General features: G+C 46.0%; 1 protein-coding gene across 1 annotated transcript; it reads right to left on the reverse strand.

The window, feature by feature from the left end:
• Positions 1-23,847: 23,847 nt before the first annotated feature.
• Pthlh (parathyroid hormone like hormone) lies at positions 23,848-33,294 on the reverse strand. Its single transcript, XM_051173367.1, has 4 exons — positions 32,763-33,294; positions 32,448-32,572; positions 26,290-26,709; positions 23,848-23,908 (listed from the first exon to the last, which is right to left on the reverse strand). Exons 2-4 carry the CDS (start codon positions 32,546-32,548, stop codon positions 23,848-23,850), a joined length of 582 nt encoding a protein of 193 aa, XP_051029324.1. The 5' UTR covers positions 32,549-32,572; positions 32,763-33,294.
• Between the last annotated feature and the right edge of the window lie 38,795 nt (positions 33,295-72,089).

Below are 72,089 nucleotides of genomic sequence, written 5' to 3' on the forward strand. Positions count from 1 at the left end.
AAGCTTCTTTCTTTCTTTCTTTCTTTCTTTCTTTCTTTCTTTTTCTTTTTTTCTGTTGCTTCTCATGACAATGCATCAAATCTCGAGGTAAGAGAAAGGATTCCAGATGGATCTTGTCTATCAAGGAGAGCACGTTTACCTCTTATTTTGTATTCGCTTTAGCCCTGGAAAGGGATGGCAGAGGCATGTCAACAAGGAAAGGAGAGTGGAAAGGTTGAAGGAGTCCTGTATTTTCTGAGTTGGTTCAAAGGGGAGGAATTAAAACGTCCTGAATAGTGAGATTGTGAATCTCTCAACCCCAGCCACGGGCTAAAACTAACCTAAGGGATTGAGACACAGCAGAAGAAACTAAGTCAGCTCAGCAACAGCATAGGGAGAAGGAACTAAAGCTTACCATCTTCTCATTGGACACAATGGGATAAGAACTTGGCCTGGGTTTCAGCCTGGCTTCTACCTGAATAAACTTGTGGCCAAGGCACTGAAGATCCTTGGACTATGGCACACTGTCCACTCCACACACAGTCTTACTTTTCATTCCCAACCATAATCTAATCAGAATTCTCTAGCACATGGCCGCAGAGAAGGTGCGAGGGCTATGAGCTTCTCTAAGGAACACTCTTCCCTCTGCTGGCCGCAAAGCTGGGTCAATATTTCAGCCATGGAGCTGATGATGAGTTAGAACAAGCCCTTAAGAATAATATTTAAGGGGCTAGAGAGATAGCTTAGCAGTTCAGATCACTGGTTAGTCTCCCAGAGGACCAGGTATGATTCCCAGCACTCACTTGGCAGTCCACAACCATATATGACCTCCGTACCTTCTGGCCTTTTGGGTACCATGCAAAATGCAGGCAAATATACACATACAAATTAAAGAAAATCTGTATTTCTGTGGGGATACAAATCCACATGGGAGCTTGCATTAAGTTCTGTACTTTACCGTGGGTAAGCATTGTTAGCAATCAGATGCCCACTTTCTATATTGTAGTGATAATTAATATTTGACTGTTAGTAAGAGACAACTGATTATTAGAGATTATCTTGAGCAAACGAAATAATTTATTACATATACATTTGTACTTTTTCAGTTGATAAGTATAAAAAAACTTACTATAAAATGCACAAGTTTTTGCCTCATGGAGCTTACACTGTGGGTGTGTTGTAAAATGGTATCTGAAACTGTGCGTGTATATCTGTGCATGTACACACATACACGTGCTCACACGTACAGCAACGTTTTCCTTTAATCTGTAAAGGCTGTGTTACTCTTACTTATGGTGGAGTTTGATAAAAAACACATTCTCATGCATCACGCCTACACAACCTTGTATGTCTATGCTTTAGAGTTGACATTTAACTGAGCACCATGGGTGCAGTTGGTACACACTTGGGCACATCGAGCTTATCTCTGTAATTTAGACTTTCAGATGCTGTAGGCAGAGATTCCTCTAAAAAGAAGGGCAAAGACATTTGCAGGTACCAGAAGGTGGCGACCATTTGCTTCTGTTTGCAGAGAATGCCCACACCCAGATGACCCTGTGGCGGGAGCATCGGGCAGATCTGATGCTGCAGACTAACATTAGCTGAAGAGACTTTTCCTCGGGGAAGATTATTGCTACAGCTCTTGTATCTGAACGAACTGTGTTGGGATCTGTCCTTGCTTGGAAACTACACTTTCTAGACAAGGACCCGGATTTGCCGTCAGCCCTCTTCTCCATTCTCTCCTATTTTGGTTTCACCCAGATAGCTAAGAAACGAGACACAGCCCGTCATCTGGGGTAGGATTCGGTGCGGCCCAAACAGCAGCTTAGCAGCAGACAATCCTACCTTGCGATGTCACCCTGCCCCAGCATTTTTGGGGATGAGATGCAGGACAGAAGCTTGATGCTCAGAGATGGAGACTTGCCATGTGGAAAGCAAACCTATAAACCATTTTCTTTCTCTTCCATACCAAAAGGGGAATGAAATCTCTAATTAAAAAATCTCAGGAAAGTTAGTCTTAAGAGACACATTCCTATAATTTTCTTTTTTCTGCTGTGTGGGCTATTTCTGGAACACAGGTGTGGTTCCCTTTACTTGTCTATGGCATTTGCAATTCTGTTTCCTGTCTTAGCCCTTATGAGCTGCTATAACAAAGACCCACGCGGCCTGTTCTGGAGGCTGGGCAGTCTCAGGTCCTGGTACTACAGTATCTGATGAGAACATGCTTCCTGTCCTCTCAGTCTGTCCCTCGTGGAGCGATGAAGGAGCTCTCTGGCGCCTTGTATATTTGCGCACTAGAGCCATTATGCCAGGCCAACCCTTATGAACGAGGTTCTACCTTCTCGCGCCTCTCCTCATCTTCCTCTCCTTCTCTTCCTTCCCCTTCCCCCCTCCTTATTTTTCTTCTTTTTGAGACAGGGTTTCTCTGTGAAGCCCTGACTATCTGGAAACTTTCTCTGTAGACCAGGCTGGCCTAGAACTCATGAGATCCACCTGCCTCTGCCTCCCAAGTGCTGGGATCAAAGGCCAGGGCTCCATTATACCTGGCACAAAGCAAGGCTGTTAGGATTTCAATGGAGATTTTTAGGAAAAACTTGAGTGTCCATTCTATAGTCTTCCTAACACCTTTTCCCTTAAAAACACTATTTTGAGAATTTTGTGCAGGAATATTGTATTTATAGTATTTCTATCTGTCTTAGTTACTTTTCTATCCATGTGATAAGAAACCATGACCAAAGAAACTTAAAACCAGCCAGGCATACGCCTTTAATCCCTAGAGCTAGTTCTAGGACAGGCTCCAAAGCAATACAGAGAAACCCTGTCTCAAAAAAACCAAAAAGCCAAAAAAAAAAAAACAAACAAAAACAAAAAACCCCAAAACAGAAAAACAAAAAACCCAAAATGAAAAAAAAAAAAAAAAAAAAAAAAGAAAGAAACTTATAAACAGAAGTGTTTAATTTGGCTTATGGTTTCAGAGGGTTTGAGTCCACAATGGTGGAGGGAAGAGGCAGCTGCAAGCTCACACCTGGATCTACAGCCATGATGCAGAGAGGGGCACACTGGGAGCTGCCAGTCTTTTGAAACCCCAATGTCTGACCCAGTGACACACCTCCTCCAACAAGGGCACACCTCCTAATCCTTCCCAAAACAGTTCCACCAACTGGGGGCCAAGCACTCAAATGCTTGAGACTTTGGGAGCCATTCTTCAAACCATTCATGACACAGAGGTTTGCTTTTAGTTTTGAATGCTTGGCTTAGTTTAGGCACATTTCTGGCTAGCTCTTTTAACTTAACCCGTTTCTCTTTATCAACCTTTTGCCTTCGGGCTTTTTACCTTTTCTTACTTTCTTGCTGTCTCTATGTTTGGCTGATGAGTACAAAGCTCTACCATATTTACTTCCTGTTATAACCAAGGAAAATTATTACTAGTCTTCAACTTCATCAAAGACCCTAGAAGGATGTATTATTACCACACTAAACAGGGAGTTCAGTGCAAGCCACTTCCAAACCTATAGAAATGACAGACATCCATCTGTCTGGAAAGTCACCCAAGGTTCCTCTGCAATGCCTACAGGCCTAGAATATCTGGCAGATTAAAAAAAAAAAAATGAATCATGAATTTTGAAGTACTGTCCTACCTAGTCATGGCCAAGTTCAACAGTCACTTTCCTGTGTGTCTGCAGAATGTCTGGCAGACTTTTTCTATGAAGTAGGAATTTCGAAGGACTGTCCCACCTTATCTTGGCAAAGTTCAACAGTCTTTTTCCTTTGTGTCCTGCTTGTCCAGATTATACAGCATATTGTCAGCAGTCAAGGCAAAAGCAGTTTCTTGCCTAAATGGCTAGTTTGAGCACAATGAAAGCAAACTCCACATGGAATTTCTTTGATGCCCTTCATCTCCTCCGAAGTAAATTGGTGTTGCCAAGAGCAGATGTGTCTCCCTGTCAATGAAAAGCCCTACATTAACAAAATGTTTAAATGCCATGTTCTGTAGGTCTTTGAAGTGTTTGAAGACCATCTACTTAAAATATGTCTGTTTAACCTTCAAAACATACCTAACATGACTATAAGTTTGATTATTATAGATGGCTAGCTACTAACCTACATTTATTAATTATACATTTAAAAATGAGCCTCAAAAGCACAATAGCCCAGACAAAATGACAAATAACTTGTAATCTTTGCCAAAATAATAAAGTCCATACCAATGTAAGATATTTGAGGTTAATAGTTGTCTTTTTTATCCTGTATTCCCCCTAAATGATGACGAACATTCATAACCCACGGAATAGCCAAAAATCACCCTCCCCACCTCTTAGGAATGTGGCCATTGAGTTCTCTCGACTGCTTCCTGTTGTCTGTGGGAACCCTGGGACAATTGAAGGAAACTAGCTATGACATTGTTCTTACTTTTTTGCTGACTCAGTGTCTGGCTGTCTGACGGTTGCCTGGCTTTTGGCCCTGGGTGTCTCCCTTTTCTCCCCCCCATTCCCTCGTTCCTCCTCTTTCTTCTCAAGCCTAGGTTTCTCCTCCTATTCATTTTCTCTGCCCATTAGCTCCCCCATCGTTTCTCAGCCTAGCTATTGGCCGTTCCACTCTGTTAGACCAATCAGGTGCCGTAGGCAGGCGAGGCGGAACAGACGTAACGTACCTTTATTCAATTTAAAAACACGAATCCTTGCATTGTTAAGCAAACACAGCATGCGCAAAAGTAACACCCCTTTACACAGTTAAAGTAATATTCTGCAGCATAACTCAACGTGGCGGTGCAAGCTTTCAGTTCTGACCTAATAGCGTCGCCTCCTCAGCCATTCTGCATCCTGCCTTTGGCTCTCTTCCTTGTACTGGCGTCTTAGTAGTTTCCCTCCCCTTCTGCCCCAACCCTCACTTTCACTCCGTCCTCTCCAACAGATAATTATAGAAGCCAAATGGTAACATTTCATTGAAATCCACCAGCTAGAAAAGGTAAAGGCTAAGAACGCAGACAGCATTGATGTCTTATTTCTTTCGCCCTGTGCGTTTGGAAATGCACGTGCCGGTTTTACGATTTCTTGTGTGCGGAGCCAGCACTCTCCCTTAGGCATTTTGCAGGAGGCCTCCTCCAGGTTTAAATGGTGGACAATATTTCTTGGACATCCTCGAAGATTCCAGGCAGAGAGCTTGCGTTTTATTAGAAAGCTGGTTCCTAATGGCTTGATGCTTGCCAAAAATAGCACCATCGGTGGTCTCCTGGCAGCTGCAGGGGCAGGGACTCTTCACCGGCACCCCTCTGCCAATGACAGACAGCCAGTGTCCAGAGATGTCCATGATCAGGAATGGTCAACAAAGCAGAACGTTTGTAGATGTGGGCGGCACAGAGGTAGTAGGCCTGGAAGGAAGGAGCGCAGTGCCCTGTGTGAATCGTGGGACCCACGTCTTCAGGGCTCGGTTAAGAGCGAGTGCTTGAGCTGGGTCTACTGGGTCGGGGTGCTCTGTGAAAGGGAAGGGACTCCAGGTTTCAAAGCTACATGGTGGTGTGAAGAGCATGACTCTGGTTGAGGGACCCGGCAACAGAAACACAAATTTACAATGCGCCAATCCCACCTACAGACCTCTCCCTGATGCCAGGCCTGCATTAAATTAGGGCGGAAAATTCTGGCCTATTCAGTTCACTGCAACCCTTCAGCGTGGGGCATTTAAAGTACACGCCTGGCAGGCGCGTCCGGACTGTTGCAAGGGGGTTTTTCTGAATATATAATGTCTACTTACATTTAGCCATCTTTCCCAGGAATATACTGGAAAAGTACCTCTCCCCAAGCTAGAGTAGAGTCCTTGTCTTCCTCCTACCAGCAGCTTTTCCCCGTAGGCTTGGGGAGAGGCCCCTGAACCCTGTGTCCTGCAGGCCCTACCCCAGGGGTTGGCTTCTTCCTGCTCTCTCTTTCCTTGCCAACCTCTGGTTTGGAATCTTGCGTTGGTCTCCACCTTAGGGCAACTGCTTAGGGTTTAGTGTTGCTGTCTACGTTCATTCAAAGACGTCACTTTGAGCTTTGATGCAGCTCAGAGGTAGGTAGGTCATATATCTACGTAAGACCCTGGCTTCGATTCACAACACAAAACATATTAACAAATGAATATACATGATACATAAACAAATTTTGGTTGTTGTCTTCTGTGTGTCTTGCAGTAAAGTTAACGCTGTCTGTTTCCAAGACCAGACTTGGGAATTCGTGTCTGTGGGTTGGTATGCTGCATGTGTGCAGGTGTCGAAGAATATCCTGGGGCTGGAGTAACAGGTAGTTTGTGAACCACCATGTGGGTGCTGGGAATTGAACTCAGATCCTCTGCAAGAGCAACAAGTTTATTCTTAACAATAGAATCATGTCTGTAGCCCCTAAAAGAAAATTTTAAAGCAATCTTCGTTACAGCTTTAGGGGCCTTACAGAATACAAGGTTATTGGGACAAGTACCTGGTCTAGAAATCAACAATCCCCTGGGGGGGAAAGGGTTTTAAAAGCAAGCGAGTGAGCAAACAATCAAGCAACTCTAACAGTGCTGGGTTAACCAGTTCTCATCGTGCAGAAGAATGAGTCTGGACCATCACTTCACACCACAGACTAAATTAGCTCAAAATGGGCCATAAAATAACTGTAAGAGCCAAAAGGCTGGAATCATCGGGGGGGGGGGGGGGAGACAGGTGTGTTCTCATTAACTTTCACTAGGCAGTAGTTTCTTGAAATGGCATAAACAACTGAAAAAAATTGGATAAATTACTCGTCATAAAAATGGCTGATTTTCATACTGAAGATTTTTATAAGTCAAATCCCGACCCGTGCAATAAAACAGCAGGAGCGAACATAAAATGAGATAAGAGACCACCCAGATTGGGGAGGGAGAGCAGACACTACATCAAGAGACAGGAGCTGCTGTACAGATGGGCAGGGGCACAGTTTAGCTGCCTTTGTCAGAGTCCCCAGCCATCCGCCGTCCCCCAAGCAAAGCAGAAACTAAAGCACAGTACGCAAAGGTGAAATGTCCCGGAGGAAACGTGTGTGCACACTTCAGAGCCAATCGAAAGGCTGCGTTCTGGATGGGTTCAGGTGTCAGAGGAGGGCCAGAGACAGACAGACAAAACGAGTGTGTTTGTTCTTCAGTGGACTTCTTCAAGAAAGAAAGAGAGAGTGGAAAGAAATCCAGACAAATTATGTCTGGTCGAGGACTCAGAATATGTGCATAGCCTTTGAAACTCACCATGGCATAACCAAACTGAATACCTTGTCTTCAGGGGATGGGAGGTGTGGGGTGGGGGAGGGGGAGGGGTGTGGGGAGGTGGGGATGGCCAGTGAGCTTCAAGAGATGCTAGACATTGCAGCCATTGAGCACACTCATTTGTGTGGCTACGCAAAAGCGAAAGTCTGGGTGATGGTGTGGGAAGACCCGCACCTTTTCTTATTCCTGGTGGGTGTATAAAATCATCCCGCTGCTTTGGAATATAGTTTGGAAGCCCCCCAGAAAGCTAACCACACACCCAGGTGTCCCCTGTGCACATCTGTGCTCCCAGAAGGACCACACAAGTTCACGGCCAGGCTAAGCGGGTTTCCATAGCCAGCCAGAGCTGCTGCACAGGAAGACCTTGAAAACCCCTGACTCATAACGTACATGGACTCAGGTAGACTTAGCATCCGATGATAATTCTACCAGTCGCAGTCTGTGTGGCCTTGTGGTTGATATGACCCCTTTCAGTCTATGTGTATAACCAGTATAACTAGCCATAAACAGTGGTGGTTCCTGCCTTGCAGCCTTCGTACAAGGACTAGTGATAGCTTGTGAGAAAACACGGTTGAGGGGGTCACAGTATACATTCAGCAGGCCGTAACTATTGTAGTTGATCACAGAAATTAATAGAAAAAAATTTAGTACTATGCATCAAAATCATAAAGTGTTCGCATTATTTGATCACAAAGTTGACCTCTTGCCTCCACACACGCACACATGTGCATGTATGTCCCATGACACATTCACACACGCAACACACAGGAAGAAATGGTTTTAGTGCTCAAGTGATTGTGTGGCACTACCCAGAATAAGGTATGATGTCCCTTAAGAGGCAGGGCTAAGGGAAGTGTGGCGTTACTCTGGATGGGCGGAAGGGTAGTGTCGGTTTCACAGAGCACGGTGATTGTGAGGATGACAGTTTCCTTGTCGAACATGTTGAGGGTCTTTAATCCCAGCACTCGGAAGGCAGAGGCGGGCAGATCTCTGTGAGTTTGAAGCCAGCGTGGTTTATTATAAAGTGGGTCCCAGGCCAGGCTGGTTACATAGTGACACCCTGTTTGCAACAAAAAACCAAAACAAACACCTCTGTTGTTTCAGTGCTGTGTGTACATGAAAGGACAGAATTGACAGACAGAGCACATGGAATGCGGATGAAGAGACATTTGTAAAGCACGTATCTGACAGGGGCCTAAGAAAAAGAAAGCAAGAATCCTGCAACCCAGGAACAGAATGACAAATTACCAGACCTGATCACAGACAGAGGGGCGGACATTCCCAGATGATATGGAAAGGGGCAGCAAGCATGTGAATAGGTGTTTAATGCCTCCCCTACCATCTTAGAAATACAAATAGAAATCATAGCAACTCATTGCTCCTAATATCAATAAGTGAAAGATAAGATTGCTGGAGGCTTGGGGAAACTAGGATTCTTGTATTGTGTTCGTGGGAATGAAGATGGTGCCGTTTCTAAGGAAAAGAGTCTGAAGATGCCTTAAAAAAAAAAAAATATCCAGACTGTGACTCTATGAGACTGCAATGGTTAACTGTAACTATCAACTTAACACAACCTTGGATCACCTGGAAGATGCTCAGTAAGGGATTGTCTATACAGAGTGGGCCTCTGGGCATGTCTGGGGGGGGGATGGGAAGACCCACTGTGGGTGGTACCATTCTCTAGAAAGGTGACCCAAATAAGAGCAGAAGAGTTGAGCACAGGCAAGCAAGCATACGTGCATTTGTTTCTCTTTACTCTCGACTATGGTTGTGATATGACTAGCTTTCTGAAGTTCCTGTCTGGTTTCTCTCACTATAACCTGAAATTGTATTCAAATAAACTAAGTGGCTTTTTTGGGGGGGGGGACTGAGGTGTTTTGTTTTTTGTTTTTTTTTTTTTTATCACAGCAACCGAAAGAGAACAAAATGAGAGTGTATAGAGAGGAGAGCAGGAAGGATGAAAGGGTATTGGCAAAGCCAGGGTCACAGCTGCACCGGTCACCATAGACAGCTGGGAGAAGCCACATAAACCTTCACTGACAGATGAGCAAATAAACAAAATGTGGCAGCTGAATGCAGTGCTTATCCTTAAAGTGGAGGAAATACGGCTACGGCCTGGAGGACCTGAGCGTGTTCGTAAAGGGAAGACAAATGCTGCCTGACTCTGTGTGTGCGTGTTCGAGGATCCTAGAATTCTGGTGAACCAGTCACCAGAACGAGAGAGAGAGGGAGAGAGAGGGAGGGAGGAGAAGGATAGGGCTGCTGTTAGGCTTGGGGGCAAGTGGGGTATTATTTCATGAGTTGGATGAGTTTGAGGGCTGCAAGATTTGCCTATTATGGGATTTTTACACAGCAATGTGAGTCACAGGATTGGTTGCACACTTAGGAATGGGTGAGATGGTTAAAATGTGTTATGATCAGAACAATTCAAATTGAGTGCTTTTCAACGCAGGGCCAGGAGATGGTACTGAGTAATTGAGGGCTGGAAGGATTCATCAAATTCCATTGTGTGTGTGTGTGTGTGTTGTGTGTGTGTGTGTGAGTGTGTGTGTGGTGTGTGTGTGTGGTGTGTGTGTGTGTTATGTGTGTGTGTGTGGTGTGGTGTGTGTGTGTGTGTGTGTGGTGTGTGTGTGTGAGTGTGTGTGTGGTGTGTGTGTGTGGTGTGTGTTATGTGTGCGTGTTATGTGTGTGTGTGTGGTGTGGTGTGTGTGTGTGTGTGTGTGTGGTGTGTGTGTGTGTCTGGAGTACAGAGATGCTTAGATAGTCTAGAGAGTGATGCAGGAGAGAACTTCCCTAAGTTTTTAAAGTGGTGTTGGAAGGCCCAGAAACAAATTGTATGTCTATTATAACTGGGTAATAATATGAAGGGAGGGGGCATATGGGCGATTTTTGTCTCCCGTGAACATTTTGATGCTTTTGTCTTCTCTAAGCTGCCTGAATTGCGGCTAGCAGGACACAGTTAGAAATCTACCTCGTTTGGTTCTCTCCAGGCTGGCTGGCCTGGCTCTGGTGCTGCCACCTACTGGTCACTCCCAGGCCGTCATGGAGTTAAGCTTGCCTTTAAAAACATTTAGTTTCATGACAAATAATTACAATTTAAGAATATGACTGAGATTATTCTAGTAAATAACCTTAAGGTGTATCTCTCAGGAAATGGGCCTGGTGGCTTCTTCCTGTAAGTCCAGCTGCTCGGGAGGCCCAGGTGGGATTATTGTTGATTCAATACCTTATCTGGGCAAGAGAGGGCAAGGCCAGCCTGGGCAACTTTGTGAAAATCTTTCTCAAAATTATAAATAAAAAGCAGGCTGTTTTTACTTATGCAGAGGTGGGGCACTTGCCTAGCATGTGGGAGCCCTGAGTTGTTGGGGTTTGTTTTTGTAACTAGGCAACATATAAATCACATTAAAAACAAAACAACAACAAAAAACCCAGAGAAATGTATAAATGAAAGCCTGTACCTCTAGAGCCACCTTGTCAAGAACAAAAAGATCACAAATGGAGTGGAACCCTCTTTGGTGGCTTCGATTCTTATAGGGGTCCCTTGGCATGCAGATAGAGGACATGATGAAGAAGAAAAAGTTGGGGGATTTGACTTAAATTAGTTTGGAAAGTACTGGACTTTAAAAAGTAAAAGCAAGGTCATTTTCTGCAGAATTCCTCAGAAATTTCCCCAACGAAACACAGGAACCCAGCCATGCAGCACCAGGCCATGCCTTTTGGGAATATTTCAGTTAAGACATTTTTGGGAACACCAATATATCCTCATTCTGCCTGAACTCCATTAAAATGACAGTAACTTGGTTGGTTTCACATCATTTAAAGAGGGTGGCTTAGCTTCAAATATTAGGTAAAAATAAATAAATAAATAAGGGGTTAAAAATCTGAGTGGCAGGCTGATTGGGGCCAATGGGCATTTCAACATCAATAATCATGGTACTGTATGAATAGATTACGTATATACCAGTTTTCTCCGTGATATTGCCCTGCCCATGTTTTTCCTGATGGTGACTGATTTCAGTTGTATTTTGTGCTGTGTTGTTGTTGAGCTCTCCCAGATTCCTTGAGGGAATAAGGCAGGGAATAAACTAAACTCACTAATCACAAATGAACCTCTCTCAACTGTCTGCAGTGGTGGCTCAATAACTATTGACCATTCCTTTTGGTTCTCTCTCAGAGCTAACACTGATTAACTCTGAGATTAGGCGTTTAGCATTGACGTAAGCCAGAAATTGAACTACAGCCACTCCATACTTACAAGTCCAGTCGTTTCAAGGCTGTCCTGTGGTAGGAGTCTTGGTTGGTGGTGATTTGATGGATTGGAAGATGGGTGGGAAAATGTTTGGAAGCAGCTGGACCTTGGGCTGTGATTCAGAGAAGGCTGTGGTTGGGTTGCTGTTCCAGAGATATGGAAGAAATTGAGCAACGGCTCTGAGCCAGGAGAGGAAGAACCCAGGGCAAAAGGAGCCACACAACAATAAATTAGCTGGTCTGGAAGGCGAAGGCCAGGACAGTGGGGATATGAAGACAGCCAGAAAAGTCTCTGAGAGGAAACCTCAGAACATTTGTGTTTGGCTGGAGGTGAAGTCACAATAAGGTCATTAGAGGATAAAATCAAAAAGATAAAGGGAACAGAGAGAGAAAGAGAAATGAAAATGACAGTGAAGATCCACAGTCCTGCAAGCATAATGTGTAATAACTCATTTATAATAGATTTGAAAACGTAAGTGGCCTTTGCTGAATGTGTGCGCAGGAATGGTGGTTGGGCAAATGGCAGCGTTAAAGGGGAATTACAGAATTAGTTAGAAGAGCCCATAATCAAAGCAGAGGTTTCTCAGATACCTCTGGGAGAGGCCCAAGGGGAAGAATGACGATTACAAACACACGTGTGAATTAGGTAAGTACAATGCCAGCAACCATTTTTTCAGGAAATCACAGTAAAAGAGGGGGCGTAGATAAGATACTTGCTTAGGGAGACAATGCATCCACACTCCCTTAACAAATACTTCCTGGATGTGGCACTATTGGTAGAGAAAGGTATATAGACCTTGAAAAGTGTGCAGTCTCTCACGACGACGTGGGGAAACAGTCCGCCATTAGTGCGAAAGGAACACGTGTAGGGAAAACCAAAGCAGAGCTACCCTGGAGTCCTCCTGGGGGATGAGTGTGAGCCATGGCATCTGCAGCAGGACAGGCAGGACCGGAGCATGCCAGGGGTCACCAACTCTCCTCTAAGGGAGGCTGGTTTTCTTCACACTTTTCTTTAGCATCACTGGGAACGCCAATCAAGTCTGCTGCCGGGGGTTTACAGGCGAGTATCTGGAAGAGAGTCAGAGCTTTCTCCTTTGTTCTTGCCCCCATGCTTGGAGACTGCTAATTTGAGGAATGTTAGTGGTCGGTGCATATGTATTTTAGAAAACATTTTTGTGACATTTATATGTTTTGTTGTCTGTGGAGGTCAACTCTCTCCTTCTGTCGTGTCGGTCATAGGGATTGAACTTGGGTTGTCAGGCTTGGCCAACAGTGCTCTTTTCTCGCTTGAGCTGTCTTGTTGGCCAGGTGTCTCTATGCCTTGGTCTTCATTTCACTCTAATCATTTCACTCTGTAAGCTAGGCTGGCCTCGAACCCACAGATATCCATCTGCCTCTGCCTCCTGAGAGTTGAGATGAGAGGAGTCGGCTACCATGGGTTTCCTTATAGCATTTCCATACATACACAGTGTATCACCCTCTCTCTGCCCCTTCTTAACTCCTTTTTACGTCTTTTTGTTCCGTGGTGACTCCGTGAATTTAATAAAAAAATTTTTTTTTCAGGAACACAAATGCCTTACTGGCTGTCACACTACTTAAGGAAAGCCCCCCCCCTCCCCAGGCAATCATTAATGCTTATACATCTTAGAGAAGGGTGAGGTCTTGTCAGCCCCTCCTCCTTCATGACTGCTGTGAACATGTCATCCACAGGATGGAGAGCACTCCACCTCTGCCTCCAGCCACTGCATTCTTTCCTTTCCTTTCTTTCTTTCTTTGCCATTTTTTTTTTTTTTTTTTTTTTTGAGGCGGGGTTGCATTGTGTAACAGTCCTGGATGTCCTGGAACTCACTTTGCAGACCAGGATGGGTTTGAACTCCCGATTACTGGGATTGCCGCTCAGCTCAGCTCTTGAGTTCTTTTTAGCCTCTCTTCCCTGATGTGCCCTGAGGCTTGGAAGGGGATGCCAGGGAGGTCCTAGACGGCTGAGCACTAAACGGTCAGCGATGAGTGTCTGAAATAACCAACCCCAAAGCAGCACTTCCGACCAAGCTGACAGCGGCACTGGGATTGGGTACTTGTGATCACATGCTCATACGCAAGCCAATCACTGTGGTTGGGCATGAAGCTATTTCTCATTCTGTAACTTGGAAGATTTTGTGGAATGAAAGGCTTGTTAATTTACCCGACTATGAAAAGCACATAGATCCCTCAAGGGGAAAGTGTTAATTTAAAAAGTAATATCGTATTCTATACCAATATACAAATGGACTTGTGTTAATGATTCATTTTACTCAATAATCAATGAAGGATCCAGTCGTTCAAAAAAATGAAAAACTAATACGGGATATTGAGACGAATGTTTAATTGGAGGCGTAAACATTTTCTCCACAGCGTGTGTGTGTGTGTGTGTGTGTGTGTGTGTGTGTGTGTGTGTGTGTGTGATAAAGTCTATTGGACCTTTTCCAGACAGGAAAAAGTTTGGCAGCAGTCACCTACCATTTGCGGAGCTGTGGGAGCCTGTATTGCCCACTCTGACAATGCCGGCAGTTTTCCTGCATGGCTCAGGTGCACAGGCAGACGCACACCCACATACAGATACACACCATGTTCACTAAACAAGAGGCTCAGATTTTGGAGGAGAAATGATTCCTTTCTAAGCTGAGGAGGCACTAGCAGACAGCACACCTAAATCTGGGTGTTGTAGGAATCTACTGGTCTTTGGGTCAGGTCTGTGGTCCTGTGTCTTCATCGAGTCTTCTGGGTCTAACTCATGAGAAATGTTTGTTAAATGTGTAAGATGCCTGTCACACCAGACACCTGCTGTGTATACCTCCTCTGCAACGGCAATGGGCAGCCTTTTAGTTGCTTCTAATAATTCAATTGTTAGAGGAGCTTCATTGTCCGGCTGCAGAGAAAGGTTGTAAGCTTTCCATCTATCTCTGTCTGTCTGTCTATCCATCCATCCATCCATCCATCCATCCATCCATTGATCTATCTGTCTGTCTATATCTATCCATCTATCTATTCATCCATCCATCTGTCTGTATTTATCATCTGTCTGTCTGTCTACCCATCCATCCACCCATTGATCTGTCTGTCTATATCTATCTATCATCCATCCATCCATCCATCTGTCTATATCATCTATCTGTCTGTCTGTCTATATCTACCTGTCTATCTATCTATCTATCTATCTATCTATCTACCTACCTACCTATCTAGTGTATGTGTGTGCTTGAGCATATGAGTACCACCTATATGCAGTACCCTCAGCAGCCAAGGTGCTAGATTCCCTGTAACCCAATATAGATGCTGGGCATCAAACCTGGGTTCTTCTGCAACTAACCACTGAATCATCTCTCAAGCTCACAAAGCTAGTCTTGTACTGCTAAGAAATACATTGCTAAGGACCAGAAAGATGGCTAAGAGGATAAAAGTGATTGCCGCCATGCCCAACAAATCAAGTTTATTCCCAGAACCCACATGGTAGCAGGAGAGAACCACCTACTCCCAGAAGTTGTCCTCTGGCATCCACACACACACTGTGGCCACGTGTGTTCTCTGCCCACCCCAAACAGTCTAAATATATTATTATTACCTTTTAAAGAACTGTGTTGCTGGTGCACAGCATGTGAGATGTTACGTGTTTGGGTTTTTACTACTGATTTCTTAGGGCTAACTTTGGTTCTAAGAGACATACATGTTTCTATAGTGGCTGGCCACAGTTACACTAAACACAAACTAGGTGTTATAATTATAACTCCTTGCTGCTGTTTCATAATGACATCATGCTACATTGTTCCTATGGTAAAAGCAACAAAAGGGTAGCAGAGATTTGTAACACAATGAGCTGCATCCTGGGTTGGATACAGCCGGGTCCCAGTTTTGATGAGCAAGATGACAACTGTTCACTAGACAGCAAGCTACTGCCCCAAGCACCTCTTTAAGCAAACCACCAACCCGATAGGGTGTAATGGCTGGAAGAGTACAGACAACAAAAGCAGACAAATACCTGTGTGTTTGGTGTAGTGTGTGAATTGCACTCCAGGATTGCACAATGGCAGGACTGCCTGAGTCCTGCTCAATCCACTTTGACATTTGCCTTCTACCCTGATGGGGCCGCGGACTGTGACACGGTGGGTAGATGTGACATGGCAGAGGGCGCCAAGTGGTCCTTACCCACGGGAGCATCAGGAACCTTGCTGGCCTTGATGCTCACAGCCCTCATGGCCTGAGCATGCTGGATGGACCCTACCCTTCACTGCAGTGAGAGGCACACATGTCCCCCCACCCCCTCCCCGTTCAATGAGTCAATAAAAGTCCAACCCTCCACTTCCCCAGGTCTGTGTTTTTCTTTGGGAGGCAATAACGTCTCCTTGGGCCATTCCTTTAAGCGGCTTGTTGGTGCGAAGTGGGAAGACGGCCAGCCCTGAACAACTCAAGAACCCTCACCAGTGTACTGGGAGACATTTAAAAACAGGAGTGTGTCACTGACTTTACAGCTGAGTTTCAGGCTTTCCCAAGGAAATTTGGGGCTGATTTCCACTCACCCAGTGGCCTGTTGTTGGTCCCTGGCTGATTTCCAAAAAGAAAAATGCTCGCATCCCACGCCCCATGACATGAGGCTGCCTTTTCCTAAACCAAGTCGATCTGAATGGAAGCCTTTCACCTTAATTGTCTGATGCCCACAGAGATGGACACACAACACCATCGTCCCCGTGGAAGCTGTCAGAACACACCCTTCTCCCTCTTTTCTGTGTCCTTAGAAGTAAACAAGTCGCCCGAAGCCAGCCCAGAGAAAAGCCACACAGGGACAAACAATGGCTGTGCATCAAGCCTCCTTTTCCCCAGGTTTCTACTTCTGGCATTGTGTGTCCCTGTGTGGCAGTGGGCACACACAACAGCTGGCTGGTGGAATGGGTGATGGCCAGCGGCATTTCTGAGAGTCCACGGAGGAGTGAAAGGACTCTCTGCAAGAAGCAGAGCATTCAACAGAAAACCAGCCCGCCAGAGGAGGAGGGGGCAGGGAGGGAGGGCGGGCGGGCAGGCCTTGGAAAAACTGAATACTGAAGTTTTGGAGCAGGTTGAGAGGTAACAGGAGGGGAACGGTCTCCTCTCCAAGGTGGTCCCATTTTAAATATGTTTTAACCTTCTTACAAAAAGTGGCTCTCTGTGTAGGCTTACACACCGCCTGCCAGCTAGCGCGCCCGCCTGCCCGCCCTTGCCACCTCCCCTAGGGCAATAGCTGCTCACTTCTGGGTTCTGTAACACCTGGGCTTCCTGGCGGCTCTCTCTCTCCCCCCCACCCCCCTCTCTCTGTGTGTATAGGGAAAGACATAAGCAGAAACACAGGAAAAGAGAGAAAATGAGAGTCATAGAAACACACACACACACACACACACAGAAGTAGAGAGACAAGGAGAAAGAGAATGTGAGATGGGACTAGAAACAGAAGCAGAGACAGAGATAGACACAAGGAGATAGAGACAAATAAAGAGACCTTTAGAGACAGAAAGAAAAGGGAAAATAAAGACAGAAAGGAAATGAAAGAGAGAATGTCAAGATGCAAATAAAGATACCCAGAAGAGGGAAAGACAGACAGATTCATACACAGATATAGACAGTCAGAGAGAGAGAGAGAGAGAGAGAGAGAGAGAGAGAGAGAGAGCCTTGGAAGAGTCCCCTCAGAACAGTGTCCTTGGAGGGCAGGAAGTGACTGGGAGCATAAACCCCATGATTTCCCTGAACTCAGTGACAAACGACAGAACTGGCTTTCCTGTGAAATGGGCAAGCTTTTGCCAGCGGACACTCTGGTGCCATGTGGAGCTTGCTGTGAGCTTGTTTCTATCTCCACCGACCTGTCAAGCTCTAGTCTGGGCAGACTTGCATAGCGGGCGAAACAGACTAAGGATCCCATTTCTGTGGCTGACGGTTGTGCAGATGGCGAGGGATCCAAACGAAGCTGGCACATACACATAGCAGGCTCCCAGAAAACAATGAATATTCGCTCTACAACCATGGTAATCTATTCTTTTTGACATGGTGGTCTTTATAATGCAAAATGTTATAAAATATGACTTTAGTTCTAGAGGAAGATGACAATTATGGGTCCCCCTCCCCTCAACACCCTCTCCCGGCCCTGTGAGACATCTAAACGGTCTTCCTGGGCAGCCTGATGTGTTCTTTCTTGTGCTGTGTCATCAGGCTGCAGCGCACTTCAGTATGGGCTTTTGCATTTTGTGCTGATCCCGGTTTCGCGAGCCCTTGGAAGGGGCGAACGGAAGGCTGATGGGATGTGGATTTGCGAAGTGAAGTATGGCTGGGTTTGCTATTGTTTTTCATTTGTTTTGTATGGTATGGAGCTCAACAGAGTCCCTTCCCAGCAGTTTTTCAGTGACAACTCGGCCGATCTGTGACCGTCAATTATCGTACTCAAATGGAAGAGGGATGGACTGTTTTTCTTTTTCAGACCCCCAAGGTTGCGTGTACGTGGCAGGGAGTGGGACGGTCCAGCAAACGATCCATTTTTCAAGGGCGACACACCTTGAGTTTATCCCAGTTTTATATAAATGTCTTGCAGCTCTGAGGAAGATGTTTTGAAGCTTAATTAAAATGTGGTTTCAAAACCATAAACTGTCTGCATTGCATGTGCGTTAGGACTTACAGAGACGTGAACGTCCCCCATCGTGATGCTGGTGGGTCCAGTTGGGAACCATGTGCGTTAATCTTCTGTCAGAAGAGCGGCTTGCCTCGTCTGCACAACTGGGCCCTGTGGGTAACTTCTATGCCATGTATTCACGAGAAGAGAACCTGATATTTTAAATTCCCCTCCCTTCCTGTTGGAGGTTGCTGTACCCTCAACACAAACCCTTACTTCTTGTGCTTACGAAGCTGGAAAAGTCCCCTTGAAACCAGAGGCTGGGGAACAAAGGGCGCTCTGGTGCGTGGAGAGCTTGGAGCTGTTACTCCCTAGGTTCCTGGAAAATGAAACAAGGGCTTGAGGTGGGAAATACCCCTAACCATCTCCTGCCTCCAGCAGAGGGTTTGTTTAATCTTCTCAGTATTTTGAAATTTCCTTGAGAGTTCATTGGACACCTACTGTGTGTGCTAAGCCTGCTGTGTGGTGGTTGGGTGTTAGATATTGAGCAAAGGAATCTACAAGCCGTTGATCAATCAAGGCAGCAAGGGATAGTGTTTGTCTTGAGGAGTGAACCCGGCACCCGGAGGCAGGATTCTTTGGAATATCACTTTAGTCCCTGGCACTTACAGCTTTAATTTCACCTTTGAAGAGTTCAGTTGAGACTTCATGAGTGACCTGGCCCCTGGCAACCCTATAATAGAATCTTTCATGGTTGCCTTGTGTGTAAGACTTTCTGGGTCATGAAAGAAAGGGAAACATTGGCTCTTGGGATGAGTCTCATCCTTAGTTTCAGGAAGCGCTCTAGGAACACTTCCTAGTCCGAGTTCCCAACGCAACCTGCAGCATTTGTAGAAGATGAAGGACCTGCTGGCTTGGCTTCCATCCACGGTGAGTTCTATCTTACCGTGAACTTTGTGGGCAGAGGGAAAAGTAGAACTAAACCATAAGGAAGTTGCTCTTGAATTCAACTGTAGGTTGTCCAAAGGTGACGCCTCTGGATGGAATAAAGTGTTCTAGTTCAGGTGTGTCAAGGATGTTTGGGTGTCCATGATAGACAGTTCAGTGTTTAGTTAATGGACAGATACAGAAGATAAAGTCACATGACTCCTGTCATCTGATTGAGCCCATTACATAGAGTGACCTGGATTTGGAAACACTGTCTTTCTTTGTCCTTGGGCAAAGTAGACATACCGGGCTTCAGGAGCCTTTAAGTTACTTTGAGAAGTCAGAATTATGAAGAGTTAGAGATAGCCATAGTCATCACACAGTGTTACCTTCTCTTAAGAAAATGTTCAGATTCTTTACATTGTAACAAGGAAGGAAGATGATACCGTTAACCTGAGATTTGCTCAGAACATCTGAACGGTGTTATAAAGTCATGTTTTATAACAGCTGAAGAAGCATGGGGAAGCATACATGTGTCTTTTGGAGCTAACTCTACAGTTATAAGTATACTGGGTGTCTAATTAACACCAGAAGAATAAATCTTAAGTGTCCCATTGCCTTATTTACTTCTTTTTCAGAGTTTCTGTCAATTCACCTTTACCTAAATTGCTGCTGCTTTACGAATATCATCTAGGTCTAGATTAAGCCGTAGTGGTGTAGAATGCAATTTGCTATATTTGTTTATGTTGTTTCTTAGTCTTAATGTTGCATTTTTTTCTGAAGGCAATCTTTCTCCCTTTATCTTCCTATTGTATCAGTCTACAATTTCATTTTGTAGCACTGCCAGGGGAGCCAGGGTGTGTCTAAAGGTAAGGATGGGATTGAGAAGGCCTTGGTAAGAATCCGTGGCAGAAGGTTGAACATTACCTCTCTCTTGCTCCTAGCACTGGGCTACTTAGAAAGATAAACTTCAAGATGGCTCGTATTTAAAGGGCAAGAGTGCCTCATTATCCGAGTATTTGTCAAGTGAGCATTCCAGGAACACATTTTATTTCTTTTTTCCTTTTCCTTTGTTCTTTCTTCTCTCTCTCTCCCTTCCTCCCTTCCTTTCTTTCTTTCTTTTTTCTGTTTTGAAACAGGTACCTCTCTTAGTCCTGGCTGTCCTTGAACTCACAGAGACCTGCCTGTCTTTACCTCCCAAGTGCTGTGATTAGAGGCATATATGCCATTATGCCTGGCTTAGAAACACATCTTCCACAGGAACAACTTATAAAGATTGGGTGTGGTCTTACCACAGTTTAGACTCTCAGATGCAGTTTTGTAAAATGGGCTGTAGCTGTTTGTTGAAGTGTTCCAAAGTGCTTGCATTATGTAGGGCTAGTGTACCATCCCTTAACCTCTACATAATCTGTAGATGTGAAACCATCTTGGAGAAAACCATAAGTGAAAATAAGTTCACTGTCTCTTATTCACCTGTCGATATAGGTTTAGAATTCTTACAAATGGCAAGAAGAATCCCATTTTGAAGGCTATGAAACTGGTGACAATATTCATAAAGCCAGCCCAACTCCTATTATGATCTCCCCACTCAAACACACATGGGTTTTGCAACATTGCATAGTTCCATGCAGACTGCGTTGTGTGGACTCCTGTAATCAGTGCATTGGTGTGGAAGGACCCTGAATGACTTGACTGCATTTTACTTCTTAAGTGCACTCCAGCATCCCACAGACATGGAATAGGAGCTTGGGCATTCACGGATCATTCCTGAACATGTGTATGTTTGGATCATAGGGTCTGGGTTTTGCTTGTGTGTCATATGCTGAACACGGCCAAAGAACACAATTTCAAGCCGGCTGGTTGTGGCGCACACCTTTAATCCCAGCACTTGGGAAGCAGAGGCAGGCGGATCTCTGTGAGTTCAAGGCCAGTGTGGTGGGTAGAGTGAGTTCCAGGACAGCCAGGGCTGCACGGAGGACCCTATCTTGAAAAACAACAGAACAAGACAAAAATAGAACACAGTTTCACCATCTGAATATGGAGAGAGGAAGAGCTACAGTGATCTTCAAAACGGAGAAGGGGCTGGTTCCTGTGGGGCTACACGTGTGCTGTGGCACCCAGAGCTCCAGGGACTGAAACAGCTGCAGAGTGACCCTCACTTCCGAGGCCTTCTGGGTTGTTCTGCAGCTTCCAAACCACTCTGCTTTTTCTAGTAGGAGACCGTAAGCAGCACAGTTCTCCCAAGCATATCTTTGTTACTGTTGCGATCCACAGCAAGCTCTTGCAAACTAAACTTTACACTGGCAAAATTTATGCGGGCTCTTAAAGTCCTGGGCCTTCTCTCTGGCCTTCTCTCCTGACTTCTCTGCTTATTTTCTGCCTTTTCTTGTTTGCTCTTCAACGTGAAGCCCTGGCTATTCAGCCATTCTATCGACTTGGGCCGACATATTGGACAGAGTGCACTTTAAGTGGCTAGCTTAACTAAAAGCTAATGTGGGCATGTTGGAATAGATGCCCATATCAACATATTAAGCTTAGGACTATATTCAAGTAGGATTTAAAAAAAATTATGTTATGTACCTCAGACTAGAAACTTTAAAGAATAAAATTCACATTGTGAGTCATGGTGTATTTAGATTATATTTTATTAGACATTCTTTACAAATTTAAAATATTGCCATTTTTACATGCACAGAAGAAAATCAGTCAAGATAATTATATTTCAGCATTCATTAAAATCAACCACAAATAGAGACACTTTTTTCATGTCGAATTCATCAACATACTTGATATGTATACCTAAAGTGCATTATGTTACAAAAAATAGGAGTCAGCAGCACCAAGATACATTTACAAAATAAATACATTATTTGTCAAAATAAATTATGGTAACAGTGATAATAATAATTGGATTAGCCTTGGCAAAAAAAAAGAAAAAAAAAGAAAAAAATATTCACATGACCAATGTGCAGTTTCCTGGGGAGACAGTTTGATCCCAAACACATTTACAGTATGTACAGGCAATAAATATGTCTAATACTTTCCATATGTTTACTATTACAGAACCCTGTAACGTGTCCTCGGAAGATAGATGTGCGATCAAAGTTTCAATGCATCCTGTGAAGACAAGAAAATGGGAAGCAAAGAGATTACTCTCCGTTACCGACGGGATGACTTGCAATAAAGACGTGAGTGAGGGATGCAGGGATTCCTGGGAAGAGAGGGTGGGACCTCAGGCCATTGCCTATGGAAGGGGAACAGTTCTGTGGAGAACCTGGGGATGAAGCTAGACTTTGGCATCGGACACGGGCACTCCTCACTTAGACCCTAACTTCCCAGCAATGTCTGAGTGGAGGCACCTGGAGCCCCTTCATCCTGCCGGGGGCCCATTCAGCTGTGCACTGTGATGGGGGAGAGTAGTTAGCTGGACACACACTGGAGGTGTAATTATACAGAACATACTGTGTATGACCACGTGACAAGACCTGTCACTTTTGAGCTGCCTTTGCACATTCTTAATGACGCTCACATTGGATTTAATCTTCAGAGACAAAACTATAATTATTTGCCTCAAGTGTTCTGGTATGTTTGAATGAGTTTTTCCAAAAGAAACAAAAAACTTTTTTTTTTTTTTTTTAAAAAGAGAGGTTCTCACTGTATATCCTGGGCCAATCTCAAACTTGCAATCCTCCTGCCTCAGCCTCCCAAGGACTGGAATCACAGGTGTGCGCCACAATGCTACATAACAGTTCATTTTAAACTATTTGACGCCTAGGAATAAATGGAGTTACCACTGCTGTGTCTGTGTGACCATTCAGTTAGTGCTGAAGGTCGTGTGCTTTCTAATTAGTGTGGCAGCAGTGACGTCGTTGGGGGAGGGCGTTCTGGATCCTTTGTGCTCTCTCACATTTCAGTGAATGAACACATACTCGTTTCTAAGGAGTAGGCATTGACTGTGTCGTTAACAGGCAGACATGTGGGTGGAATCTTATGCTGCAGACGTGTGGGTGTGATAGCCAAGAACCCCTGACCCTTTGTGGAGTGTCGCATTGCAGTTTAAAGAAAGAAAAGTTGTCAGATGTGTAGGATGCCTTAAGGGGCTGCTGACTCTTCACCCAGTAGTTTCGGTTGGACTATTTAAATGGCCCCAATTGAGGAAAGGAGGAGAGTTTAAGGCGAATATTTGAGCTGGGTGGATGTTAGCAGTAAAGCAAAATAAATAAATAACACTTCAACATCCACTAATTTGTGTGTTGCCCTGACTAAAACGTGTGTTACTAATTGGCGTTTATGAATTGAGTTAAAAGGTAACAAAAGTGGGAATTAACAGTATTTTGAATGATTTTTTTTTTCTCAAAAAGAAAGGAAGAGGGAACAACGTATCAAGGACTAAAAGTTTACCTTATCTAGACTTGGAAAAGCCAAATAAAACATATCATGTGGCTAGCATGAAAGTAGATGTGTGTGTGTGTGTGTGTGTGTGTGTGTGTGTGTGTGTGTGTGTGATAGTACTTAGAGTTTTAGCTTTTTTGACCAATGAAAAGTTTTTATATCTTTCTAACTTAGTATTTTCCAAGTCAAAACACGATTTTCAATAAATGAGTCTCTATTGCATCTGGGTATCTCCTAGTGAACAACAAAGTTTTTAAATGTAATTTCACAACTTAAAGTTATATATTTCCTTTGAACAGTTTATAGCCAGGGAGGGGGGATTAAATTTTCCTGGTAGTTTTCTTTTAAGAGACTATATAATAAAATAAACTAAGGCTCACACCTGCCACTTTGTCAGACCTGTAAGTCATCACACAGCAGCAATGCTCTTAAGGGGTTGGTACTTGTGGCCTCTAACTCTACTCTGAAGATGTCACCTGCATATTCTGAGCAGCGCACTGGTGGATCTCACCCTTTTCTCTACAAAGGGTGGGTCCTGTCATGACCTGGTAGCCTGTGCCTGGGTTTGCTTTAGGCTACAGCCTCATTTTTTTACGAGGTGTATTTTAATGAAGTCTTAGCCCTGGGGTAAGAATTCATGAGCATTGATTGTCGGTAAATTTTCAGATACCTGAAGACCAGTGCAAAGTTTAAAGGTATTCATGAAAATCATTTATGCTTCTATTTTTTTCTGGTTCTAATGTAGACACGTGTGCATATACTGTGAGGTAAATGATGAGAGTGGGGTGTGGCCACAGAGTCCTTGCTTTAGTTATAAATATATACATTGTATTTATATCTCCTAGTTATAAATATATACATTGTATTTATATCTCCTAGTTATAAATATATACATTGTATTTATATCTCCTAGTTATAAATATATACATTGTATTTATATCTCCTAGTTATAAATATATACATTGTATTTATGTCTTCAAGTACACCGGGTACATCAGTGAGTCAGGTCCCATGAGCCAGCTGCAGAATAGACCACTCACTGTGCTAGAGTTCTTGAAAGCTGTTGCACACTGAATCGTGAATCTGCAATGTATTTAGTACTACTGCTGTTTTGCTTTCTGTCTCTTAGTGGACTTCTCAAGAGAAAAATGGTGGGGCATTGCTTTGGCCTCCTCCCCTCCCCCTTGACCTCTGTAATGAGATGATGAGTTTCATATGATGTGTTCCTGTACGGCTTCCCTCTTCCTTTTGAACCCCGCAGAAGTTCTATACTGAGGAAAAAAAAAAACAAAAAAACCCAAGCCCACCCCAGATTCCATCAGTGGATAGAATCAGAGAAGTCTGTGCCGACACAGCACTTGCTCTGGGGAATGGGAAACAAACGTAGTTGGGATAGGGGTGCATTGTCCAATTCTAAAAACAAACTTTGGTTCTCCACTTGTAATATGTGCTTTGATTTTATGTCTGGTAAAATGAAGTAAGCAGAAACCTGCCCATTTGCCATCTAAAAGGCACAGCGTATGCATACACATACGTACACGTGAAGTGCACAGACCGAGTCTTGGGGTGCTTGCAGTCATGTGATCTCATCTAATTCTCACTTAACTCCATGAGCTTGGAACTTCTTCCCGGGAGAATAAAAGCTCTACGTGGTGGATGTTAATGTTGGACCCAAGACCTAACCTTGAGTTACCCGACTTTATAACCAGTGAGTGCCTTGAGTTCCTGCATCTGTGTGTGAAGGGTGAACTGGCGTCGAGATGTGCTGTCTGCTTACTTCTTATTGTGTTACTAGGGAAAAATCGTGCCAACTTACTGGTATAGAAGTACACAAAGAAAACTAAGACTGAAAAATGTCAGAAACCATTCTGTGTTGTAGAGCTGGTAGAAACCAGAATTAGATGTTATTAAAAATCAAATAAATGCAAAGCATGTGTTTAAAAAAATAATTTGTTTACGTCAAAATGAGTCAGAAATGTAACGAAATACACTTAATTAAATAATGTGTGAACAGCTCAGAAGTGCTTATGTGAGATACTGCCAGGCCATGTTGGTGGAAACTATCAAGGCCTTCTGAGTGCCTCCTTGAAGAGAAGGGAAGAAATGAGGAGAAAAAAAAAAAAAAAAAAAAACTACCAGGAAGGTTTTCCAAGATGTTGACATGGGGAACATGGTCAATTTCCCAGCCAACCATGACAAGGCTCACTAGGTTCAGCAGCTCAGCTAAGAACTGGGATTACCCTCTATTTGTGGGTTACACTTCTAGTCCCAGAATTTGAGGGGGGGGCAAGAGGATTGCTTTGAGCTCACAGTCAGCCTATGAGTAAGACCCTGTCTCAGGAACAAAACAAACAAAAATCACAAGGAAGAAGGGAAGGGTTAGGTGCAGAGGGGAGGGAGGAACAGGAGGAGGGAGGGAGGGAAAGAGGGAAAGAGAGAGGGAGGGGGGACAGAGGAAGAAAGGAAGGGAGAGAGGGAGGGAGAAAGGAAGGAAGGGAGGGAGGGAGGAAAGGAGGAAGGAAGGGAGGGAGGGAGGGAGGAAAAAAGGGAGGGAGGGAGGAAGGGAGGGAGGGAGAGAGGAAGGAAGGGAGGGAGGAAGGAAGAAAGGAAGGGAGGGAGGGAGGCAGGGAGGAAGGAAGGAGGGAAGAAAGGAAGGAAGGGAGGGAGGGAGGGAAGGAAGAAGGCAGGCAGGCAGGCAGGCAAGCTGGCTGCATCAGAGGGAGGTGAGTAGAGAAATTAACCTCTCCAGTGGAGTGATAAAGAACAAGGCTGGGAGTGTGACTTATACTGGTTTTAAATCATGCATCCAGGGATCAAGATACAGAGGTGGAGAAGGCTCTGAATCTCCTGGACCAGGGCAGAGGGAGGCAGGGAGACCCACTGAGCACAGTTGCTGGTACCTTGAGCTGGGCTCCAGCAGCCAGGGTTTGGAGGTGTGAGGCCTGGGGTCCTCCAGCAGGCGGCTGGCGGCTGTGGCTGGCCAGGCAGACCTAGTCCTTCGCTTCTTCTTGTCCTGCTCCTTACGCTTCCCGGGTTTGCTTTTCTTCTTCTTCCCTGGCGTCTTGAGCGGCTGTTCCTTGTAGGTCTCCGCCTTGTTGGTTTCCTGAGTTAGGTATCTGCCCTCATCGTCTGAGCCGAACCGCACAGGGTGGTTTTTGGTATTGGGAGCAGGCTTGGAATTGGGGGACACCTCCGAGGTAGCTCTGATCTCGGCTGTGTGGATCTCAGCGATCAGGTGGTGGAGGAAGAAGCGGCGGCGTAAGTCTTGGATGGACTTGCCCTTGTCGTGCAGTAACTGGTGTTCTGACACAGCCCGCTTGCTGTCAGGAGAGAAGGCGGTGGGTGTCAGCAGAGGCGCTGGGTCCTGCTAGCAGGTCCCCAGCAGGAATACACTGGGGAGGAGCTGGCTTCTAGAGCAGGGGAGGGAGGTAGGAAGGGGAGGTTTGGGAGCCAGTCACCAAGTCTCACCGTGGTGGGAGCAGGCACCTTCTGTCTAAATGGGGGTCATCTGTATAAAGTAAAGGGTCATCAATTCAGCTCCCACACCTGCTAAAAATACCGTGGCTAGGCTATGCTCAGACACAGGCAGAAGTAAGGCTCAGTCACACTGCTCTCGTTCAGCAAGTGCAAGGCCCTGGATTCTGTCTTTCGTACCCGGAATACATACTAAAGAATAAAATAAAAATTTGTCCTGAGGTGTTACTGCAGAAAATCTAACCACAAGCATCTCATCACACTTCCCAGATTCTGTTGGAGAAACAAACCCGCCATCCAGCTCCCTGCTTTTCTGAGATAGATCCCATTCCAGGAAATGCAAATGAGCACCCTCCAAGCTCACACACACACAGATACATATACAGAGAAATACACACACACACACACACACACACACACACACACACGGAGACACAGAGACACACACGTACATAGAGACACACACACATAGACACACACACACATAGACACACAGACACACACACACACATAGACACACAGAGACACACACACAGACGTACACACACACACACACACACACACAGCGAGTGTGAGAATAAGACGCAAGAAGGCCGAGGGAGGACTAGGAATGAAAAGGAAGGTTGCCTAGGGAACCATGGGGTCAAGATGCTGGGGCAGGACATTTCTGGTTAGTCCCAGGAGCCTGCGAAGGCAGGGGGAGGGGCAACATAAGGAGTAGCAGCAGGTCCGTCTCTGTTCCTCTGCCTTAGCGAGGTCCTGTGTTCCTTTGCACTTCAATGTTTTCTTTTTAGTTAAAACCTCAGGGCTGAGAGCGATGGCAGCACCTGTAATTCCAGTGCTTGGGAAGCTGAGCCAAGTGAATGTCTTTGAGTTTGAGGCCATCTATATGTTAGGATGACGTCCATTCCTCTTGTCATGCCAATCGTCTGGCTTGCTTCAGTTTAGACATTCTTATATTCTTATCTTTCTGTCCCCTCCCTCCCTCCCTCCCTCCCTCTCTCCCTCCCTTCCTTCCTCCCTCCCTCTCTTTTTTGCTTTTTTGAGTCAGGCTGCCTGGAACTTTCTACGGATCCCAGCCTGGGCTTAAATCTCTCTTTAACCTCCTGACTGCGGGAATCATAGGTGTGTTCCACCATTTAAAGCTTTATACTAAACCCCAGTCTCCGCGAGCTGACCATCTGCCTGAAATGACTTCCCTCAGAAGTATCTGAGTGTATTTCGTAGGCCGGCTTTATAAGCCTTTACTCCTACAAGAGTGTTTGGGGCCTTCACGCCTTTTAAATAGACCTTCACCAACCCCTCAGAGAAACAGGGGGATGACAAACAGCTTCGGTAGGCCCATTTTAAAGATGGGAAAGATGAGGTATGGAGACTGCAATCCACATGAGGAAAGCTCACAGAGAAGGGCTCTGATTCTTGAAGCTCAAGGCTATCTTTTTTTTTGAATGCCCCCAACACTTTCTCCAGCCCAAGCAAGACAGAAGCAAGTACCACAGAGGGAACAGGAGTGTGGGGCACAGTATAATAAGCCTCATGACAACAGGCTGACCACATGGAAACTGACCATAATCCTTGAAGACCAACTCCACTGAAAGTTGATTTCATCACCCAAGTAAGGAGGTAGGGTTCTCAGAGCTTGGTTTGTTATGGGGGTGGGGTGTAGTCAGAATGCCAGCTTCCTTGTAGTATTTTGGTATGGGGGCTGACTTAAGCCATATAGCTTGTTTAAAAAAAATAAAAAAAAAGACATGACTTCATGGAAAGGAATTTAACAGGAGCCTGGTTTAAACGAGGCATGAAGGAGGCTCTCTTCCTTTCTGAAGGTGCCACATGTGAATAGATTAAAATCCTCGTGCTCTGGTAACAGTTAGTAATCTGGAAACTTTTAATAGGCTACAAATTTGAGGTTTGAATACAATGTATTTATATCCTCTAATAACATTTTTTTTTTTTTAAAGGACAGGATTGCTCTATGGACGGCTCTCAAAGCACTGCATACCTTTTACCAAAACGCTACATTAAAAAGAAACCTTTGCTGATAATTAATCTTTCTGGGGTCTTTTTATTTCTTTCCCAATTCCTGGCTGCTGTTGTCCTTCTCATGTTCAAGTTTGTTGCACGGCTCAATTCTATGTGAACGTGGAGCCAAACCGTTAGTGGTTGGTCTGTTTGACCATTGCCCCTGCCTCTGGGACTGGCATGGGTGCCTGCCATCTTGGCCAGCCTGGCAACCGTGAGTCATGGCACCTTCACAACTCAAGAGCTGTACTTTCCCAGGATGGTTCTCATGGGAAATGCAGCACTAGCCTATCCTTATGTTTTATAAGACTTGAATGTCACGGTGTTTGTTGCCGCCTCTCCTCTCCCATGAGGTGCAAGGTTTTTTATCTTGTTTTGAGAAGATATTGTTACCATAGTGGAAAATACATTTATCTTTGATTTTTTTTTGCTGGTGTGTATTTTTGCTATATAGTTGGGAATGACCCTGAGCTGCCAGGTCTCTCCAGTGCTGGAATTATAAGGTATATATCACCTCTCCAGTTCTGGGATTATAATTTTACATGATGCTGGGGACTGAACTCAGGGCTTCATGCATATGAGTCAAGTACCCTATTATCTGAGCCAGTCTAGAAAACACAAATTTTCTTAGATGCTAAGTTAGACAAATGACTTAATATCTAAAATATAGCTGCTTCTGAAATACTGTGGCCACACACATCTGTCTGAGAAGTTGCATTAGACAGGTAGGAAAAACACAGCAATATCTTTATCACCAATGGAGAATAAGGTCCATAAAATGATCTACTTCTACAGTAAGATAAAAGATGACACAGATAATTGGCACGAACAAACAGCATATACCTTGGATGTGAGGGATAAATTAAGGGGTTTTCAATGCAGAAAACCCTGAAACATGTTAGCTGCAAATATGACATCAGTCTGTAAACATTTCATATCACAGCAGTTCGTGCAGATCTTATTACAGACCTAAGAAAAATAGGTACATTATACTTCATCATCTTCATTATCTTCTTTGAATATAAAAATTGGCCAAAATATTCAACAGAGATAACCTGGACTTTAGTCAAAGCATGGCTTCTCTGATAGATAGAACAACCATGTTCAATGGAGTTTCCAAGGAGGGAAATGAAGTTTCTAAGGAACTATCAAGGGATGGGGACAACAGTCATGGAAATTTCCCTGCCAGCAGCAGCTTGAATGTGCTGGTGTGAGGATGGGGGACTAGGAGTCTGAGAAAGTTCTGTGGTCCACAGAGGACACGGAGTGAGGGTGTTAGAGTGAGTGTGACTCACAACGCTCCCTTCCAACCCGGTGAGTCAGTAGAAAGTTATGCCTTCATTATGTGGAGTAGACCTAATCTGGCCTAAGCAAGACAGTCAAGGATGTCTCAGGCTTTCTCCATGTCCTGGGGCTCCCTTGGTATACCAAACTTGGAGGAACTACTGGCCACTGTGTTTATCCACACATCGGCATCCATTCACCCCAGCTTAAAAAGCACACTTATCACAGTCTCTTATCTCTGAAAAGCTACCAATCTCTAGCTAAAAAGAAAAAAAAAATCAATACATCTTAAATAGTGTCCATAAAATTGGATATTAATATGGTTTGGTGGTGAGTTAAAATTTCTTTCAAGGAGCTAGCTTGATCTTTTGAACAGCAGGTAAAATGTTTTGTCCAGCATAAGAATGTACTGTTGCTTGGCAGCCAAGGAAAAAAAAAAAAAAGAGTTTTTTTTTAAACTCCAGTTGGCTGTGATGATTGATGATTTAACAAAAAAAATTTCATTTGCCAATGATTTCAACTCCCTTGAAAAACCCCAGTGTGATGTGATGAGCTATTAGCCATTAGGTATGTGAGTGTCTCATAGTTTTATAACCATAGCAAAGTGTGAGCATTTAACTGCAATATTGTATTTCGCCTACAGAGTTAGAGCAGAGGCCCTGGCTGCCAAATGGTTTCTGATAGGTAGTTTTGTAAGGTGCAACAAAGAAAGAGTTAAACATAGCTATAAAGACAGCGTAGGGCTATTTTTATGCTGTCATTGTGGACTTGAGCATGGCTCATTTACTCTTTCTCAAAAGAGAAAATAGGTATTAAACAACTTTAAAGAAAAAAAATTGGCTTTGTTCCAAGACAGAAATTCTTAGCCAAATAAATACAGTATGTAAGTGTGCTTTCTCTCTCTCTCTCTCTTTTAAATCCAGTTCATCTGTATTTATATTTGGATGTTGGGTAATTGAATTTCACACAAGTCTCAAAAATGAGCGAAAAGTCTGAAGACGACTTTCAGAACCAGCCAGCAGAACATTCACTCTTGGGACACAATACTGCTTTATCTCCAGTACAATGTTCTACACAACTCGCCTTAGGAGATTCAGAATAGATTTTCATTCTGGTGCCAAGATTCAGACATGTCCAAAGTAATTTCATTTAAAGATTTTCTGCCGAACTAATAAGAATAGACCAAAAGCAGGCACAGAATAAGGTGCCTTTTTGTGCACCCTTGGGAATTTACAAGAAGCACCAGGAACCTGCCTGTTAATATTAGGTAGATATTGCTGTTTCTATTGTGAGGTGAGCAAGCCTCCCTTAATGCCTTCTCCAGAGCCAACCTCTGCTTGGTTCTTTCTTAAACTTTATGGTTTTCCCATTCTGAATACCGAGTCTGCTGTTATATATCCGTCCATGAACTGCTGTTCCCAGTACACTATGAAGACAGCCTGACTCAAGCTCACCTACAACTTCCCAAACACCGCAGCGATATTTTGTTTGCCGCTATACTTAGATACATGCTTATCTCAAAGTCAAATCGCTCTTCTTAAAAATAAATAAATAAATAAATAAAAATGAAAATCACCAACTGAGAATGTCCGAATGCAAGTTTTCTGTCCACAATGCAAATATTTCGACTCTGGGTGGAAGAACCGTTAGCAATAATTCCAGGAAAAAGAAAGTTTCCACGGCTTTGGAGGCGAGCTCACCCGTCTTCCTGAATGATACCGATACTAAAGTTGGAAGTTTGCCACTGAAAAGTTGCTACTATTAAATTATATAATATACTTCGTTATGTAACAGTCCTGTTTTATATGCTTAAAATTATGTCATTCATAATAAAACCAGACATAGAGTTTTTGCTCTTCTCACACACAAACTGCCACCCACATTTAGACATATCCACACGCACGCACACAGGCACACAGAGGGCTCCTGGATCCCTGGGCTCTCTGCTGAGTTTCAGAACCACCCTGGGCCAGTAAAGTAATCTTGGTGGTTCTCTCTGCAGGCTGCGATCTTGCCGGCAGAGATTCAGGGAAAGGCTCCCTCTTATGGAAAGGCGCATCAGACTTCTCTTTTGCCTGTCTGTTTAGGTGTCTCTACAGCTGAGGACTCTCCTGAGCTCAACCCCTTGGTACCAGGTACCCGGGGTGACTGTCTCTAACTCGGGCTGGAAACATCAGGGAAGGACGGCTCCGAGCCCTGGGCATCGGCATGGCCCCAGCCTGGCCACCTCTGGGACTGGCTTTCCCCACCCTGCGACTCGGGAGGACCCAATACTTACAGCCTGCGGCTGAGCCCCTCCACGGAGCGCCCACAGGAGGGCATGGAGTAACTGAGCAGGAACACCAGGACGCTCCATTGCTGAACCAGCCGCCGCAGCATCTTGCCGCTCGCTGGCTCTGGGACCTGCAAGAGTGGAACCTGAGGGTCAGTCCCAGCTCTCCATCTCTTCCTCGCACTGCCCCGCTCCCTCTTCTGGAAGCCCGTGGCTCCCCAAGAGCCACTCCAATGTCGAGGGCATCTCACAAGTTACAAGGAAAAGGAAAATAAGAAAAAGAAAGCAAAAAAAGTTTCTCCGAAGCCCCTGAGCACTTACTTCTGTAGGAATCAGCGCCTCCAACTGTGCCTCTCCCAAACCACACGGGGTAAAAGAGACTGGAGAGGGGAAAAAGCAACCGGAGAGCTTCCTCGGAAAGAAGGACCGAAAACCGGAGCGTTTTACTTAGGCATCGGGGATGCGTGGCGCGTCGCCGTGGCTCCCATAGCAATGTCTAATTAGTCTTGGCGGCAGCGGTCTGGGGTTCGTGGGGCAGGGCTAACCCCTTCCTCAAATGCGAATGTCCCGCGGGAGTCAGCTGCCCTGCGTTCCGGGACTCTGGGTGCACAGCCACTTGCGGGAGAGCGCGTATATATACATAGCTGTCGATCTACCTCCTCCGGTGGGCTGGTTGCTTCCGGAAAGTTGATTCCACAACGCCCTTGAACAAGTTGCAGGCGCGCGTGTCGTGGATGCGAGGGCCAGGTGGCCGCGAGGGCGGGTTCCGGCAGTGGGGCGGAGCGGCCCAGCTGGGGCGGCGCAGGTTGGAGAGGAGCTGCGAGCCCAGACTGAAAAGGTTCACACGCTCTGGGGCCAACCTGCTGAGAAATGAGCTAGTCGCAAAGAGGTGGCGCCCGAGGAACGCGCGCCGGCAGAGCAAGGGCGAGCTGGCCGGCGGGGGCGGGGAGCACAGGGGAGCCCGAGCCACCGAGCCCCACCCCAGCCCCAGCCCCGCGTGGGCCGATCTGAAGCTCTCTCTCTTCCTCGTGACCCAGCCTGCTGCCGCCTAAGTTGCAGGTCCGGGAGCCCAGGTCGCTGAGGAGGAGCAAAGAGGGAGACCCGGTGGCAGAGGACTCCCGGGAGTCCCAAGCTCGCCTGCAAGCTCGCACTCATGCAAGCCAGTATGCCTGGCCTGGGCTGGCCTGGGCTGGCCTTCCCCTGGGGAGGGGACCACCGGCTGGCATCCAGGAGAGCAAAAGTGATTTCTGGGCCTTGCTGTTTGGGAAGGGCTGGGGGCATCACATGTGGAGTAGGTCCAAGAAAGGGTTCATGGGCAAGAACGAAGACCCTCTTTGGGATCGCAAAGGACAGGGAGCACGCACTGAGTACTTTTTACCCACCCTTCCTCTGATCCTAGTCTATTGCCTGCTATATATAGATTCACCCTGTGACCCTATACCGATTGCTTCAGCTCCTCAATTCTGCTGGGCTGGGGAGAAAGTTGAGTTACTGGGTCTCATCGCATAGGAACGGGTCCGGCTGTGTGAGTGTGGGTACCGGTTCCCCCAGGGCCTGGATACTGCAGACTTGAATGCGGGAGCCACTCAGAAGAAGTTTGTCTTCTAGACAGCCTTGCTGGTAGGTTTCATCTGTCCCTCTAGGAGGCTAGTGTGATTCAGACGTTTAAGATGACTGGGAGTCTGCTGTTAGGCCTGGGCTGTCCCCTTGAAGCACCACAGGGTTACTAGGTGAGTGAAGCATGGGCTTCTCATCCATCCCCTTCCCCGAGGCTCTGCTGCAGCAGTTAAGGCTTCCAGCTGCCTTGGGTGGGGTACCCTCTCATCAGAAGCCCTCCTCTCTTCCTGGGTTCCTTTAAACTTCATACTTGTAAAAAAAAAAAAAAAATTGGCTTCCTCCCACCTTAAAAAGAAAACGGGGAATTTCCAGAACTTCCTTTAAGTGGGTGAGACTGTGACTGTTAGACCAGTTTGCATGAACAGGCAACCTTTGAACCTGCAACACTTTGTGACAGCCCCTCCCCCAAAGATGCTGGAGCCCTACCTAGTTGTGAGAGCTGAAGTGGTGGTGGTTGTGGGGGAGGCCTGGGGGAGAAAAAGAAGGGAGTCACAAACAGGGCGCTCTGTTGAGGTTCTTGAGACTCGCTTAACATTAAAGTGATAATATTTGCTTCCACGGGAGGGGGGCGGGAGAACCCAAAGGTACTTTGCCAAGTCTCAAATTACTCCGACTTAAAAAGAAATCTATCCTCCCTCAATAAAAGGTTGAAACAAAAACTAGACTCAAAATACAAAGTGGCTTATGTTCTGCATACATCCTATGTGCGGGCACACAGCTTTGTGTTGGCTTTTCCTAAGTAGACAAAATTGACCCTCTCCTCCCTCCCCCTCCTTTCTCTGCCCCTCCATCTGCCCACTTTTCTGATCTTAATGGAGGAACGTCATCCTCTACACCATACATGAAAAAGAAACTATAGAGAAAATATAGACACAGGAAAAATAAAAATAAGTAGCCTCATCTCCTCAGAGTCCCATCATTTCCTAATGCTGTGTGGCTTCACCGTTTCCTCGACTTGTGACCTCCTCTAAGCTCTGGCTAAAGAAGGGAAAGCCTGCCAGTCTCTTTTAGACAGATTTGTTTTTGCAAAATCAAGTTTTTAATGAATTAAAGACACGTGAGCGGCCTTTTCAATTGTTGGAAAAAAGGGCCAGGTGGCCCCCTCTCATTTCTTGCTGAAGTTTTTGAATTGATTTTGAATTTCTTGAGTAAATTCCCCTTAGCACCCACCCGACACCCAATTCTTTGCCTTGGCTACAGAGGGCGTTTCCTGACATCATAGTCTAACCTTATGAACAGGTCACATGCCTGCACCTGACCAAGTGAGAGGTTTGCCTCCTGTTACACAAATGCAACATGGTATACAGGAGGTCCCTGCTGGTCCACACTTATGGGAGCATCCAGCTCCAAGAGCAGTCTCTAGGCCCCCCTTCCCAGCTCAAGAGCAGCCTCTAGGCCCCCCTTCCCAGCTCAAGAGCAGTCTCTAGGCCCCCCTTCCCAGCTCAAGAGCAGCCTCTAGGCCCCCCTTCCCAGCTCAAGAGCAGTCTCTAGGCCCCCCCTTCCCAGCTCAAGAGCAGTCTCTAGGCCCCCCTTCCCACTCTCAGTGGTAATTTTCCAAAGCCAGCTCTTAAAGGGGGTTCCCCAATCCCTTAAGTTCACACTGGTGGCCAGTTTATAGGTATTACCTTTCATGTTTCCTCTCTGGAAAAAAACAAACAGAAAACTCAAAGTTGCCTTTGTACTATGTCTTTGCTTCCTCTGTCTTTCCTTTTTGGGTTAAACAATAAGCAAAGAATATTAGATACCTGTTTGAGTCATGCACTCAGATTTAGGATTAGCAACCAGATATCACGTCTGTCTGCCCTGTCTGCCAGTATTTCCAAGGCGGGTCTCTAAAACCCACAAAACTAAACACACGCACACACACACACACACACACACACACACACACATCCTTTCTTTCCTCTGGCCGCTGTGCTATTGATTATGAGACGTTACCACTTTGATAAGGGACCTCACTTGGTTCCCTGGGGTCACAGCTCTGATGACAAGCTTGCTGAGGAAGCAGGAGGAGGCCAGAGTCAGATGACGTCAAGGTTGCCGAGAGGAAAGGGAATATGAGGTTTGCGCATCCATAGGGGAGGAAGCACTTGCTCAGGATTGGTTTGTGGTTAGGCAAAGATGACACTCTGCTAATACCTGGAAGGCTGCTCTGGGGAGGGGCTGAACGGTGAGCGTGCCGGGCCTCTGTGACCCTCCTCTTCTTAGAAAAGTAGATGCCACAAGGACAATCTCTGCTTTCTCCAATCAGGACCTGGAAACCCATCCAGGAGACACCTGTCCATCCAGACACACTCCCAGGTGGAGCCTGAGATGATGTGAGATGAAAAGGTCTTAGGGAAATGGGCCCCAAGGTTCCACACTTGTGTGCCTTCATACCCGTGCTAGCAAGACATGTCTGAGGAAGGAGGAGAGGGGAGAAGAGGAGGGAGGGAGACAGAGTCAGTCAGTCAGACAGACAGACAGACAGAGAGAGGAGGGAGGGATGAAGGGATGAAGGCAGACAGAGACAGGCAGAGAGACAGACACACAGACAGAGAGGGAAGGAGAGAGGGAGACACCACACACACACACACACACACACACAGAGAGAGAGAGAGAGAGAGAGAGAGAGACAGACAGACAGACAGACAGAGAGAGTGAGTTTATTATTTGGGCTGTTGCTCACGAAGCCCTTTGCTGAGTCAAATTCTTGGCTCTCCTGAGCAAACAGCTCTGGACTTGCATGTGACCACAAAGAGGCTTCGAAGACACCCTTGTTCAAAGGACAGCCCACAGTCAGAGCATCTCTTGCCATGCCATTGAAACTTGTAGCTGTGGCCCAGTTCCATATGAACCTGGTGCCCCACTGTGCCGCTTAGAAGGCCTCACCCCCAGGTGATGCTGGGACCTCAGAAACGTTTATTCCCCTATCCCAGCCTCTGTTCCTGTCCTCTGGGCATGTCAGGAGGAAGACTTCCAGGTACGGGCAGGTGGGCAGGTAGGTGGGGCCTTGCACCTGCTCTGCTTTTAGCTGGTATGGCTGTGGGGCCTGCCTGCTTTTCCTGGAATGTTTGTCAGAACTATGGCCATGGCAGAGCATGGCCCCCTCCCTGACATCTTGTGCCTTTGTGGGACAGATATAGCAAGAGGAGGCCAGGGAAAGCACCTTAGGCAGAGGCTCGATGTGGGGGAGCGTCGTTACAGCCCAAAGTAGCATCGTGCTCCTCCCGGGGAGGAGGAAGCTTGGATCTCAGGACTAAAAGGAAGGCTGTGGAAGCCATAGAGCTGGGTCCTCTTGCCTGCATTTGCCTAAGGCTCACAGCTCTCTTGGCTGTCCTTCCTAAGCTTCTAGACTCCCCATGGCCAAAGTTTTGCTGAGAGCAGAGTAACAGACGTTCTCTCTCCATTCTGTCTTGCAAGGGGGCGGGGAATGCTGGGTGCCTGGTGGTGTAACAGCCTTTCCAGATTCACTAGCCCAATGCATGATTGATGATTGGCCCTCTGTTCTTGCCAGAGTAGACTTGGGGGACAGTGTGACCCAGGGGCAAGGGCTCAGGCTATTCTCCAAACTCTCTGAGCTGGGCTGTCTTGCTCCAGGATAAATCCCAGGGAGATAGTGAGGTGAATTCCTGATAGTCTGGGGTTGAGAAAAGTGTGTGTGTGTGTGTGTGTGTGTGTGTGTGTGTGTGTTGATCCCTTTCTGCCAGCCCAGGGGCTCCTTCCTGCTACCCTCCCGGGTTCATTAAAGCTCACCATTGCCAGAGGTCTAGGGCCTCCTGCTTTATGTCATTTAACACACACTGTGCAGCCAAGGCGGGTGAGGGGCCATGAGGGAGAGTGGAGGAGATGCAGGCGTGGTCGGAGGTCCTCTGTGCCAGAGGTCCCTGTCTGATGGCTAAACTCCAGCAGCTCCTGAAAAGAGCAGGCAACGAAGGGGCTTTTCAGTCCTGCAGCCATTTGCATGCCACTTGCCTGTCTGTTGGTGATGGAAGAGGGGTGTGGCGTGGAACACACTTTTTGGGTGTGGAATCCACCCTACGGGTGGATCCCTTGGAGTCAGCGAGCTGAGCAAAGCTGGCTGGGGCAGCTGTGAGCTGTCCATGGTGGTTAGGACTCCTTGACGAGCATGTGGGCAATCCCAGCCAGCCCTGAGCCCCAGAGCACAGCTGGGGCATTGCCAGCACCTGTGGAGCGGACATTCAGAGTCTCCGAGGTTGCTCACTCAGACACCATTCCCAGGGCACATGGTCAAACTTCTCTGGCCCCAAATTTTGGAGTATCTGTCCAGCTCCTTCCCGAAGCTGACTGCTCCCCGCCTCCCAGGCAGCTCCTTAATCTCCAGGCAACCTTGGCTACCTTAGCACCCCCCCCCCCTTTCTGTCTTCCCTGATCCGCCCTTGGCTAGAAAATTAGACCCATTCCAGTGATCTTGCTATATGTGGGAAGCACCCCCCCACCTGACCATTGTATTTGCGCTGTGTGATTCGTCCACAACTCTCCCTTTTAGAGGGGTGGAAACTGAGTCCCGGAGTTGGTCATTTCCTGAGGATGACGGATGGCGTAGGCATTACTGACCAGAGGGTCATTTTCCTCAATCATTGGAGTCCCCAAGGCTCTGGTTCCCTCTCTTGTCAGTAGAGGGAACACGTTACTATGGGGGATTGCTTTCAGTTCCATTCTGCACTGTGTCCACAGAGACTCTTAAGTTAAACCAGAATTAAGTCCTTATACACGACAAAGAATATCTTGGCTTTTAAATTTATTGTCACATCCCACACTTTTGTCTTCGTTTCCCTTATTATTAAAGATTCATTCCCATCTAAATAATAGATTGTATATTGCAAAAACCATACCGTATGCACTGGTTACTCATATTTGGATTCTGTACTTTTATCTGTGGACTATAGATATGAGCATCCAGTCCATGAGAGGACCTTCCGTACAAGACATGAGCTCAGGATACATGTCTTAATGCTTTTATCCCCTTTCTAGTCATGATTCAGGGGTCGGTGAGATGGCTCGGTGTAAAAAGCACCTGCTGCCATAACCTGAGGACCCGTGTTTCATCTCCCAGACCTAGTGATGAGGACAAAGAGAAAACATGGTGTATTTTATTATTGTTATGCAATTTAGAAGGTTAACCTTCTTCCAGGAATTTTTATTTTTACGGTCTCTGTGAGCATTTGTACATGTGTGCATATACACTTTAGTCTGTGTGAATGTAGGGGTGTGCATGCCATGGAGTGAGTGTGTGTGAGGTCGGAGCATAGCTTCATGGTTGGCCCCTGCCTTTTGCCTTGCTTGAAGCAGGGTCTTATTGGTTGCCACTGGTCTGTGCACACTGTGCTGGCTGGTCCATGAGTTTCTGGGGATTCTTCTGCCTGCCTTCCAGTCTTGTTATATAGAAAGCCCTGGGTTTGCAGAAAGTTCCAGGTTTCTATCGGATCTGGGAATTTAGACTTGGGTTCTCAGTCTTGCACAGCAAGTGATTTACTTACAGAGCTCTCTCCAGCTTGAATTCTATCTTCTGTGTACATGTGTGCACAGGAATTCCACTCCTCTCCTTAGAGGAAAGACCAGTGTGGTGATCGCACACACTCACTGAGCTTGGCTTTTTATATTTGTGCCCAGGATCCAACTCAGGCCCCTCTGCTTGCAAGGCTCACATTTTACAGACTGAGCCAAGCCTCCAGGCCCTGGCCTGTGAATTCTTCTGGTACATTCCCCATGAGAATCTTCATCTTTCTGTGAAAGATGAATGATATAAGTGGCTTTCATTACTTTATACTTTACTGTTCATACAATGTAGGGTGTTCCTTCTTTTTAATGTGTGTGCATGCACCTGTGTGTGCTTGCGTGTTTGTGTGTGTGTGTGTGTGTGTGTGTGTGTGTGTGTATACACATGTGTGGGCATGTGCATGCAGAGGCTAATGGTCACCTTTAGGTGCTGTTCCTCAGGTGCCATCCATCTTATTTTTGGGGATAGGACCTCTCACTGAGGCCTGAGACTCACAGATTAGGCCGGGCTGGCTGTCAGGGAGCCCTGAGGATTTGAATGTTTCCCTGGGGTTGCAGGAGCTCTGCTATGGCTGACTCTTTGTGTGGGATCTGAATCATCTTCACATCTACACAGTGAGCACTTTTTAAACCCAGCCTCTCCCACATCCTTTTTGAGTCAGGGTCTCTCTGTCTAGCCTCAGCTGTCCCAGGAGTCTCTCTGTAGAGCAGGCTGGCCCTGACCCTATTTTTGGTTTTACACCCGCTTTTGGTAACTTCCATTTTCCTTTCTCCTTCCCATTATGTTTTTGTTAACTCCTTTTCTTTTTGTATTTTTGGCACCTCAGCACCTCAAGGCCTCGTTCATGCTAAAAACATGCCTGCCATTGCTGTATGCTCTTAGGCTTTAGTTTATTTTTTTTTAGGACAAGCTGTTAACTTAGTTCTGAGGTCTCATTCTTTTATCTATTAAATTAAAACCACACTTACCGGAGAGTTCGACTCCAGCTTGTTTGTGTGTCTTCCGCTTTGCAGAAAGGAACCATTCAAAGCAAACATATGAATGGCAGAGCCTCATCTCCTGGGCTCTGCTCCCCTCTCCAGCATACCCAGTGCGTGTGCCCAGTGCAGCTTCTCCAAGGGAGTTTCTGGAATCACACTGACTCACCGTTCTGTGTTCTCACCCTGCTCACTTTTGAGAGATGAAAGCACACTTATTATTTTAGACATTGTCCAAAATCTTTGATCCAGTTCTAAAGGCTTTCAGAAGCATTAGTTTTTGAATTATGGCAAACAGTTTGGGGAGATGTCTCCATGGCTAAAGCAAGCTTTGAAAGGCAAGAGTGCTGGCCTTCAATACTCATGTGAGTGCCTTCTGGGTACAGTGCCCCCCCCCCTCCGAAGACTAGCACGCGGAAGGCTGAAGCAGCATCATCCAAGTAAGCTGGCTGGATAGACTCTCTGTCTGAGTGATCTCTGGACCAGTTGAGATGCGTTAGAAAGTGAGAAACGCAGCTGTCAGCCTCACACACACACACACACACACACACACACACACACACACATGTCCATGCATGTACACACACTCTAAGCCAGTGCATGGCATTTCATCCCTTCATCATCTCCTTTGTCTTTCTCTCCATAGAGATCGGCAACTGGGAAGTAGTTAAGTGAATTCTTGATGCCTCATAGTGCACTGGGGCTGGTAATGCGGGGCTGTGGGAGTGTAGCTCGGCGGTACATGGTTTGCTTGGCACATTCGAGGCTCTGGGTTTGATCCTCGGAAAAAGCAAAAGCAAATCAACTTTTAGGTGGGAATATTTAATGCTAAAAAAATTTTAACCAAGGAAAATATCTTTTTTTTTTTTTTTTACTTTTTCTTTCTTTCTTTCTTTCATTTATTTATTTATTTATTTATTTATTTATTTATTTATTTATTTTGGTCCTATAGACATGGCTGTTTTCTTAATAGGCAAAAGTATCCATGTCTGTAGTGGCTAAACTGGTCTTTAAAAGCCCGTGATGGCGCTACACAGAGGAAGAACTCCAGTGTGGTCGACAGAGTTCCAAAACTCCCATGTCTCAGAAAGGGTTCAGTGTCAAGTACGCCGGAGTGTGCTTTTTGGTCTCTAATACTCGGGCTTCTCAGCCACACATTTCCCTCATCTCGTTCCAATCCCCGTGTGGTAAAACCAGAGACTCTGAACCCAGGGAGGATGGAGGACCGGTGTGGTGTGGACAGGATTGAGCGGATCTCTAAGATTAGACAGACGAGAGTTAGCCTGTCTGCTAAGTAGTGCAAAGTATCTCAAGGTCTGTTGTTGGGGCTGCGGACATAATTTATGATTTCATCTGGCGGCTCAAAGAAGGCGCTTGTATCCCCCCTGGCAGGAGCGGGCCATGTTCATGTCCAAGCGCTAATACTTTGGGTTGGTTTTAGCTAACAACACCGTAGGTCCTCTTGTTACACACCCAAAACACGAAAGGCAAATATTATATTAGGCTGTAATACTGCCAAGCTGTGTGGAGTTTGATACACCCCTAGTCTATAAACAGCCACTATTATCTAGAGATGGATTGCATTTGAGAACTGAGTCGTCGTTACTCAGGTCGAACCGAGAGAACAAAAAAGTGTTAAACATCCCTCCCTCACCCCTTTAAAAACAAAGTCACGGTTTTCCACTCTGACCTTATATGCAAGGAAGTTTTTTTTTTTTTTTCTTTTGCCCTGTCTTATACGACGAGATTGATGGCAATCCTTGAGAGTTAATTATGGCACTGAAAGGCCCCAGTCACATTTCTCCTAAAAATAAATTGGAGGCAGAAGAGCGAGCGGCCTGGATTCTCAATTGCTTACATCTGGTTCCTATTTCTGAGAGACACGTTTGACTCTTAGTTCATTCAGAACCACTGGAGGTCCAGTTTCCTGTCCTCGGATGGGGAGGGAGAGCTTGTGATAATGACCCACTGGTTTTTGATGTTTTGGTTGTGAGCCTATCCTCTAATAGCCGAGCTATCTCTCCATGGGTTTTTATTTTCTTGGGGCTGCAGTTTCTTGCATCGGGAGGGGAGGAGAGCTGCATGAGATCTAACCTAGGCATTCTGGGAGCAGTGCAGGTGGTGTTGACGCCTCGGCTCCAGGTTCATTCACGGAAGCCGCTGGCTCTTGAGAGCGGAGAAACCACTCCAGCTCCGACGTCTATAAAACAAGGCCGCAAACAAACAAGACAAATGAAGAGGGAGGCAGGAGGAAGGAGAGAGGTGAGGGATGGAGGAAAGTAAAGGAAGGACCTGTTTTGTCAACAGGGAGTCATCTGCCCTCCTCATCATCACACTTTCCCTTGCCCAATGGAAAGTCTTACACACACACACACACACACACACTCACACACACATATACAAACACTCACACACATCACACACACTCACACTTATACATACATTACACACACATACACTCACACTCATACACACACATTACACACATACACTCACACTCACACACATACACACATTACACACATACACTCACAGACATACACACATTACGCACACACACTCACACATATCACACACTCACACTTACACATACCTTACACACACGCTCACACTCATACACACATCACACACATACACTCACACTTACACATACCTTACACACACATACGCTCACATTCATACACACATTACACACACTCACACACATATCACACACACACTCACACATATCACACACAGTCACATACACTCACACTCACACACACTTATACACATACTCACACACTCACATACACACACATACACACTCACACATCCACACACACACACACATACACACATTCCTCTCTCTCACACACACATACTCACATGCACACATACATAGACACAGTCTCACACACATATACAACTCCCCCCCTCTCTCTCTCTCACACACACACACACACACACATACATACTCATATACTCTCTCTCTTACACACACACACACCAAACTACTCAAAGGAAGAGTTAAGTTGTACAGGCTGTGGACTGAAAACAATCTCTGGAACTCCTTCTCACGTGTGGGGCAGCCAGGGAATGATGACGTAGGACACAGGACCCCAGTATGCTTGCTGATATGGGTGGACACAGATGTGACTCTCGCTCATCAGTCATCCTCTTCCTCTACCTAGAAATGCAAACTTCTTCTCCATGTAGGCAACGTCTAACCATTTCCCAGTGGACAGCGCTATTGAGAGGTCCTGTAGATGGATGTGATGGCAGCTGACTGGAATCTCAACAACCGGAGGCTGGAAAGAGAGGTGTGGGAGTCGGAGGTCAGCCTGGACTAAACTACACAGTGAAACCTGTCTCAACCCAAAACAAGTGAACAACTAAACAGATAAAAATAAATGATAACTATCCTCTATAGACGATGCTTCAGTCTACAGATATTTGTGTTTTTAGTCCAATACATGACTTTTCTAATTCTCCTTACTGATATACCAGTAATCAAGTATCTAAAATATTCCAGATGTTACTGATCTTATGTATCTGGCACCACGATGCCTTCAGAACGGTATTTCTTCATCCAGAGTAGGTTGGTCCTTACTTTCCAAGACAGATAAGTGATGACTAAAGGGAGACTTTGAATTATGGTTTTGTTTGACACATGTGTGTTTTATTTTTTGAGACAGACTCTCACCATGTAGCTCAGGTTGTAAGGAACTCCTAAGTGCTGGGGTGACGGGTGTGTGCCACCATGCCCGGCTTCACATTGCCTGTTAGGTACAATGACGGTTTGCTGGCATTGCTTTGGCTCATTTGGTAAGTGATTGGTTTTTTTTTCCCCTTGCCTCCATTGTAATAAATGCTTAAAGGCTACGCCCTTAGTTAAAAGTGCTCGTGAAGAGCCATTCTTTGATGGAGATGTTGAGCTCTGGTGCTAGAAGATACCATGCAGAGCACTCTAATTTTACAGAACAAGAACCTCTTCCCTGCTGACCACACAGCCTTAGCATCACACTGTGGAAACAGTCTTAGGAGTCAACTTGACTTTGAAGGTCTTGCATCAGCAATCACTTAGAATTTATTTGATGCCAAGTGTTATTATCAGGACCTTAAAGAAAGGCCTGTACTTCTGATACAGACCCTGGGCCCACAAATGGACTTCATGAGAGTAGACATCACACCTCTCTCAAACACACATTTATGTTGGTCCATCGCCTTCCTCTGTTTAAGGATATATAGTGATTTTTTTTAAGTCATGTGAAAAAATACATACTATCTTCTGAGAAGCCAATATCCTATATACTTTCTCTGAAGCTATTGGCCTTAGCAGGGTGTGTGTTAAAGAGAGTAAAAACGGCCATACGCTAAAGTGACATTTCTTTCTTTGTGGCTTGGCCACATTCTCTATAACCATCTACATCATAAGATCTACCTCCATTTTTTTCCCCTGAAGAAACAGATATAGCAAGAAAACATGGTAAGGAGATCAGGTTTGAGAGACAACGTCCAGTTAGTTTTAGAAAGCATAGAGTCTGGCTGCTTGTCCACTCAGTTGTTCGAATGATAAATAAAATAAATACATGAATGTCTCTTGTATCTGGACACCATGCTCAGCCCTGGGATTCTAATGATAGCCTGGAGTTTGCATCCTCTTTATACCTGTGTGTTTTTAAGTTTGCATTTTCTAATGGACTTGGCAAACTTAAAAAGTATAAATCTTGGAATATTCACATAATACGGCTTCAGTCACATCACCCTGTGGTCTGTCTTTTCCCAAGAAGGCAAAGAACTTTGTCCAAGCCATTGGAGCTCAGGCATCCAGGTTGCAGACGGCCCTCAGGATTTAAGGACAAATGAAGGTTAAGTGATACCCACTCTCTCTTTAAGCACGTATCTTGGTGAATGCACATGCACATATTTCTTTGATAAGACATATTCTTACCCTTCATGGTTACCGTGTCCTTATTATTATCTTGTGTCAATAAACTCAAGAGTCACTGATAAAAATAGCAATGACGTCAGGTTGAATATGATGTTTTTTAAAAAGTATTCTCTATGACAATGAAATAGACTTGCTCAGGAATAAACTATTCCTCCCGTCCAAGCCAAGTCCCTGTTGTGTGCTCACTTTACCTCCTAAGTTATAGCATAGTCGGCCTCCGTTCAACTATCAGACCCTGAGGCTGGAGTGGAAGGTCATTGCGGCACACCTCAGTAACTCTAATTCCTATGAATCAGGAAAACTCTCTATTGTCTTTTGGGTAGAGCCGCCATAGCTGAAGAATTTTAACTGCAGCATCTATGTGTCCCCCCCCCCCCCCCCCCCGCAGTAAGCGGGCAAAGCGGTTCTATTGTCACGGTGGGTGATGGGCAGAGAGGAGTCATCTCTGACTCAGAGCTTCCCTCCCTTCCCTGACGGCCACATCCAGCTGTATAATAATGCTCACAAATGCAGTCTCAGGAATTCTCGAAACCACAGTTTCCCTCCACGGAACCTATCGTGGCTGTGGTTTCAACGCCGCGTTCTCCCTACAATAGCTCTAAGCTGCACCCTTCCACATCACCGTGGAGTTATTTGCTTGATAGCGCTACACTGGCTCAGAAGAATGAAGACTTATAGATCAGAACGCTGAAATAATCCCGGGCTGCAAACCTGACAGTTTATAATTCTGTAGATTACCTTTTGCTTGAGGTCCCAGACACTTCTGAATGCTTGAGACCCTAATTATCTGGACCCTTTCAACCCTGCCGTGAGAGGTCACTGCAAAGCCGATCAGTTAAATAAACCCTCACACGCTCCAATATTGCTGTTAGAGATATGTCATTGCATAGGACTTGAAAATCATAGCTGCTGTCATCTTGGCCCAGAGTTCTTGGCAGAGACAATGTTTGACTGGGGCCTATCTCAAGTTCCAGTACAAGTATTGGAAGGAGAAAGATTGGCAACGTTTTTGGCTGAGGACCAAGGGTAGTGGGTACATTCATCTTAAAAAAAAACGGGACACAGCAGAGCAGTATGCCCTAGGGGTTGCTTTGAAAACGGACAGCAGCCTTTGTTTAAAGGGGTCACAGTCTTCTAGTAGAGGTTGACTCTCAATCACAGAGGGCTGCATAATGTGACAGCAAGGAAGGGTTTAACTCAGCAAGGGAGCGTCCCCTCTTCTCCCTCAGTCAACCAAGCCGGATATAATGCACTTCTCAAGTGTCTTCGGGTGCATTTCTTCTTTTATCTTGTTCCTCAGAACCATGTGTGTCACCTCATTCTGAGGCAAAGAGATGTGATGAGACGGCAAAGACGCTGGCTCCACAGACCCGGGGCAGCACTTAATTACAACTAACTGCCATCTGCCATTTGCTGCCGTTTTAGGCAGCAAGGTCTGTCTTCTCAGGCACCGTGGGCAGAGGTGTGGTGGTTTGGAGAAGAAATGTCCCCCATCGGCTCCTGCATGTGAATACTTGGTTCCCAGGGGTGGCACTGTCTGAGAAGGTTCTGGAGCCTTTAGGAGGCGGAGCCTTGTGGAGGAAGCATGTCGTTGTCCCTGAGAGCAGGCTTTGAGGGTTTATCCTCTGATCTTACTTTGTTTCCTGTGTGTGGATAAAATGTAATCAGCCAGCTTCCCGATCCAGCCACCATGCTGGGCTGTCCTGACCTCCAGGCTCTAGTCGTCTAGAACCATAAACCAAAATAAAATCTTTTTCTTTTTTTTTCAGTTGCTTTTGGCCATGGAAGTTTGTCACAGCAATGGAAAAGCAAGTGATGGAGTTGCGATTTTGACTTGAGGGCTGTTTTTTCCTTTTACCAGCTACTCGTGTAAACCCAAAGATGGCACACGGCATCTCAAATGAAATTTATTCACTTATAAAATGGGGGTGCAATTACGCTCACCTCCTAGAGCTATGACAATGACCAACCAACCAACCAAACAAACAAACAAAAAAAAAACAACACTCAGGAAGATTTGTTTCACAGGCTGTGATGTTTTCCTGCAGCATTTAGCTCAGTTTACATACTACAACTAGCAACTGATCTATGCGGATACAGGCAGCATCATCTTGTGCTGCCCTACTACTGAATTTAGAAACAGGTTTAGATAATTGGACGATGGAAAAAGAGCCCCCAAGTCCCAGGATTTTTTCTTTTCTCCTCACTCTTCCAGTATTTTAACTCCCTTTATGTGACAAGTCAATATTAGCACTTGAGAATCTGTTCAGGACATACCAAGTTACCCTGATACAGCCAGTAGTGTGGACACCAGGCTGAATATCGTTCAACGAGGGATAGCATATTGATTTGTAACAGGGTGTTATCTTTCACAATGGCTGCTGGTTTCTAAACATCTTTGTTTGGACAGCTATGGCAGCTGTGGCTATGACAATTCCTGTGGTATTCAATCGTCAGTCAGCAGTACTTAGGTTTGGGGGTGTCACTTCGACCCTTTGTGTAACCGTGGTCACTAAGGGCTTTTTAGGCACAACAACCAACTCTGAGGCTGGAGTCAGAATACAGAGGTGGGAAGAGGCACTGAAGGGATATGAAAAAGAGGACATTGCACAAATGTGCTCCATCACAGGAGGGGAAAGCAGTCAAGCAACTCTTACAGGGGCGATTAAACGGGAGAACAGGGCGGTAAAGACAAGGAAGGCTCTCAACGCCCCCAAAACCTCACATAAACTCTGTGTGCATGTGTTCTGAACATGTTAAAATTCATGATACTCTCTCTGATGGGGCTTTTGGGTCTGTTTATTCTTAGGCGTGTCCCTCCGTCTAGATGGGAGGAGATAGAAGCAGAGACCTTATCAAGACTGGAATTCCTCTAGACCATTCTTGCCTGACTTGGGGGTCTGTGTTTTTCTCTCAAACTGCTCACCCTATGACATTAAAGCATGTTAGAATGGCAGTTGGAGGGTTTCTGATACTGGTGATGTTTGTGATTTTGACTGTAGAGAGGAAAGCATCCTAAGATCCAGGGACTCGTTGCTAACGAACGCTGCCATGATGCGGACCATTTCTAGCTTGGAGCCTCAATTCTTGCCGTCATAAAAGTTTATATCAGGTCTGGAAGGAATTAATGAGGTTCAACTCATCATCTATTTATAGAACTGAGTTCCACAGGATACATAAACACAAAAAGGACACTTTTTTCTTTTCCTTTAGAGAGAGAGTTCACAGGTTTATGTGTTTGAGACTCATTAAGCTTACATGAAATGATCAAACTTCCCATTCCTATTCCCTCCTAGAGTAAAATTAAATGTCAGAAGACTACAGTGAAAAAGAACTCAATCTTTGGCTGCCATTTCTCCAGTTAGAAAGTACTTACAAAAGCCTCCTGCTGCTTGTGTTGGCCTCAGATTTCACAGGGACAGAGGACAGCATCAATGCAGATTCTCAAAGAAGAAAACTCCACGCTGCTCTTCAATTAGTAGCGGTTAGAATGCATCCTCGATAAGAAAAAGTAATGTTTTAGGGAGATTACTTAGAACACACTTTTGGTCACCTAATACCCCCCTTTTTTTTCCCACACATCCTTCCTCCTTTTTAATGAGGCTCAGATCTGTTCAGATATCCACCCAAGTAAGTGATCTCACTCTTCAGGGCCGGTGGGCGGGCTCCAACCCTGACCTCCGCCCTGTGGTGGTGCCTCATTGCAGCTATAAACCAACCATAGCGGTTAGATACTTTTGTCATTGATTGGTTAGGCATAGACATGCCGTCTGATTATGTGCATAGTCTTGAGTGATGAGGGGGACCGCTGGGGAGTTCTGGAAGATTGTTTGCTCTTCCCTTGACACTGGTGCTATACCACACGTGGCCACCAGGTTCGCTGGAAGCATCTTACGTCTTACTCTCAGGTAAGCATGGGGATCGCTGAGGAAGGGATTTCTAAGTGTTATCTTGTGGAAGGCTCAAGGTCACTTAGAGGACATACAGAGTAACCTGATGATGAACTTTCGTTTAGGGATAATAAATGTCTTGTTCTGGTTGACTCGTTGTCAACTTGACACAAACTAGGGTCACGTGGGTTGAGCAACCACCGTTAGGAAGTTGCCTCTGCTGGATTGGACTGCGGGCATGTCTGTTGGGCACGTTCTTGGTTGGTGATTAATGTGGAATAGTGCCACCCCTGGCTAGGAGGATCTGGGGGTAAAAGAAAGTGATGGAGACTAAGGTTGTAGTGGCATCTTGCCAGTGTTTTTGTGTTAGTGGCCACACCCCTTTGGGTGTGGCTTCAGGTGCATAGTGACCAGAAGGTGGGGAAGCTTGAGTTGGGCGTACTCTCTCTCAGATTGGATCGGAGGGCTGAGACTGCATCCTCTGGAGCAGGAAGGCTGTGGCGATTATTATTATCTGTGCAAGTTATTCCCCAATAAAACACCTATGTATCGTTTGTTGAACTCATTATTCCTCCCTCTTCCCCCCCTCCTTCTTCATAAGGCAGTAAGCAGTGTCCTTCCATGACCTTGCTTAGGATCCTGCCCCCAGCCTTCTGCCTCGAGTCCTGACTTCCCACCTTGATGTAGTATGAGGATTATGAATGTACACCACCATGTCCAGGTTCTGCAGCTCCAAACTCAGGACCATAGTCTTCATAGCTGCCTCAGCACTTGAGGCACCATGTTTGAAAACCTCCAGCACCACCTCTTAAAGCAGTTGTTGGATTTGATATGGGTTAGGCTCTGTCTTTTAGGCCCTTCCCATCTCCTCTAGGAGAATAGAAGGTTTGGGGTTTAAAATAAAGGTTGGAAAGCATGATAAAACTTGCCAGTTTCCAATAATCATGAGTGTTACCATAACAATCTCTTCCATTCTCTGTGTACTTTTTCCTTCTTGGCCCTCAAACCATAATTTTTATTCCATGCTATAAAAGTGGAGTGGAGGTTCCCCTCTGATGGGAATGGATTCGGTATGCCTAACATTAGAAACGCTGACTCTCATTGATTTTTTAATTTCTCAAAGTAAAGTGACCAATAGAACAGAGTGATTGACAGAGAGTCATGGTCTGGGGTCTGTACCTTGTCTTCTATAATTTTCCAACCTCTAGTCTACGTTATGAATTACCATTCCCTTCCATTCATCATGCTATGTGTACTTCTCAGAGTGTGTAGATTGCTAACTTTTGCCTTCTTTCTGTGACAGTTAATATTGTCAACTTGGTAGCATCTAGAATCACCCAGGAGACAATCCCCCAGGCACACCTCTAAGGAATTGTCTAGATTATGTTAACTGACATAGGACAATTGATCGTAACCATGGTTAGAACCATTCTGTGAGCTGAATCTTGCGCTGAGTAATACGATAGAAGGTTTACCAATTCACCTCTTTGCTTCCTGTCTGTAGACTTGTTGTGACCTCTCTTTTCTGCTGCTATGGCTTCCTGGTTGTGATGGACTCTGCCATTGAACTGTGAGTCCAAAGGAGCCCTTCATTCCTTAAGATGCAATTGTCAGGTGTTTTGTTACAACAAGACACGTGACCAATACACTTTCTGTTTTAATTAGGGGTTATTATATTTATGTAGTACACATGTAAGAATGTGCCTACACAGTTTACATGTGGAGGTCAGATGGCAACTTGTGGAAGTTGGTTCTTACTTTCTACTGTGTTGTGACCCATGAATTGAGCTCAGTTTGTTGGGCTTGGTAGCAAGTGTCTTTACCAGAATCCAGCTACCATCCTCTCTTTGGACACCTTGACCCAGAGTACAGGGTACTGAAAGGAGCAAATGGATACTTGTTTTTATTTTGACGTGCCAATAGTCAGTGGGCTGTTTGCAGGTTAGAGAGGTGCCATAGCTTTTGGAGTTATGCCCTGCCCAAAGTCACATGGGTGAGGGGGAGTGGACACTCATCTCAGGAGATCAGTATCCCAGCAAGGTACATGCAGCAGAAAAAAAAAATCACCTTAAAATCCATCTATGGTCCTTAGACCAGGCAGGCACATCATACATCAAGGCTCTTTGAGTCTCATCTTCATCGACAGCAAATTGAGGAGGAAACCTCTGAATTACAACACCTTTTCATGAATAAATACACACAACAGAGAACAAAAGGAATCTAACTCAATATAATAAAGGCTATCTAAGAAATGCCTATGTCTTACCTAGTATTCAGCAGACAAAGCCTGGAAGCTTCACTGCATCAGGGACAAGACCAAGATGCCCATTCTTTCAACTCTAGTGAGCATTGCACTGGAAGTTCATTTGGAATGACGGGGCAAGGAAATAAAAGTTCTGTGTGAGAGGGGAAGAAGTCAGATGTTCCCTTCTGTAGAGGAATCTGTTTTATGTAGCAAACTCCCCAGACCACACTCCCCCACCCTTGTTAAAGCTAACACTCCAGTTTAGCAAGGACATAAAACTGGTTTACTAAATTAGCAACGCTAATATTAAACTGCCCAAACAGAGACTATGAAGACATAATTTGTAATAATATCAAAAAGTACAAAATAGTCAGGAATAAAGAGACAAGGGGGCAACACTAAAACTTTAAAACACCAGGGAGGAAACAGAAAGGAAAATATATACCATGTTCATGGACTGGAAGACAAGCGCTATTAAAATAAATGAATGACCCCAGGGTAATCTACAGATTCATTAGTCACTATAACAGTCCCAAAGCATTCCTTTTCCTTTCTTTCCTTTTCTCTCTCTCTTTCCTTCTTTCTTTGTTTCTTTCTTCCTTTCTTTCTTTTTTTTTTTTTTAAATAGAAAAATGAATCCTAAGTTTATCTGGAACTGCAAAAGGCTCACACCAGCCAGCATGATTTTAAGAGAAACTGTTCTGGAGCCATTATACTTCCCATTGTCAAAATATGTAACAAAGCCACAGTAATCAAAATGGCATGCTGCTGGCACTAAGCAGGCACACGGATCAGCAAAACAGAATGGGACCCAGGGACAAATGATGCATTTTGTCACCTGGCCTTTGACAAGACGCTAAGACCACACAGGGAAGGATAGAGTCTTCAACAGATGGTAGCAGGAAGTCGGGTACCCGCGTGCAAAAGAAGAGAATAATTGGGCTGCTATCATACGTACAAGCCTTGGGCAGAAGGGATTAAAGACTTAAAGACAAACCTGGGCCAGAATGGGAAAACATCACCACCCTGCTTGGCAGTGAGTTCTTGGTGATAGTCTAGAAAGCCCCAACAACCAAAGCAGAAACAGAGCTGGGAGGCCATTTCACATGAAAAGCACTCTGCACATAAAAAAAAAAAAAAAAAAAAAAGCAGAGTGAAGCAGAGACCCAAAGAAAAAGAAGAGAGGAGACATTTGCGTTGTTGTTGCTCTCTCATTCTGTCTCATACCGATGGGCAACTTGCGTTGTATTTCAAAATCTCCTGGTGATGGTCAAATGTTGCCATGCTGAGGATCAGTCATCATGATGTAACCGGTCAGGAAGGCAGCATAACGTGTTTATTGCCATTATTCAATCAAACAGCTATTTGCTGAGACACCGTGGGAAGTAAGTTGCTGGATGGACGCCTCCTGCCTCTTCGCAGCTGAATAACCTACTCGGGGAGAGTAAGCAGGGCATGAGCACTCTGCCAACAATGCCTGTGTCTCAGGACCTGGCTGGCACTTGAAGATGAGGTAGGCTCTGTGTGTGTGAGTTTCCCACAGGGTCTTCCTGGCAAACTTGTCCCTGGAGGATCACAAAGTGCTGGTCAACCCGAGAAGAAGGTGGCCGTATGGCCATTCTGTGGTGGTTTGTACCAGTTACCATTTAGGTCCTCCCCCGGTGGGAAGGGTCATCTTTATTTAATTGACAGTTATCAGAAGGTGTGTAGTTTCAAAGCATGATTCCTTTTCCAGTCTGGAAAGAAGTTTCTCTGTGTGTGCCGTCTGTCTTCCGGGGACTGTGTTGCTCATGGCTTGTCAGGTTTCCCGATGTCTAAAGCATTTTGCAGCCAGCGTAGCTTCTGGCAGGAGATTGGCATCTCTGCTCTGCCTTCTAAAGAGGAACAGTTACCAGGTAGACTAAACAGGGATGCACATCAATCAGCAGCCGAATTAATTAGCTGGCATTCTCATCTCAGACTTCCTCAACCCAGTGGTCTGTGGTCAGCTCACACCACTCTGAAGGGGTCGATTAAAGCCGTGGATTCCTGGGGCTGGAGAGATGGCTCAGCAGTCAAGGTACCTGCTCTTCTTCTAGAGGACCTGAGTTCAGTCCTGAACACTGATGTGGGGTGGTTCACAACTGCCTGTAAATCCAGTTCCAGGCCATCCAGCACCCTCTTCCGGCCTCCATGGGCACCCACCCACACATGTGGTTCAGCACACACAGAGACATATACGTATACACATAAATTAAAAAAAAAACATGATTCTTTAAAAAAGGAACATGTGAGTCCCAGAGACCAGATGCAAGTCTCTGGAACAAGTGTCTTTGGTTTGTGTGTGTGTGTGTGTGTGTGTGTGTGTGTGTGCGTGTGTGTAGATTATTTAAGAATATATTTTTATGCAAGGTTCCCAGGTAATCTTGTTCATTATTTGCCCTGTGCCTCATGAGCTTATAGCATTAATATTTGTCAGTTTGTAGGGCTCAGTGCTTGGTGGGCATATGGTGTTTAGTGTTTGATGGACATCTGCTACTCGTGGACAAGCCTGACCCCTGAATTTGATACTCAGGCACTGGGACTCCCAATGTACAGTATAGGTGGGTAAATGCAGGGGCATTTTTTGAAGTTTCAATATGTATATGAAAGACCTGGAGAGTCTTACTAAAACGTGATTCTGATTTAAGTTGGAATAAGGGTGTTAATTCTGCATTCTAAAGTCCTCAAGTCAACACCGATATTTCTGGTCCATTGGTCACACTGTGGAGAGCGAGTTTAGATAACACACAGTGGATTGTTAAATTGCTCCACCCTAACCTAATGTATATCTTATAGGCGATCAAATAAATAATCACTTATTAAATAATTGTAATGATAATCACTTATTAAATAATTGTAATGTGATCATTAAAAACCCAGAGACAGATATTGGGGTTCAAACTTCAAGCTGAGGATCAGAAAAGCAAAGCAGCTGGCCACTAGCTCTCACCTCTAGCTCAGGCTGAAAGGGCTGATCCTGTCTCCATGAGCTCTCACCAAGACCCAGACTGTAACCTCTCCTCAGCGTGGAGAAACCTGCTGAAGATCCTGCTCTATCTTTTATATCCCTCTAGTGCTGGGATTAAAGGCGTGAGCCCTGTTTCTCTTTTAGACTGATTCAATCTCGTGTAGCCCTGGGTGGCCATGAACTCAGAGAGACCCATCTGCCTTTGTCTCCTGAGTCCTGGGATTAAAGGTATGCGACACCACTGCCTGGCTTCTACAGCTAACTAGTGTGGCTGCTTTGCTATTTTGATCTCCAGTGGCTTTAATAAATCACGAACAATATATCACCACAAATAATTTTGTGGGGTTTATCTTATTTTATTTTTTGCTGCAGGCACCACTATATGGCTTATGTTGCCCTTGAACTCATGACCCTCTTGTATCAACCTTCTGAGTGCAGCATTACAGGCATGAACCACCAGAGCCCACATCAAATAAAGTAGTTTAGGACAGACTAAAGCTTTGTTCTAAAGGAGCATAGTCCACCGGCCTATTGCAAAGGGTAAACATCTTCAAAGCTCAAGGTTAGGTGACATTCCCAACAATGTCAAAGTGGGGCTAGTTAGGAAGTGGGCGCACTCGTGGATCAGGCACTAAAGAGGAGAAGCCAGTGGCCAGGGTGACAAGCAGAGGAGCCTGTGAGCTGTGGGCTGGGATAGCAGAGACTCTTTTGTCAGCCAACACAGAGGATGATGAGGTCATGTCTGTGGCTCTGTAAATCCAAGGTTATAGATGCCATGGATGGGTATTGGAAAAGCATGACATTGTTGTCTCTCTCTCTCTCATACACACACACATAACATATGCAGACACACATGTGCACATGTAGGAAGGTACATATGCATGCATTCACACACACATATACATATACACAAACAAACACTCAAATATACACACACACATACACAGACACACATATCCACAGGCATGCATATATGCACATAGGTAGACACATGCACACATAACCTTCTCTCTAGCTCATACCTTTCAGTAGCTTTCCACAAAGGTAGTTTCTCTCAAGCTCCTTTCTTGTTGGTTTATTGAGGCAAGATCTAGTTTAGTCCAGACTGGCATCATTGCATCCAAAGATGAGTGTGTGTAATGGTCCTGTCTCTGGCTCTCAGATCTCACACTGCTCCAGACCCTTGTGTCTACTCCAACCTCATTTCTACTTTATTATGTCTCCTTCCACGCTTTTTGTTTCTCATGGACGCTGACTCGCTCCTGCTCGCAACTTGGTCTTAAGGTTTCATGGGAGGCATAGTAGCTCTCCACTTTCATTCAAATACAGGCTATCCCTATTTTTCTGCACTCTACTCCAAGTGGGGACTCTGTCATGCTGTGTCCACAGGCTTTATTTTCCTACAAGAACTTACTGTTTGAAGTTCCTGTTTATCATTAACATTTTACTTCTTAACCTGTGCAATTTTACGGAGGCCCCAAGAGAGCATGGGCCTGGCTTATCATGGGCCCAGTGTCTAAAACTCTCTGGTAAATGCGGAGAATCATTGAATATGGTGAAGAGAGGAATGGCAGTCTATAAAAAAACTCTAGAGAGGGGGACTCAGAATTAATTTAATATCTACCTAAAATGTCTATTCCAGTGCCCCAACCTCAAAATTTGTCCCAGGCATTTTGGGGAGGACTCTGAAGATCCCAGGTTAAGAAATATAATTCTAAAATACATGTTTCTTTTCTGATTGGCTGCCATGTGCTGCCATGGATGGAGGACATTGTCTAGGAAGACACATGCCAGCCACAATACCCATTACAGGTTCTTTATGGGTCGTGCGTATGCTGGCATCGCTTTCTTGCCATGAGGTTTTATTTCTCATTATATCTCTGCACATTCATCTCCATCATCTCCATGCTTTCAAGGACCTCCCAGCGATCCTGATAAGTATCCAATTCTGTGCAGCTCTAGGGTGTGAAGGGCTCATTATCAGGACAGCTGGGAAATGCAGCAAACAGGGAATGTGTGCTCTTCACATTCATCTCTAGGATGCCTGTGAAGAAGACGCCCTATCTGATGGAGGTGCTTTTGAGGCAAGCAACAACAATAACGAAAAGTCTGATTGATGGTAGATTAAACAATAGGGGCTTTTTTTTTTTTTTTTTTTTTTTTTTTTTTTGCCTTGCATAACAAGAAGCCTGACTTGGGTGTTGCTGGCATCGGTTCAACAGTAGAGCTATCGGGAACCACACTTGTCTCTCCTTTATCTATCTCCTCCATCCTCAGATGCCTTCTCTTCCTCCTTATACCTATAACTTCATGTTTGCATAAACCCAGCATGGCCTCAGGCGCCACATTCACATCCAAGGCAACACGAAGAGAGACGGGCTCATCGTTTTATCTGGGAAGAGACTCCCGTGAGCTCTCCTGGAGATGTTTTGTTTTCTCTCGGCCAGAACTTGGCATCCTACCCACCTGTGAGGAAGGCTGAGACATGGACAGAGTCTCCTCTTGGTAGGAGGTGTCTGTGAATAGTCAAGGAAAAACGTCTTCCACATGTGCCGTTACGGGGGACGCCGCCCTGCTACAATGACATCACAGAGGGTAATGTCTACCCGCTATGTTTTATCCCGTCTTTGTTTTTCTAGGATTATTTCCCCCTCTACCTAGAATACTTACCCCAAGTGACTCATTCCTGTTTCCAAAGTGGACATCTGTGTGTCTGTGGTGGTGATGGCAGCCTATTAAACACCGGGCATTGTTTGTGGGCCATGGAAATACTCATTTGATCTTGGCAGCAAACTTTTCCAGGGTGTATGGTTGTCGTTCCCAGTGAACAGACGAGGAAGCTGAGGCATAGGGAAGTTAAGTAACCTGGTCGATGATTCCCCAGCTAGTGAGGAGCAGATGCGAGTCCAAACCAAGGCTAGTTGTTTCTGAGGGTACTGAGTCCACTCCTGTCCACATCCCACATGGATAGAAAACCCACTGCCTGAAGTACTGTAGCTTTAACCAATCAGAGTTAGGCTTTCATTCTTTGCTGTTGGAAGAAAGATGCGCATTCAAGGAGGAGTAGAAGTTGTGTAGCGGATCCTAGGTATGATTTGGCCATGGCTTCTTGAACCATGAGGAGGCCCTCCGCCTCTCCGGGGATATAGGTAGCTGGAGTTCTTCATACGTTGCCCGTGCTCTGGTGCAACTCCGCAGCCTGCCCGTGAGCCCCAGTTAGACGCATTGGTTCACCAAGCTACACTTGGGTGAACTCTTTGGTTTGCTTTCTGTTGCTGCCCTGCCTGGGGTTAGCAGGCATCTGCTCCTCTCCCTGGGGAAGGGTTCACTCGACAGTAAGACAAGGAAGAAAGAAAAGGGGCTAGTGAGGTGGCCCAGTGGTTAGGACAGGTTCTTGCTCTTGTAGACTCACCAGTACTGAATGCCCTCTTGTGGTCATCGCAGACACTACACTCTCACACACACACAGACACACACACACAGACACACAAACACACAGACACACACACACAGACACACACACAGACACACACACAGACACACACACAGACACACACACACAGACACACACACACAGACACACACAGACACACAGACACACACACACAGACACACAGACACACACACACAGACACACACACAGACACACACACAGACACACACACAGACACACACACACAGACACACACACAGACATACACACACAGACACACACACACAGACATACACACACAGACACACACACACAGACACACACACACAGACACACACATACAGACACACACACAGACACACACACAGACACACACACACACAGACACACAGACACACACACAAACATACAGACACAGACACATACACACACACAGACACACAAACACACACACACACACATACACTTAAAAAAAAATTCATCTCTAAAAAAGCAAAGGAAAACAAGAAAGGATAGCCTGAGGATTTATGAGGTGTAGTTAACTATATGGTGGCTTTAGCATGGAGAGCGCGTTTCTAGAACGCAAGCGAGCTGTTCCCGGAAACTCGCAAGTCCTTGTGCTGCTTGTGCATCTCTATGATGCATCCGGGCAGCTTGGTTGGTGCTAACAGAGTTTGACTTTAGTCTGCATCTATACATAGTTTACCTGTTGTGTGAGATTTGTGTTCCTGTGAATTCTGACTTACTCACTCTCTTCTCCCACAAAGATGTTCTCACCACGGCCCTTTCTTTCTGGGCAATCCTCAGCCTAACTGGAAGGCTGGACCATTGTACTTTAGGGACTTGGCACTGACTTTTAACTGGTTGTGATGACATTGTGACATGATTCTTTCTGTTGAATAACCTTTGGTGGAATCTTCCAAAGAGAGGATAGTCCTGGAGCAATTTATATTTAGTGACCATGACACAGAAATACTGACCCACAATTGCTGCCTACGTAAAACATAGCTCACCTGTCCATTGAGCCACTTGTATCCTACTTAGATAACCAAATACATTCTCTATTGGTTTGCTAGATAGTGCATCTTGGCATGGCATGTGAAGACAGAAAAGTACACAACTATTCCTGGTAATGATGGCAGCAGTGACATGATTAAAAGATAAGGGTGTCTGTCCACCACTAATCTAGAGTTCTGAACCAATAAGGGGCAGACATAACCACTAGGATAAAAACTGGAGAATTGAGAGGAAGACGGACTATTGGTAGCTTTGGACGTCTAGAGCCGTCTATTTCAGTGTGTTTTTTCCCTTGGCCATCAAGCTGTCCACCCAGTCATGAAGAATGTCCAAACACATGAATGCTATGGTATCTGTGTACTCATTCTCTCTGGTATCAGTGGTCCTCCGGTCAAGTTCTGTATTGTTTCTGTTCAGATTTCCCCCCCCCCCCCCCCCCCGGAATGGCCCAGTCAGACTCTTCAAGGCTTCCGGAAGGATGTCTTAGGGAAGAGAACGGAACTGCTCAGTACCAAGAAGCAGCTGAGCTCACATTCTGTGTGCTGAAGGTCAGAATTACCTCAGTGCGAACACACCACTGCCTATTTGAATACACAACATAAAAGGGCAGGCCGTCCTTAATTCCCTCTCGAACACTCTTGCACCTGCAGGCTTCCTGGAGCTCTCCCCGCTTGCTTCTGTACCTCCCTCCCCCAGAAGGAGTGCCTTGAAAGCACCTGCAGGCCAACCACTGCAGATGGCTGCCTGAAGGCAGAGATTTGATCAGGTTTATGGAACCAGTGTGGTATGTCCAAACAAAACAATCCTCTGCAGAGATTACAAAGCTTGAGGTGTTTTTTAATTCTGAAGATATGCAAACCCGTATGCCTGCAAAAGTGACGGGAGATTCCACAACAGTAGTGTGGGATGGTTTCCAATTATGTACCCTCCAGAGCTAGAATTTTGGTTGGCATCTAAGACTGTGTACATTAATTATATATATATTGTTTGAAGCAGCGAGAGCGTCTGTGGTTACAGATGCAGATTTGGTCAAGTACAAAACAATGTTCGTGTTGTTTGTTTTTTTCTTTCTTTTCTTTTTATACGGCCACACATTCATTAAAAGAGGGTTCTAATTGTTTTCTTCAGAATGAAATAAAGCAGTAGGTTTTCAAAAATAAAATAGAAATGTTAAAAGGCCCTCCCAGAAGCCTTTTGGCTATCTAATAAATAAAAAAAAGCACAGTGAAGAACAATTTTGTAGTAAATCAGAGTATGGAGTAAATTTCTTTGATTGATGGATTGTTTCCACTTAGGACAAAACATGAAAGCAAAACTGTTTCCCACTGAAATCAGCTAAAATGTTTGTCCTGAAGGTGGCTGAGCTCTGTCCAGTCATCCCTTCCTGACTCACAGGGAAGCCTGTTGTTCGTAGGCCTGACTAGTTTGCTAAATTGTCATGGCCGCACAGTTCCCAGTCAGAATCTTTATGGTACAATGTTAAAAAAAAAAAAAAAAAAAAAAAGCCTTTACCAGACTTAGTCACTCCCCAGGACTGTAAAAGTTCTTAAGTCTAGGTCAAGTTAGACAAGTTTGTTCTTGACTGACACGCTCCCTCCAAAACTACAAGACGGCGTTTGTTTGCTTTGTGCTTCCCTTTAGACCGTAAGGCAAGCATAGGCCGGGACTCTGGCTGCCACCCACCTGCTGTTTTTGGGACTTTTGCTGTAACAGTTCTGAAAACATAGCTCTTGTGGACACATATTGATTTCTGATATCAGCTTCTCAGCTTTGTTCTTGGAAATAGCAAGAGCCCTGCTGTTAAAAACCCTCCGCTTGCCCGCTCAGCTCCGTGCAGGCGAGGTAGGTATCTGTGATGCTTCAAGGCAGGTTTGGACACTCCAGGTGCGAGTCTCGGGCTTACCTGGATTTAGGGTTATCCTGGTGAATCTCCTGACTCATATTACAGTGTCTTAAGAAATACTTACTGGGGGAAAAAAATCCTTCCAAACTTGGAGCCAGCTATCACATAATTTCCTCACATTGTATACTCAGGAGCTGTGGTTTTGTTCGTTACAGACTGATGGTAATGCCTCTTATTTAGTCTCAGAAAGATGAACGGGACTGCCACATGGAAAGAAGCAAACATTTCTTTGCAATTGTGTTTGCGTGTGTGATCATGCGCGCACGCACACACGTACACACACACACACACACACACACACACACGTATGCACTCCCGTGTAGATAGATACACAGAGGACAGAGGAAGACATTAGGAGTCCAGCACTGCCACTTGCCATGCGTCTTGAGACAGGGTCCCTCAGTGAGTCTGGAGCTCAGGGTTTTTGGCCATGCGTGAAGCCAGAAGCCCAAGTAACCCTCCTCCTTTCTCTTCCTTCCATCTCAGGCCTGGGATGCAGGCATGCATGCCACCTCTGGCTTTTTATGTGGGTGCTTGGGATCCCAACACAGGGCCTCGCGTTTGGACAGAAAAAGCTTTCACCCTCTGAGTCATCTTTGCAGCCCTGGGAAGAAACAAATACCCCATTTCCCTGCTCCACACCCTATTCTTTTCTTTCCACAACCAGAGCCCTTTGTTCCTCGGAGCTTCTCGACATCTCATGGGAATGAGACATGCTCACCCAACAAAGGGCATTTTCAGGAAGGACCTTATCTTCAAGGAGGATTTTAAAAGTTCAGATTTATCTAGTATTCCACAAGGGTTGCTAGCAACAGTGGCAAGGACACAGATTATTCAACCATGCTTGCAGATTTTTCTAGTAGATATTTGAACCGGCTTCCCTTCCTCATGGGGTAGAGTGGGGATGGCAATCACTCTTGCACTGTGCCCAGTGTGGGACAGATGCCTGCATTTGCTAGTTATGAGAATCCTAGACTGTAAGAGGGTGCATCCAAGCTCTCACCATGGCACTTTCTCAAAAACCCCAAAGTGGAACTAAGAAAATTCAAGAGTTAACCGCATTCAATCCATGGCAGCCATGGAGTCGGTGGTGTGTTGGCTTCTCTCAGAACCAAACCTTTCAGTTGGAACAGCTGTTGTTGGTTTTTATTTTTTATTTCATTTTATTTTGAATTTTGAACAGAGAATGCTTCCCCGAGAAGACCCCAGTTTCATTTAAGACGAGTTCCAGTGCATTTTGGGATTTCTTTTCAGCGGACAGCAGTTATATCAGATGGATGTTGTGGAATCAGTGTCTCACCAGATTACACATAGGCAACAGCCTAACTACACACACACACACACACACACACACACACACGCACACACACACACACACACACACACACACACACCTGTCAGCATCTCATCTTCTCTCATAGTTTAGTATGAAATCCCAGCCTTCCACGTTTAATGCCCCAACATGCTGTGGATGTCTTCTTCTGTATATGACAAACCCATTCCCTTGCTGCTAGAGGTTTCTCATTGTCTGTTTCCAGCTGATGCTTCCAGAATGTTTTCTTTGCCAAGCTTGTCCTCAGCCCCCAAGCTTCGCCCTTCCCCTTACACACAGTGGCCCTTCTCTGTGGCTCTCTCCACCAGGCATCCTCCCCCACAGGGTTCATGACTCACACACCCTCTCCTCTGAGGGGTCTGCTCCTCGGCTTAGCCCTCCCGATTTGTACTCACGAGCAAAAGAAATCCGTGCCCCCACTTTGAACTTTGCCACAGTTCCCGTCGTCACTTACCTGTGTGTCTCATCACGTTACGGAATCTTTGATGAAAATGCTCTCTCATTACTTTTCGTCTCCCTGTACCCACTGGGTTGAGCAGATGTGAGAACAACACAGGATGCATAACCACCGAATCCGAGAGTGTTTGTCCAAAGGCACGTTTGGGCGGGACGTGCGTGGGACAGATACGCGTGATCATGGTTTTAAAACACCGACATATTTATTTTTGGTCCTCATTATTTATTCTGCTAGAGCAGTACTTCCAATATAACTATGATGTAAGCCATGTATGTAATTAAAACATCTCCAGTAGTCGCATTTTAAAAAGCAAAAACAGCCCGGAAACTGGTAACATTAATTTAAAAAATATTTTATTTAGCCTGTTGTATCCCAAATGCCACCCCGTCAACGTGGAGCAACCTAAGGAATGGTTAAGGAGGTGGTTCCCATTTTTTGTTGTCGTTTAAAAGGTCTTGAAATCTCCTGTCTAGCTCTCTTTCATGTCCTAGTCTGGGCCATCCACATTTGATATACTTTTCAGCCTTGTATAGCTCATGGCTATCCTACTTAGTCCCCATGGTTCTAGAGCTTTCTGCCTCTCCTGGCATTGTAGCAACTGCTTCAAGAGAGAGACGACAAGCAGAAAAGAGATCAAGGGCCTTTTCCCTGGCTTTGGAAATCCTAGGCCCTTGGCGTGAACAGGGAAAAAGAGCAGTTCTTGCAGAGCTAATGACGTAGACTTGGGAGAAAGCTTGTTTTGAAAATGCTCATAAATGCTCATGCAGGTCTTCCCACTGACCTGTCCCAGATGCCCGCAGAGGCCGCCATTGATTTGTGAACGTGTGGTCTAGGCTCAGCAAAAATTCCCTTGACTGAGGCTTGGGGAGTGGGGGGCGTGGGGTTGAGTGAGGTGATGTGGTCCTGAACCAGGGAGGCTCATGCTTCCATTTGGGGTTCAGAGTCCCAGCCTGACTGAAATCTGAGACTGGGTCCAGGTTGATGGAGCTGTGATGGCCTCCTCATGCCCTGGAGCTTTGTAGTAGCTGTGCAGGGCTGTGCACAAGGGACAATTTATAGTCATTACTAGGCTCCCTACAGCTCTTTTGTAAGGGTGGCAGAAAGAGAGCAAATCACAGCTAATATCAGAGAGAGAAAGAGAGAGAGAGAGAGAGAGAGAGAGAGAGAGAGAGGGAGGGAGGGAGGGAGAGAAGAGCAGACAGGCAACAGAGCAAGCACACAGACACACACAGTCCTGTGTTTAGTTAGGAAGACAGGGACAGCAGAGTAGAGGCCTTTGTGGATAAGGGATCAAAGGGCAGAAACATAATGGGACATTTAGAGCTATGTCCATGGATAGGTGACGACTTCGACAAGATGGCATCATCCCAGGCTTTCGGACCACATGACCCTGGAAATTGGACTCAACTCCAGGAGAGAACAGAAGGAGTACAATGACAGGGCTCAGTTTTGGCAGAAACTCGATACCCTTTTATCTTCTTAAATGAAGAGAGAGGGGAAGGATGTAGGCTTTTTGGCTGCAGGAGAAAGATCTTCGACTGCGGTCCTCCAGAAGAGCCAAGGCTCTAGTTGTTCTAGAAGTCCGCAGTGGTCAAATTCAAAGCTTCCACTAAGCTTTGAAAAGTGCAAGATTACGTGAAGGGTTGTGCTAAGAGAACTTGCTTCCGATGGTGTCTTCTCGGGGAGCTACTGCCCTGTGTGTACACACGCAGCTCAAAGCATTACCGTGGGTGCTGTTTCTCGGGGGCTGTCCGGCTTGTGTTTTGAGGTAGGGATTTCCACTGGCCTGGAATTTACCAAATCGGCTGGGCTGGTTGGCCGGTGAGCCTCAGATGATCTGCCTGTCCTGTACTTTCCAGTGCTGGCGTTACGTGTGTCTTTTACAGTTGGGTTTTTGGGAATCAAACTCAGGGCACCTGTTCTTGGATGGCAGGGTGCAGGAGAGCCTCTACTGACATTCCAGCTTTGGGGGATGCTTGGGAATAATTCTGAACACGGGAATGGAAACGCTGCTCTTAGTTGTGCTTGTCTTTTCCCCCAATTCCTCCCTCCCTCCCTCCTTCCCTCCCTCCCTCCTTCCTTCCTTCCCTCTCTCCTGCCTCCCTCCCTCCCTCCTTCCCTCCTTCCCTCCCTCCCTCCTTCCCTCTCTCTCTCCCTCCTTCCCTCCTCCTCCATTCCCCTCCCTCCCTCCTCTCTTCCTTCCTCCCTCCCTCCTCTCTTCCTCCCTCTCTCCCTCCCTCCTTCCCTCCCTCCCTCTCTCCCTCCCTCTTTCCCTTCCCCTCCATTCCCCTCCCTCTCTCCCTCCTTCCTTTCTCCCTCCCCCACTCTGATCGAGAAGTATGCCTAAGCAGACTGAGGGGTAGACATAGAACTCTGGTGTGATTGTCTGAAACACTGCTGGGAGAAAGTGCCTCAGATCCGTGTTTGAACAAGTGTTCTCCCAGGGCACCTCTCAAGGAGATCGCTAGCTACCTGGCCCCCGGTGCTGTGGGTCAACGAGACCCGTGCTTACTGCCGCCCTTGTAGAGAAGTAGAAAGCACCTGCGCTACAACATAGTGATAAGCTGTCCTGTGTGTGGCAGGCACAATGGAAGACCACTTGGGCTCCCAGGTGCTCGAAGGCAGGCTGGAGGAGTGGGGTGTCTGGGAGGAGCCCCCTGTACAGAGTCACGAGGAAGGCATATTGGTTTCCCACAGAAGATGGTTTTCTGCATTCCTTTACGTCTGCCTGTTTGGTGCTAGCAATCAAACCCAGAGCCTCCTGCTCACCAGTGAAGCACTCAGCCGCTGAGCTGTGTCAGCAGTTCAGGGTCTACGCTCTTTGCTGTAAGGACACTGGCTCATATTTTAAGATGAGTGCCTGCCTTGACACCCAGGTGTCTCACAGGGCCACCCTGCAGGATGGCAGTGGACTCTTGTTAAATCCCGTGATTGTTCCCTGTAAGTCGAGGATAAGTTTGGAGACAGGAGTCTATAATCAGAGTGCTTGTCTCCCAGTTGCTCCAGTCTCGGGGAGTAAAGACAAACTTTCCTTTCCCTGGGTAGCAGGAAGTCTCTCATTCATCCTCACAAAGGCGAAAGATTCCGTGTTAATAACATTGGCGTGAGTACAGACGGATGGAGATACTGAAGCCTCATAATCAGGGACATTTATCACAGGGGCAATTAGGAAAGAAAATACTTCATAATCTTAGATCTGGGCAAGATTAATTTCCCCTTCTTTTTACACAGATGTGATAAATACGCTCTAGTTTTCAGTTTGTCTGCTTGCTAATTGTGTGAGGCGATTCCAGAGACAGTTTCCTGGTCTCTGCGTGTGTATCTTGGATAGGCTGTCTGTGTGAATATTGAATCAGCTGTACTGTAATTACTCGAGGGACCGATCCAGAGTATTTATCCATAGACTCCACACTCCTCTAAGTCTGAAGAAATCTAAATTTGTATATACATGCACGCGCACTTATAAAAGTGAGTGTGTGTACATTTGCTAGAGCCCGTGCGTGGGCATGCGTGTGCGTGAAGCGTAGGTGTGTGTGTATCTACGTCGTCGAGTGTCGAATGTGACTCGTCCTTCAGTCACCGTCATTCTCCTTTGATTTCTCCTTCTCCTGCTTTTACTCCCCCTCCCCCATCCCTTCTGTCCTCTCTCCTTGGGTAAATCTCTCGTAAACTGGAGTTTTGGAGACCCAGAAGTCCATGTGCAATGACTCATCTCTGGGTGGGGGGAGGTGATGATGTTGGAAGGGTTGGGAGGAGGAGGCCTTCGCTCTGTTGGGTGGAGGAAAGAAAACAGACTTGAGAGAGGGTCAGAGGGATGTCTGGGATGGGGTGAGGGCAGGGGCAAGCAAGGGGGAAGGTCACCGCGAGTCCTCTCCACAGATGGGTGGGGTGGGGTGGGAGGTCGGAAGAGGAGTCTGTGAATCACGGGTCCTTTCTGTCGTTTTCCCATTCCTGACTTAGGGTTGGGAACAGCGGGTCTCTCACACCGCTGCACCGTAGTTACGCTCTTGTTCCTGCGTAGTTGGGTTACTGAGAAGGATGTGGTGGGAATAGATGCGTGGGAAGATCTCCACCGGAGAGGCGGGGGCGTTAGGTCGACAATCCGTTGCCGGTACACCACTGTTTGCAGACAGCAGAGGCACTTTACCAGAGCTCCCTGCAGCCCCCAGTTTGGGCTTTTAGTAGCTTCTGATTTGGAGAGTTTAATTTTCTTCTCACTCTGGACCCCAAATCCACCCTCTCAGAGTGTCTTTCTTTCCTCACATCACTTCACACCCGCCTTCTCAGGACGTGGACTTGTCAGCACCATTCCTTGGCATACAGAGCCGAGTGAGGCCCACTCTGGCCTACACTTAGAGCTGGCCTGTCAGTCAGCAGGATGAAGGTTGGCAAAACAAATTTATAAACTCATGAAATACATGTTAAAAGTTGCTTACAGGGATCCCAATACATCCCATTTCCCACTCACACACCCCACTTCTGTTTTGGTTTATAATGTCATTAAAATGAGTAAAGCAACAATGGGAACGCATATTTTCATGTTAACATTATCTTGAAATATAACACGTTATTGAATTTGTACAGACGAAATGTGCCGTTTTATGTATTTTTACAGCAGATAATGAGCCAAGGGGTGAGTTCTAGTCACACATTCTAAACGAGTTTGGAGGGGGGGGGCGGCTGCCCTGTCTTCCCAGGTACGAGATGCTGAGATGACCCTTGACACACATGTGAGCTGGAGATCAATATGCCTGTGAGACATCCCGTCTACTGCACACCCCACCTGTCTCTGCTTCCAACTGCACTCAGGGAGGTCAGATCAAAGGACTGTGAGGTTAGGGACTGAGGCAGAAAACCCCACAGGAATGTGATGAATCCGTTCACTCCAGCTGTTCCTAAAAACTCATGGATCCCTGTGGACCATCATACTTCAAACTCTTCCTCCCCGGGCACGTAGGGCTTTAGTGTGATTCCACCCCCCCCCCCTTGGCTTCCTTGAATGTTTTATTGGAAGGAGGAGGTGAATGCAGGGTGGCGTGAAAGAGAGAAGATGGGGAAAGGTAGTGGGAGATGAGCAGTTTGTCCTTTGGCGGAGGGATGGCTGGAGGCAGAGACCTGACCCTCCCAGGTGAATCATCCGAGAGCTGGTGTCTGCGGCTGGTGGCAACTCTGGCTCTAGGCAGGTTTTTTTTAGTGTAAGAGTCTTTGTACTTCTTGTGTGCTTCCACATTGTTCTCTCAGAGTTCCCATGCCTCTCTGGACAGGCACACCAAGAGGACACACACTTCAACACAATGACATTTCCATGAGGCAACCTCTTTGCCATGCTTTCCAACTTCCTGAGGAGGAGTTTTGCCCACTGTTCCCCGGTGATGTTGAGGGCCTGTACCACAGACCTAAGTAGAACCTGATGTTCAGAAAAATGTGTGTTTACGGAGAGCTGTGCTAAGTTTAACCCACAGAGCACAGTCTCACAGGGTGGATTTTCGGTTACTTTAAAATGAAGATGCAAGATGTCCTTAAGACATGGAGCCTTCTGTTTGCCAGGTGTAGTGGCGCACACCTTTAATACCAGCACTAGGGAGGCAGAAGCGGGCAGATCTCTGAATTCTAGGCCGTCCTGGTCTAAAAAAAGTGAATCCCAGCACAGCGATGCCATCTCATATGTTTCTACCAACATGTTTGGTGGCCTTATAATGGATATTGGGAGCAGAGGACCAGAAAATTCTCGGAACTATTAGGGTGCCTATATGGCTAGCTAGGATTCCCATGCTACCTTGCTGCAATGGTAAAAAGCCAGTCAGAGGTCTCAGTCCTGGGTGGGCAATATAAAAGGGCTATGGATCTTCTAAAGGTATTTGAATTTCTAATTATATATCAAAGATCTTCATTTTTTTTTAACAACTACAAGTTTCTTAGAGTTTGGGACTGGAGAGATGAGACAACAGTTAAGAGCATTGGCTGTTTGCTCTTCCAGGGGATCTGGGTTTGGTTCCCAGCACCCACCTGGCAGCTCAGAACGGTGCTGTAACCAGTTCTAGGGGATGCGATGCCTCTTGTGGTTGCCAGGGTTACTGCGTGCACATGCTGCACAGGCACACTTGCAGAGGACACGCCTGTACACACAATTACAAGAATCGGAACTTTGTGGACACGTGTGCACCCCTCTGCTCCTCTGGCTGCTTGTACTGCCTTGTCGGGACGAGGGACGTTTCTACGTGAGGGCTGGTGTGTGAAGGCGGCTGTTCACCTTCGAGCTACACAAGGGCTTGCCTTCCGTTTCTGTATTTTGAGACAAGGTTGCCCTGAGTTGTCCAGGCTGTCCTTGAACCCACACTGTAGCCAAGGAAGACCTCCAACGTGTGATCCTCCTGTTTCAACTCCCTAAGGTGCTGGGATTATACCGGTACCAACCAGGCCTAGGTAGGATGGAAACTTTTACAGTGGTTTTTATTCTTTTTGTGCCAAACTCTGAAATGTTTTCCAAAGTCTCACACGTTCATAGTTCTGATTAGTATAATTAATTATTAGCATTTTATTCCATTGTTGAAATATTATTTTCATTCCAAGCTAACATACTACTTTCATTTGCACCACAGAGGAGTTTGGTAAAATATCAAAACATTACAAAACTTCCCTAGAGATATGCTGGGTTCTTAATGGAATCATTTTTTTTATTCCTCTGGGTCAAACATGGAGAATTTGGCTGTTTTTTAATTCTTGCCTCAGCGGATTTTTTTTTTTTTTGAGAAGGATAATTGCTGTAATAGAAATTATTTTCTCTGTTCTATCGGAAGCTGTTTATGGTGTGGAGATTATTCGTGAGTTATTTATCACTTTACAGAATGAGCATAATCTCACTGGATGCTGATTTTCTCAAGGGCTTACCCAGTATTACCCTGCCATTGGGAGAGGAAAGAATTATTTATAAGCAAGAATGGTCACATGTTTCCTTGTAGGCACGTGATGCTAAGTAGAAATGGAAAGACGCCTTTTGATTTTTATAATTTGTGATGGTTTCTGAGTTCAATTTCAAAGGGAAGACGTCCCTCGCTGCGGTTTTGTAGCTCTTCTTGGAACTTGCGAGGACTGCAGTTAGAGAGGGAAAAGTAGGGCAGATGCATTAAGTAAAACCAACAGTGTCCAAGCTAAAGTCCAGATCCCCCTTCTGTGTGATCTCGCTTCATTCTTGACCAGGACCTAGAGACACACCTTCCCATCATCTGCTTCCTTGATGACCAGCCTGTGCTGGTCTGTGGCAGGCCCTGGGACAGACAGCACCCTATGACAGGCGGCTTCTGTGACAGTCAGAGAGTGCCCTGTAACAGATGGACCCTGCGACACACAGACAGCACCCTGTGATAGACAGATAGAGCCCTGGGGCAGGCAGTGCCATGTGACAGACAGCCCCTCTGACAGACAGACAGACAGCCCCTGTGACGGACAGTGTCATGTGACAGACAGATAGAGCCCTGGGACAGACAGACAACCCCTGTGACACATAGAGCCCTGGGACAGACAGACAGCCCCTGTGACACATAGAGCCCTGGGACAGACAGACAGCCCCTGTGACAGACAGTGCCCTGTGACAGACAGAGAGAGCCCTGGGGCAGATAGACAGAGAGAGCCCTGGGACAGACAGAGAGAGCCCTGGGACAGACAGACAGCCCCTGTGACAGACAGAAAGAGCCCTGGGACAGACAGACAGCCCCTGGGACAGACAGTGCCTTGGGCTTTCTCCTCTTCTGTTTGCACACTTCCTTCCTGAAACTGATTGCAGAGCATACCAGGATGAGGAAAGGTTTCTGTTTTCCCCTAACAACATTCCATGTGGGGTTCTGCTTGTGCATGCCTGGAAGACCCTCTTGGAGGCTACACTGGTGGCTGGGGAAGACCAGGGTGTGTTCAGTTGCTCTGAAGGAAAAAAGGGAAGGGTCAGGGCCATGCGAGGAGAGCATCTGGACAGAGAGTCAACAGTGGCTGACCTGGTGAGCGACTTGGAAAGGTTTAGCTAATGAGCATCTTTGGAAAGAAATGCTGTGTGCTGATGTGATGAGGCTCCCACGCTGGGTCTCCTCAGGTTCCCAGACAAAGTTCTGCATGCTTAGCTGATGCTCTGTGTAGTCGCTTTTCTTCAGAGGAAGAATGTAAAATGTAAGTGCAGAATCTTCCTTTAAGCTTGCTGTGAGGCAAAACAGAAAGCTACCCATGCCCATCCTTTTCAGTGTCAGTAAATGTCTCGCAGGAGAGCATCCCAGGGCGGGGAGATGGGTCAGTGGGTTGTCTGTGATGGAAGCATGGGTATGTGAGTCGAGACCCAGATTCTAAGTGTTTTTAGAGGCCGAGCTTGGTGGCATTCACTTGAACTTTAGCACTAGGGAAAGATAACCTGGACTGCAAGGCAGTCAGCCTAGCCCCCTTGGCAACATCCAGGCAAGCAGGAGACCACCGAGCCACAGGAAACCAACAACCAAAACCAAACCAAACCACGACTAACAAATAAGGTGAAATCAAGAGCGCCATAGGAACGCCACACCCGGCACCCAGCATCCCCCTCTGCTCCCTCTCCGACCCCGGCTCTTACATTCTTCCTGTTCCTTCTCATCCCACACTGCTCCCTGAGCACTTAGGAAGCGGGGTTATAGGCACCCCACTTATGGCTGGACACTCAACAGTCGTTTGTTCTAGAACCTTGTGCAGCCACGAGTCTCGGCAGCCGCTGTAAAGGGAAGCTCCCCTGAGCAAAGCCGGGAGCAGTCACAAGCTATGGGCGGAGAGACACAAATAATTAGGAGGTAATTTGATAAACACGTGGCTTTCATTTAGCAAGGCCTATGAACCTCTCTCCCCTGCTGTAACTAACAGTCATGACTTCCCTCCTGTGGGGTGGGCATCAGACCCCATCAGGAAGAGGTCGGTTACCCCACTGCGGACTTGGTACCCTTCTGCCAGTCTGTATTTGCCTTGCCAGTTTGTAGTGTAGCACGCATCACCCACAGCCAAGGAAGACTGTCCATAACAATTCTCCCGCAGCAGACTGCACAGCACCTTCTGCAGCGATGAGAGCGTCACTCGATTTCTCTGGCCTGTAACTAAGGACAGATGTATGTGTAACAATGTGGGGGTCTGACCGCGCCCTGCCAGGAGAAGGGGAGAGACTCCTGGGTCCTGTCCCCACCCCCCTGAGGATTTCTATACAGCTCTGACTGATGAGAAAGGAGAGGCATGTAACCCATGCCCCTGTAAACGACCCTAGTGAGGCTCTTTGGGTCACAGCCCCCCCCCATAAGATGGGAAAGTAGGAGAACTATCTATTGGGAAGAGGAGAGAGATGGTCAGTTGGAGGGGAGGTGC

Source organism: Phodopus roborovskii, unplaced genomic scaffold, assembly GCF_943737965.1.
Source record: "Phodopus roborovskii unplaced genomic scaffold, PHOROB, whole genome shotgun sequence".
NCBI lineage: Eukaryota > Metazoa > Chordata > Mammalia > Rodentia > Cricetidae > Phodopus > Phodopus roborovskii.

Excerpts from the sequence above, each read along its gene's own strand:
- Pthlh (XM_051173367.1), bottom strand. The coding sequence starts at position 32,548 with ATGCTGCGGCGGCTGGTTCAGCAATGGAGCGTCCTGGTGTTCCTGCTC. Across the intron at positions 26,710-32,447 it reads GAGGGGCTCAGCCGCAGGCT|CAAGCGGGCTGTGTCAGAAC; the intron begins GTAAGTATTGGG and ends CTCTCCTGACAG. Across the intron at positions 23,909-26,289 it reads CTGCTGGAGCCCAGCTCAAG|AGAAAAGGGTGAGATCCACC; the intron begins GTACCAGCAACT and ends CACCCTTTGTAG.